General features: G+C 46.3%; 2 protein-coding genes across 2 annotated transcripts; one reads left to right on the top strand and one right to left on the bottom strand.

Moving 5' to 3' along the window:
• The first annotated feature begins 23,433 nt into the window (after window positions 1–23,433).
• LOC119375047 (protein hunchback-like) lies at window positions 23,434–27,895 on the top strand. The gene is given in 3 exon segments (XM_049411134.1): window positions 23,434–23,877; window positions 23,879–24,383; window positions 26,999–27,895. Coding segments are annotated over 3 exon segments (1,776 nt in total). The 3' UTR covers window positions 27,826–27,895.
• An 8,773-nt stretch (window positions 27,896–36,668) lies between these two features.
• On the bottom strand, window positions 36,669–70,337 carry LOC119374004 (neprilysin-2). The gene is made up of 16 exons (XM_037644065.2): window positions 70,156–70,337; window positions 68,972–69,031; window positions 62,729–62,922; window positions 60,766–60,948; window positions 59,127–59,210; window positions 55,155–55,264; window positions 53,396–53,630; window positions 51,427–51,603; window positions 47,379–47,491; window positions 45,212–45,270; window positions 45,070–45,121; window positions 44,234–44,301; window positions 43,410–43,507; window positions 39,689–39,901; window positions 38,793–38,869; window positions 36,669–36,830 (listed from the first exon to the last, which is right to left on the bottom strand). The coding sequence occupies exons 1-16, from the start codon at window positions 70,316–70,318 to the stop codon at window positions 36,728–36,730; spliced, it is 1,989 nt and encodes a 662-aa protein (XP_037499993.2). The 5' UTR covers window positions 70,319–70,337; the 3' UTR covers window positions 36,669–36,727.
• Window positions 70,338–72,089: the final 1,752 nt, after the last annotated feature.

Raw genomic sequence — 72,089 nt, 5'->3', positions numbered from 1 at the left:
TCCGTTCCTTTCTCAATTCTTGATTGATATTACACGAGAGCGAAGTGAATAAAAAGATTGGGACACAGGCAGAACAGCAGCACTGTATACGTATAGCCACTACAAACGTTCAACTGCAACTAAAATTTGCTTGACACAACAGTGGCGTAGCCAGGAATTTTTTTCGGGAGGGGGGATTCAACCACCTTTTATGTATCTTTGTGTGTGTTTTGTATATATGCGCTTGTATATACGCATGCAAAAAATTGAAAATTTTCGGGACGGGAGGAGGGTGTGTTTGAACCCCCGCTAAGCCAGTGTAACAAAGGGCCACAATATATGATCAAACAGTCAAATAAACGGCTTCAATTTCACCCCTCACGCGGCACAGATTCGCCATCTGGTTTTCATTTTACGTTTATTTATTTACGCATTAGAAGTAGCGGAGCTACTGCAGTTATCACGTTTTCTAAATGCTATGCCTCAAAGGGTCCAATTTAAAGCGACATATTCCAGATGGTGACCAAAAACTGGACTGTGCGCTGATACCTTCTTACCATAAATTTTATATCTCAATCATGATTTGGCGGCACAAATACGCGGTAGTGATAGCATTCGTATTGGTTCTTGCTTTACTGTATAACTCTGTACTAAGTTATTTGCAATTGCGACTCAAGCACCTGTGTCTTTGCGGATGTTCTGAGCTGATAGCGTGAATCACATGAATCCCGCAACCAATCCTCCGCTACGCTTTCTGTTGGGTGAGTTAAAGATCTGGGAAGACAGGATCTTGGAATCTAGGAAACTACTTGTTTTTCTATACAATAAATCTGATTTAAAAGAAAGAAATAATGAACGTGTCAGTGTAAGAAACGATAGTTCGATTTCGCTTAACCGTTTGCCACGCGGACGCGTACAGCTTCAACTGTTTAGCTGTAAGCGGGTTAAAGATGAGTTATGGCGGGCTGAAAAAAAAAATACACGCAATACAAAAAGAAACAGGTAGTAATGGAGGACAAGTTCGCCTTTTAACCACAAAAATCTTCGGTTAACTATGCCCGACGCGACATGTTCTTGGGAGGCATTTGAACGAAACGAGCAAAAAGCGTTAAAGAAAGTACAGGAGCGGTGCAAGATCATTTTTCCACAGAATGTGCTTTCCAGCGAGCCACTGTCCGGTGAAGCGGAACTTTTTATTTTTGCTAAACTTTCGGACGCACCGTGAAAAAGAGTTGACCGCCCGCTGGCCTGCGTGACACCCACAGAAACGGGACGTATACGCACTTGGCTAGCAAATCGAGCCGTGTCGCCTGGTCAGTTAACTCGAAAACCCCGAGACAATCACCGAAAAATAAATAAAAATGGACAAGCGGAAGCCACAATATACAGGAACGGGAAAAAGATAACGCGTGGCCACTTACTTTCTCGCGTCCCTGCTTGAGAGACTTCGCGGTATTTCTGTTCGCGCTGAAAAAAAAAAAAAAAACTTCCTCGGCTCGGCTTCGTTTCGCAAATGCGACGGGTCATTACATGGTCAAAACCAAAAAAAGCTGGACGGTCCAGCGCCTGGACACAATAAACGCAAACCTCTCGAAGAAGGGGTGCAGTGGCTGTGCGGAGCTGTTCGCGCGAACGCATCTTGGGCCGTTTATATTTTTCGTTTATTCCTTCCGGTTGGGCTTGAAAGTAACAACAGCCGCTCCTTGCGTAGTGATGAGAAAAAGAAGAAAGGAAGGCCGGGGGAGAGGTGATTCGAACGCAGCTTGGGACGTTTATGTTTTTCATTTCGTCCGTTTGGTGTTCGACGTTTTCTTCTCACCGCGCAAGCCCTCCTTGCTTGTAGAGGAGAAAAGAAAAAGGAGGTAAGGGTTTGGGAGGGGAGGGGGGGAGGGGGAGTAGATGTAAGAGCCACGGAAAGGTGTAGGGACGTCGGACCAAGCTCGTGTGGGGAGAAAAACGATCCTATTTTTGAGAAAAAACAACAACAAAAAAGGAACGCTTTTTCCTGAAGCCCGTCCACATTGTATCCGTCTTTCCTCCTTTCTTCCCCCCTCTTTTCGAGAACTGACCAGTGTCCAGCCGATGTATCGGTTCGAACGGTTGCCTTTTTTTTTGTTGGCGCGTCCGAAGCGGTCAGCGCGCTCACAAACAGTGTTGGAACGGGCCGCGAAGGGACGCCCCTTGAAAACCTGCGATTGAGGAGTAGCAACAACGGACGACGAGAACACGGAGTGCCAACGGAGGGCAGCGGCGATGCCGTGCCTCTGCGCCACCGCATCCGTACACCACTTTGTACAACAACGCGTCAGCGCTGCCCGAGTCTACGGTGATCTGGCGCGGCTGCGCGCCGCCGCATCTTACGTCACGTGAGTGCGCTAATGCTTTTATACGGTATAATCATGGGCGTCCAGAAGAGAGAGAGAGGGGGGAGGGGGGTTATACTACAGTTAAAGACAATAATTAACGACTTTTATGCTTTCCATGGCCTTATTGTCTGTGCGATTCATTTGGTAGTGTCTAGCATATTAGGTATAATACATACTAGTTACGGCTAGGTGACGTGAGCCGCAGAAGGTCGCGGCTATATACTCTTTCTGTATTCTTATGAAATCTTTCTCTGTGCAAAAGGCTATAAGATTTTATTTTCACATTACTTTTTGAAGTATCATCTCGTACTATGATATATTTTTTTTCTATTCCTGGAGCAATTATTATAGTTGTTGCACAACCTGTTATCGTGTTTTCGATCTTCATTTATGGATTTGCACTTGCAATTTGCCACTCAGCAAAACGTCATTTTTATTCTTACACATAACTTTCTCAGCTGCTTTCGGTGCTGTCATAGAATGAATGGGGATGCAAGAGTGTATAATTAGCCACGTCTTAATGTAGTTCTGACATGATCTTCAAACATCGTAAAAGGGACATTGTTCGTTTCCTTCGGTATGCAGTGTTAACGTTCTCCACACACCGGAGTCAGACAACACGTATAAAATATTTTACTTTGACTTTTAAAGTTTTCGCCCCGCCACGGTGGTCTAGTGGTTATGGCGCTCGACTGCTGACCCGAAGGTTGCGGGATCGAATCCCCGCCGCCGCGGCCGCGTTTTCGATGGAGGCGAAAATGCTTGAGGCCCGTGTACTTAGATTTAGGTGCACGTTGAAGAACCCCAGGTGGTCGAAATTTCCGGAGCCCTCCACTACGGCGTCTCTCATGGTCATATCCTGGTTTTGGGACGTTAAACCCCAAACGATTATTGTAGTGACATGAGCCGCAGCACTTACAGAAGCGTCCTAGCCCTATCCGCAATGAAAAAGCGCAGTTCGGGTTTTTGAAGACCATGCACCTTAACGAAATTTTATGAATAACGATTTCATGTACACGTGTGTGCGTGACTACACGTGTTATTTGTGTGTATATGTGATAATTGTAGATAGCATAGTCAACACCCGACACCTGGAGTAATTGTTATCTATCTATTCATCAGGACATTGTATCGCGTCCCTGAACACACGCACGCTACATCCAAGCTAGCGCTTTTATTTGTTCTTTTTTTTTATTTCTATTAATACGTTATCGTTAATATTATGAGGTTTTTAAAAGCCGCGTTTTAAACACGAATGTGTCAAGCCATGACACATTCGCTCTTCTATACACTCTTAATCAGGACCCGCTTAAAGTACTGGATATAGCCAGGAAACAGACGAAAAATGTCCGCGGACATTTTTCGTCTGGTTTCCTGGATATAGCCAGCATTTAACCAGGACCTGATTAAGAGTGCAGCGCATCGAGTCCAACAGCCGTGCGTATACACGCATGCGACCGTAACGTATCAAATTTCCTAGCGCATTAGGGCAATCCCCTTTGACGACCGAAACAAGCCGCAACCGGTTTATGCGTCGATTGCCTTTTCGGCGATGACTGGAGGATCCGGCCGTTTCACGTTTCCTTTCTCGGTCAATGCGTATATAAGCTTGCTTTACAACTTCCATGAATCCATCTTGTGAATGCACATTCGCCGCCTCAAGTCACGTCCGCTTAGCGCAATGACGCCGTTTACACGGATGCGATGCGCGCTATAGAGAGTCGATTCGACGCGCCACTTGTCAGCATACCTTGGATGCGCTATACGCTGTCGCATTCGCGTTGAAGAGGCGTTTTAAGCACAGCGTTTATAACTCGCAGATTACGCCGTTGTACACACGAAAAACCCGGCGTCGGCGAGCAATGCGACCCCGGAAGGTGAGCCGGTCACTTGGGTATATGTATGCGCTGTTTTCCAATAATTGATGCTCAATCGAGGGCTTTCGGCGATCAGCCGTTTCTGATATGGCTAGCTGATCCTTTATCGAGGTGACTTGTGATTCCACGTTGCCACAATTCATTGTTGCCTATAGATATGAGCGCACGAGCGTCGTTGTTGCCTGTAGCAACAGAAATGTGGCGCTGCCAAGCACGTGGGTGTATAGGTCCAATTCCCGGCATGGATGAAGTAGAGAGACAGGAGGCAGCATAGCACACTGCGATAAAAAGAAAAAAAAAAGCATATTCAGGCACACACACGCCAAGCTTCTATAGCCCCCTATTTTCCGATGGGTATAAGCTACATGGGTAACCACACCCAATGCGCCGAACCCTGCTCGTGTTCTTTTGTAAGCCGGCTTGCTAACTGCTATAGCTAATTGAAAGCTAATTGTTGTAGGACAGCATTCCTTTTTTTTCTTTCTTCTTTCTCTCGAGATGTCAGGCGTCACGACGTCTCTTGCAAATGCTTCGTCAGGCACAACTTGAAAGGTCGTAAAAAAAAGAATTTTTTTTTTTTCTCTCAACAACTGTGGGCCGTCCGGCACGCCGAGGAAGCTGCCCGTGACCAAGGACTCGAAGCCGTCACCTAGGCCGGGGTGCTTGTATAGCCCACCCCACGTGACCACCGGACATGTTTAATAAAGTTTTTACTCTCAATCTCAACAAACTGCTTCGAATTCAGACTTCTCTCTCTGAAATTCCGTTTATATTTTTTCCTCGATTTCTCACAAGTCAGGAGGGTCCCCCGAAAATATATATATATACATCCCGGTGAACTGCAAAAGAAGAGCGAAAGAAAAAAAGAAGAAAGAAAATGTGTGCATGCAAGAATTGGAAGTTTTACAATAGGTTATACAGACAGTTGTAAAGCCGCGTGTGCCGTATATGTATGCAGCCGTCCATACACGCAGTCTGAGCGGTGCCCGTTCAAATGGCGATTCCCGCTGCGAACGACCCATGGCGACCATGACGCGAGTTGCACAATACGCATTGTCCGCTTTCGCTCGGCTGTCGCATGCGGCTTTACCATCCCTTCGCGTAGGTGTGGCCGATGCCATCTACACCACGCCTTCACTTTTTTTTCTTTTTTTTTTTTTTTGGCAGGACACCTTACTGCTGGAAGGTACAGGGGAAAAACACAATAAGGGCCAAGCGAAGCTTGGCGTGTGCGCGCCTGGCGTATACTACCTCCTTTCTATTGCAAAAGCGCAATGCTCCCTCCTAACTGTTTACGTTAACAGCGCAACACTTCTCTTGCTACAGGCAACAACGACGGTCACGCGTTAATATACAAACAACGACGAATTGCGGCAACGTGAAGTGACAAATCACCTCGATAAAAGATCAGATCGCAGTATCAGAAACGGCTCATCGCCGACAAGCAGCCCACGATCGAGAGAGGATCAGTTATTGGACAAAGGCGCATACAAATATAGGCATGTGACCGGCGCTCTTTTGAGGGCCTCATGTCTGCACACCTGCATTTCTCTACGCTGGCCAGCGCCGGGTTTTTCGCGAACAAAGCCGCCGCCCCCGAAGTTTGTAACTCATAGAATCTTAGGCTGAAAAGGACGGGGCGAGGGAGGTGGTTATATAGTTGACTAGAAAAACCGAAGGTGGAGAACAAAAGAATCGCCGCTGTCCGTCTTTTATTTAATTTATATTATTTTACCCTCAGGGTACACAGTACGTTACAGTGGGAGGAGCTATCGGACGTAAATATATCAGTTTATTAATAGGCAAAAAAAAAATAATAAGGACTACCTACTCGCAGGACTCGATCAGAATAAAGTTATTTCCTTCCTTAAGAAAAGTTACACGACATAGCAGTAATACATAAGCAAATAAGCACATAAATATAGATTAATATATACACAGTAAATATATAAGGCAACTCGCGATAGTACAACAAGGAGAAAAATGTTACACAACGGCTAAAGCCTCACTAATTAATTACTTAGCGAGGCAATTTTAAAATATATGGGGTCATGGATGCTTGTCATAGACCCGGGAAGCTGGTTCCAATCTCTACAGTCTTAGACAAAAATGACAACGAATGGGTAATTGTGTTACACTTTTGGGAACATGAACCTGCTGACGATGGTCGAGACGCACTGATATTAAAGGTGCGGCATTTATCAACATTGAAGATAGATATGGGTTATGATGGTAAATATTATGATAAAGACATACACGAGAATATTTCCTGCTAACAGCGAGTAAAAGAAGTAGTAGCGATGCTTTCATGAAGGTTGCGCTGGATGTCCTGTGTGAATTAGATAAGATGAATTGATTGTGCAATGATACGATGTCTTGATTTTGAAAAGTCGTGTCCGTCAATTATAACGATGAAATGCCAAATTCGCAAAGCCTACCGCGTCCGCGGTGGGTGCCCAGACCCACTAAAAAAGATGCCGGACTCGAATCTTATTGATTTGACAATAAAGTTCACGTTCTTCTTTCGCTAGTATGAAGACAGCTGGTGGCGGTTCCATTGCGTTGCTGACTGCTGCGCGGCTATTAGGGAGCTTAAGCGATGACGCAAATACCGTACCGTATCGCTATGTTATTGCCGTTCCGTGTAAGGTGTGGCGTTCTTTTTTTTTTTTTTTCTAAAAGGGCCACATCTAGAAACCGAAACTGGGCTAAACTTCACGGGAGTGTAAAGCGCGCCTAAGTATCTTTCACTTTTAGAACAATTGTAATAAAAAATGGGGCAATTCCTGGTTGTATAACGTGAACTCAAAAAGCCATGTTTCGAATCAAGAATGAGCCAAATCCTGCACTTGTTTCAACCAAAATGAGCCAGACACACTAAACCAGCGCTGCGTCAACAATCGTGACCAAAACAACCAACATGGCCGCATCCAATCTGTTTCATTGGTGTCCTATAGTTTCTTCGCTATCGTGCTTTCTTTCTAGAATTAGTTTTTCTTCGCCGAGTTGGTACTTACTGAAGGACATGATGCTGTAGGGCAAAACTCGAACATAAAGAGTAAGAGGCAGATTGTTCAACATCTTTCTGCATCTTGGTGTTTCTTTTCGAGTTTAGCGCTGCAGTATCATGTCCTTCTTTCGCTCCGAGACGGTACATTTGAAATAGAAGACAACTGAAATGAAGATATGCACCGATCTATTCCTTTAAGGAGAAGAAGTGATCCGATATGGCGCGGCATAAAACGAGTTAAGAAGAAGAAGAAAATCTGAAACATCTTTTGAAGGCATTCAATAGGTGCCAAGAACAATAAAACCTTGCCGACAGTCCAGAATGGTGCTCATTCTGCCTGGAAGTGCCGCTCGGTCTACAAGTCTATATAGTCATCGCCATAACGCCCATGCAACAAAAGACGGCACCGACGGAAGCACAAGGATCGTGTTAATTCTGTCGCAAAATATTGCCACATCGTTCATTCGCATTGTAAAAATCTAGTTTGTCTACTAGATTGCGAGGTACGCAAGCTCAACCATTTCTTTGACGTCACCTAAATTTTCTGCGCAGGCTTGTGTTGGTTTTCGTCGTGTTCTCTTCTTGTTTCATTAAAACTTCAGTTGTTAGACAGCGCTCGTACTGTGTCCTTCCTTTCTTGTGTTCCGTCTTGTTTGCGCTGGTTTTTTTTTTTACAATATGCATCAATTCCAACTCGCCCACCTCTCTACCTTACTGCAAAACTTCATCCGCTGCGATTCAGACTTCTTTTACGAGCTAATTCAACCCCAAATTAAATGTTCGAATTTGTAAGTCGAATCCGAATTTTACAATTGAATACCGACGATAGTTGGCTATATATATTTTAGCCGCCATGTAGATTTGAGGTATTTTGGTGACGTGAGCACACTGGCAAAAAAATTGTTGGAGCAGGCCCGACCATCTTGTCGGTAGCAAATATTTCTCAGCTTCAGTTAAAGTGGACTTGGCTCTTTCAGAAAAACAAAACGCCGAAGATGTAGCACGATGCGAAAACGTTTTAGCTGCGCGAATTGCACGGTATACGTGCGGTAACTTGACAAGATGATTACAGAGGCTAATACGCTTGCAACGTGGCGACCGCTACGTTACGGTATTTGCGTATACATACCGTAAGGTAAACCGGCACTGCTAAAAAAAATCTATGAACTGATGCATCATTACTAGCGATGCATCATTCATTACTACCCAGGAAACCTGCCCCAGCCTGAGAAGAGATGTTTCTCTGACTGTCCGTTCGTTCCTTCGCTTATCCTTACTTTCCGTCGTTCTTTTCTTTAAAATAGTTTTCATCCCCGTTGAGAGCGGCGAACATACCAGGGGAAGTAGATGAAAGCGACCGTGTTTTACAATGGCCTGGTCAGAGTGGCACAGCGGGAGGCGCAACTAAGTCAGCGCAGACGTTTACGCTTTCTGCGAACACATTAGGCCAGGTATACACCCACAGGGGGGCGTAAGGGTGGGGGGCGCCACTCCCCCCTTAATTTCACGTCCTTGCGCTGAGTTCTGACCGTAAGGACCTCAGTGAAAGGGTGCCGAGACGAGGGGGGTGAGCGTTAAGACTTCGCCCCCCCCCCCCCTTAATGGAGAACCCTGTGCCTCGAAAAGAAGTGATCGTTCATTTTCCTGCGGGAGCTGCATTTTTGCCATATTTCCCCTGAACGACCTCCCCGGTTTTAAGCTATAAAAAAAAGCACCTGGCCGGTTTAAGAAAGATATCGCTCAACACAATGGCACAAAAAGAAGCGCACACGTTTACGACGCTTGCGCCGGCCGACTGAGCTTTCGGGGAATGTGGCAAAGGCTTTCAGGGTTTTCGCGATAGCTAAATGCGTTGCATTCTTACGAAGTTGTGACTATAACGAGGCAAACCGCAGAAATTATCGAGGAGGCTACGGACAAACCGATGAAAACCTCAATGCAGTGCATCGGTTCCATTAGTGTTAACTGTGAGTATATAAAAAAATTATCCCAAGCACTATCGGTTCAATGTAGAATGAAGGAAGACAATTTCTAAGGGCTGGCTCGCTTCCTTGCGCGCCCTCAAAGAAGCGAGCCCTCAAAAATACGCTTCCTTCATCACACCCAAAACTGACTAAAGAAGAAAGCGTGATCATCAGACGCCTGCAAAGCAACACACATACATGGAATATTAATGCACCGCCTCTACCCAACGAAACATAGCTTCATGTGCCCGCTCTGCAGCGTACCGGACACCCTGGCACATTTGCTCCTGGAATGCCCGTGTCATGTAAACTGCGATATGCAACTGGAGACGGACGTCAATCAAGCACCAAACATGAACGACGACCACCTAACCGAAACGTGGGAGGCCAAGCTCGCCCTCGAGGACCTGGAAGACCAGCGACAACTTGTCACCAGGGCCAAGAGGGCAGTTGAAACCAGAGGGTTCCTGGACTAGGGAGCCCTGGTGATACCGAGCATCGCTCGGAACACTGTTTCGCAAATAAACGTTTATTTCTCTCTCTCTCTCTTCATTCATTCATAGCGAGGGTCTCGCTCCGACAGAGTTGATGCCTTCTGGTATATAGTATGCGAGGGCTTATTGGTCAGCTGTCCACTCGGTAAAAGATCGCGTGCTACGTGACGCCGTCTGGCAAAGACAAAGAGTGTTCCGCACTCGCTGTCATCGCACCTGAATACACGATAAGTGGACGGGGGGACAACCGCCGCCGTAGCTGAGTTGGTAAGAGCATCGGGCGCGTAATCCGAAGTTCGCAGGTTCGGTCCCTGCCAGCGGCAAGTTGTCTCTTCGGCCACTTTACTTTCTTCACATCTATATCATAATTATTACAATACACTTAAAGCAGTACAATTAACGTCCCCTACACTTTCCTTGGCTTCATTATCTGCTGGTTTTCATTACGGTTCAATGTAGGATATATATATATATATATATATATATATATATATATATATATATATATATATATATATATATATATATATATATATATATATATATATATATATATATGTGTGTGTGTGTGTGTGTGTGTGTGTGTGTGTGTGTGTGTGTGTGTGTGTGTGTGTGTGTGTGTGTGAAAAGTTGCTAACGTGGAAGCTTTAGCAAGTCGGTGCAACATGCTGTCTGTTTCCTCCTTCGGGTGTCACCTTTTTTGCGTTGTATTCTCAGACACACACGCACACACACACGTCAGTTAAATGAAGTCAGTTAAGGTGGTTTAAGATATGTATACAGTAGTATAGAGTACGTATCAAAGTACATCAATGTTCACTGAAGTGAATTAGACACTAAAGGCAAATAACAATTTACGTCAGAGTTAAAGATCAATGTTTGAGAACGTCTAAAACGTCAATATTACCAGAAGTAGTGCTCTATTATCGGAAAATTGAGGCAAATGTACGACACCATATGCGCCAGGAGTGGGATATTTTGGAATGATCCCGATGACGTCAAGAGTGCCGAGTACAATTATTGACTAATAATAATAATATTAATATCTGGGGTTTAACGTCCCAAAACCACGATATGATTATGAGAGACGCCGTAGTGGAGGGCTCCGGACATTTCGACCACCTGGGGTTCTTTAACGTGCACCTAAATCTAAGCACACGGGCCTCAAACATTTCCGCCTCCATCGAAAATGCAGCCGCCGCGGCCGGGATTCGATCCCGCACAATTAATGACTAGTAATCAAACCAGTTGCGATAAAAAAAAGGACCTTCAGTGCATTACAACACGTAATAAAATGCTGCTTGTCCGTTTCTGTTTGATTCATGGAAAAAAGAACCGCTTGGCGTCACCATGGGGAACGGCACGAGTGTTTCAAAAGTTCCGTTTTCGCCGAACTGCGCGTCTCAGTGGTATAGTTTCGATATCGCGTACTGCTGCCTGTGCATGGGCGTCGGCAGGAATTTGCCTTGGGGGGTGCAAACCCGTGTTACATCGCGTCTGGGAGAGGGGGGGGGGGAGAGTGAGAGCTGGTATAGCTTGGGTGGGGGGCAAGTGCCGGTGTGGCTTGAGGGGGGCAAGTGCCCCTTTTGCACCCCCCTGCCTACGCCCATGTGCCTGTGCTTTGCACGCTGACGAAAGTCGCTGTCACGGAAAGTTCAACAAAATGCCGCGTGCATGCGATGCTGCCGGATGCCCGAATAGTGCACGCCGCTTGAGCTGCAGCAGAGAAACCGACGTGACTTTCCACTGGGTGCCACAAAACGAACCCGTATACGCTCGAAGTGGCTGAGTGCCGTGCCTCTGCGCCTGCGTCGCAGCCAATGTCTCGCTGTCGGGTTCACCGACGACATCCATCGCGGCAAGCTTCGATGCTGCTGTGGCTCCGCCTACTTTCGCTCTGCTGCTACTAGTGTCGGCGGCCGCGCAGTAAAGGCGGGCAACGTTGGACAAAGCAACTGCTACGTCAGAAAGCCCGTTCAAGCGGGTGGTTTGAAGTGTGTTTACGCCATGCGGAATACTAAAACATGATTTCATTTCAAAATAAGCATTTCCTTGACACGAAAGTAGCACGGAGAGGTTTCTGGACCGCTGTTTAGACAATCAACGTCGACCTAATATTTGCCTTTAGTGTTCCTTTAAGGTGGACTAACGTATGGAGTACTTTACAGTGGCAGTAGTTTACAAACTCCCCCAAAATTCCCCCGGGAAAAAGCGTGCGTGTGTACACATAAAGCGGCGAGGACAGATAGGCGTTCGAAGGCTGGTGTTGTCTCTCACCCATGGCACTATACAAAGCAGTGCACCAGATACCACGAAAAAAAACGAAAGAAAAGGAAAGATGAAGAAGGGGGATGCAAAAAAAATCACGATCCCTTGCCATATCCGGAATGCTATAAACTGTAATACGTGAATACTTGTCACCACTCCGTTTCAAAATAAATGACAGTAAACACTATCGCGTCAGAAGTTCTCGAACAAGAACGTCGCTGGTGCCGCGACCTTTTGACAAGACGACTCTGCTGCAATTTGTTCAATTTTGCATGCGTATATAAACACGCACACATTAAAACGCACGCATGAACATACATAAAATATGGCTGAACGAACCCCTCTCCCTCCCCTCCTCCCTCCTCCCCCCTCCCCCCAAAAAAGTTCTGGCTACGCTACTGCTCCCGAGTGACTTCCATCGGCAGTCGACGTGAGAATATTCTCGAACTCTCCCAGACCCTCACCCAGGCCTCCCGCGTAGTGTGAACGGGTGACTCATCAGATCGAAGGATCTCGAACTCAGGGGAAGTCGATATATGCGTGCACAGAAGAAGGAGCCAGGGCATTCAGACAGTCAGTCGGAATAGCATCATGACCAGACCAACGTTGAATCGGATAATCTACGCGCGACAATCGACGAATGTCGAGAATTTCCTCAAGATTACGCCGTGGACTGCTGGATCGGAACAAGAACCGGTGAATATTAAGGGACATTTCGACTTGTTGAACATGCACTAATGTACGCGCTGGTACTGTAAGACCGATTGATTATTGTTAACCCATCGTATAATTGTTGTTATGTAACCGCCCTAATGTGCGTTATACGTAATGTGTGTGACTGCAATTAAAAATATACGTCGTCTTAGCGTTAGTTAAGGAACCCCAGAGATTTTCTTTTTCTTTTGGTGTCCATCTTAGCCTGACCACCTCGTCCGTGAAGCGTTTTTTTTTATTGATTTTTTATTTATATATGACAAAAGTATGGGAATGTAGGCTGCGTGGCCCATGCAAGCATTTTCGTCAATAATAATAATAATAATAATAATAATAATAATAATAATAATAATAATAATAATATTAATAATAATAATAATAATAATAATAATAATAATAATAATCAGTTTTCCGTCCCTCGAGATAACGAAGAGCAGCCGCCAAGACATTCCGAAGCGCTAATAATGCGAATCATTATTTGAGAAGCAAACTGAAGCTTACAGGAAGCGGTTTTCAGCATAAAAGAGAGGATTATTTCTTTCGTATAGAATTCTGTAAGTAGCGTCAAGCAAGACGTAGAAACCAACATGTAGAACTGTAAGCAAGAAGAGATGTCCACTAGACCATTGCTTAATTTCTTTTTTAAGTATAGGCCATATATACATTGTATGACGCTTACTGTGTTTACTCGCATAGCGCTTACATCGGGTACTGCTAGCTATTTGCTCTTGCACCGATGTAATAAAATATATAGGCCCGACTATGCCTCTGCTGCGGCATATGAAACACTTCGCAATACGGCAATAGCCCTTCGAAAAAGTTATCCACAAAATTTGCTCGTCGTGTATGAGGGTCATCTATGCATCCGCTCGGCACATAGATGTCATAGACACATGACGCATCGAGTACAGAAGACCCTTCCGTTCATCTTACTTGAATATCGAGTGATATTGCGGAGCAGAGACTTTGTCTGGGCAAGTTGGTGCCACATTGCAAAAATATAACAGCACGAGGGACGGGACTGAAGACACAAAAACACTCAGCACTCGTCCTGTGGTTTTTGTGTCTTCAGTCGCGTCCCTCGTGCTGTTATATTTTTGCGATATTGCGGACACTGTCAAACTCCGCCATTGGTCAACTCTGATGCACCCAGACGGCATGCTACGGCGTCGCTGATTTGCGTAAAATGCCGACATTACCAAATTGGACAAAATGGCTGTCCAGAACAGCACCCATGGCTAGCGGCTATTCGCTTCGTAATGACTGTATAAAAAGCGTGCTCACCTGTCGTTCGATGGAAAAGGGGGAAAAAATAATAAAAAAATCTCCCTCTGCTGTTTCTCACTGAGTTAACGCACCACACAACCATGCAGCTCGTCTTCAAGGTTGCTTGGTTTATGGCTTCTATAACGTCTCAAAGCGGCTTCGAATGATAACAGACGTCGTCGTTGAGGGCTCCGGATAACTTCAACCGCATGGTGCATACTTTAACGCGCACTCACACCGCACAGTACGCACGGTCTTCTATATAGCACCTCGCCTCCATGTAAATGCGACCGCCGCGGCCGCGGCGTCGAACCCGCATCCGAGCACCGAAACCACGCACCGAGCCACAGAGGCAGCGCAGCACGTCTTGCGTCCATCGGGTTCTGACGCGGAAGCGATCGCTATAGTTAGGAAAATTTCCCATGCGCAGAAAAACGCGAGAAGAAGCGTGCGTGCGTGTGCATAAACCGGCGAGCGCAGATTGGCGCTGGAAGCGATATCTATACGATAGTGTCTTCAACCCATGGCGCTATACAAACCAAGTTTCCAGGAAAAAAGAAAGGGGGGGGAGGGCGTGACGCAAACCAAAACAAAAAACAGGAGCCTCTTGCCATATCAGGAAAATGGCGGCATGCGAGGCATTGCGCCTGCGCGCCTGACCTATTTATTTTTTTCTTCCTTGCTTAAGGAGGGTTGCCAACCGGCAACAGGGACTTGTGGAAGATAATCTCGTAAGGCTGGTGCACGCCTTTGTGATGTGCCACTTTACCTACGTTGCAGCCATGCACAACTGGCAGAGAGCGGAGCGTGACAAGCTCAACACGTTAATCAGGAAGGCCATCAAGAGAGCTCTCGGGCTCCCTATGTACACAAGCTCGGAGAGACTGTTTCGTCTCGGAATGCACAACACGCTGGAAGAAATTGCGGAGGCTCAGGAGAGGGCGCAATTCGCCAGGCTGTCCACCACGCGTTCCGGTAGGGACATTCTGCGAGAGTTGGAGACTCCAGCGACGGAAATTGAGTCTCGCTTCTGCAGCATTCCTCGTGAACAGCGAGGACGAATCACCGTTGTCCCCATCCCGCGAAACGTCCACCCCGAGCATAACGATGGTAGGAGACGGGCCAGGGCAAAAGGCTCTTTTAGAAAGGGCTCACGATCAGGCCGGGGACTGTTGCTTCGTCGACGCGGCCCGGTATCCCGAGGGGAAGGCGTATGTGGCAGTGAGCATCAACCACGAGGGGATAATCACGAACTCGACAACGGTCCGGACGACAGCAGCCGAAATAGCGGAGCAAGCTGCGATTGCGTTAGCCTTGCTGGACAACAAGAGGTCCACGATTTACAGCGACTCGAGATCAGCGATTAGAGCATTTGCCAAGGGCACCATCTCGGAACCGGCCTTGCGGATCCTCCGGGACAAGAACATCGAGCCACACACACTCGTCTGGTTCCCAGCTCACATGGGACAGATCAAGGGAGCCCCGCCAAATCTCAATGAGTCGGCCCACATAGCTGCGCGAGGACTAGTAGACCGCGTAGCTACCGGAGGGCGCGCTGAGGTTTTGGAGAATCGGGACCCGCCCACCTCGTATAACGAAATTACCAAACATTTTTACCTGGGGCGGAGACAGTACCCTCCACCACACAGAAAATTAAGCAGACCACAGGCTCTGACACTCAGGCTACTTCAAGTCGGGGCGTACCCTAACCCCGCGCTATTGCACAAGATCTATCCTGAAATACAGCCAACTAATGCATGTTCATTATGCGCAGATATCGCTAATCTCGAACATATGCTCTGGCGGTGCCCCGCGTTACACGGCGGCGAAGTCATCACGCCGTCAAAATGGGAAGAAGCTATTACAAGCTCCGGACTCGAAGCACAACTATGGGCAGTCCAACGGGCCCGCGACGCAGCAGAGAGACTTGGTCTTTCTGTTCCGACGTGGGAGCGGCCCGCAACGTGCTAGGGCGCGTTCCGAGGGACCGAAATAAAGTTTATTCATCCATCCATCCATTCCTTGCTTTCTTTCTTTCTATCGCAATGCGCCAGGGGCGTAGCCAGAAATTTTTTTCGGGGGGGGGGGGGGGGTTCAACCGTACTTTTATGTATGTTAGTTCGTGCGTTTGTATGTGTGCGTGTATATATACGCAAGCAAAACTGAAAAATCTCAGGGGGGGGGGGTTAGAATTCCCCTCCCGGCCACGCCCCTGCATTGCGCAATGCTGCCTCCTGACTTTTTTCCTTTCTCCATGCTGGGAATCGGACCTTCACCCGCGTACTTATAGCAGCGCAACACTTCTGTTGCTATACATGCAACAACAACGGTCATGCGTGAACAATCAAATGCAACCATGAAAGGCAACAATGACATGTGGCAGCGTGAAATGACAAGGGACCTTGATAAAAGATAAGACTGCCATATCAGAAATAGCTGATAGCCGACAAGCCCACGACCGAGAGAGCGTCAATTATTGGAGAACGGCGCATGTGACCGGCCCACCTTCAAGGGCCGCATCTGCGTACACCCGCATTTCTGTTCTCGCCAGCGTCGTGCTGTTCGCCAACGTTGTCGCCGATGCCATCGAAATATGTAACTCATATAAGGAAGGAATGTTAATTCGTGCGGGGTGAGGAGAGATCTGATAAACTTCGCTTAAAGAAGAAAAAGGATGGAAAATCGGCATGATATGGTGGCACAAGGGGCGGTGCTTTGCTGATCGAAGCCCGACGAAAACATACCGCGGAACAAGTGTTCGGTACACGATGCGGTATGCGTCTGCTGCAAAAAAAGTCGTAGGTTTCCTCAGCACATTGTCATGGAATGTCGGAATATTCGCTTAGCAATACTTCTACAAGACCTTTGACTATCAGAGATAGATAGATAGATAGATAGATAGATAGATAGATAGATAGATAGATAGATAGATAGATAGATAGATAGATAGATAGATAGATAGATAGATAGATAGATAGATAGATAGATAGATAGATAGATAGATAGATAGATAGATAGATAGATAGATAGATAGATAGATAGATAGATAGATAGATAGATAGATAGATAGATAGATAGATAGATAGATAGATAGATAGATAGATAGATAGATAGATAGATAGATAGATAGATAGATAGATAGATAGATAGATAGATAGATAGATAGATAGATAGATAGATAGATAGATAGATAGATAGATAGATAGATAGATAGATAGATAGATAGATAGATAGATAGATAGATAGATAGATAGATAGATAGATAGATAGATAGATAGATAGATAGATAGATAGATAGATAGATAGATAGACAGACAGACAGACAGACAGACAGACAGACAGACAGACAGACAGACAGACAGACAGACAGACAGACAGACAGACAGACAGACAGACAGACAGACAGACAGACAGACAGACAGACAGACAGACAGACAGATAGATAGATAGATAGACAGACAGACAGACAGATAGATAGATAGATAGATAGATAGATAGATAGATAGATAGATAGATAGATAGATAGATAGATAGATAGATAGATAGATAGATAGATAGCAGGGAGAGAAAAGATAGGAAGATCAATCAGCTAGATGAAGGTCAGGTTTACTCCGCTGCACCACGGATAAGGAATTTTGTCTCGAAAGAGCAAGAAGAGTACTCAGAAGCGCTTGGATTCAAAGCGGATGGAGGTAATAACTGTTCAGCAGTCAAGACAAACAAGCGAACTTAAAAAACAAACCCCAAGAAAACAGGGGAGGGATCGACAGAACCGGCCTCGTTAAAGGCGTGAATAGCAGTACAATGAGAAAACAGAGGCTCGTATGAAGAAAAAAATAAACGTCAGTAGAGATAGCCAGCATTCTACAGACTGCAATAAATGAATACTTGTCGCCACTACGTTTCAAAAAAAAAAAAGGAAATGACAACCATTATCGTGTCAGAAGTTCTCGAACAAGTAAGCGTCGCTGGAGCCGCAACCTTTTGACAAGGGGACTTGGCCGTATCCGGGCAGCAATAATTAATGAATATGCGCTTGTGCTGTAGCCTTCTTCGTCTTGTCTTAAGCTTTTTCGCGCTATTTTCATTCATTATGAATTACCAGCTCGCCCAACAGTCTATTCTTCTCAGCAATAATTACAAGGACAAGTTTTTTTTTTTTTTTTTCGCGTTAGTTTGCCCTGCGGCATCAATACACATTACACAAAATGGTGCAGCTGTGTTTCCTCCATGAAGTCCAGGAGGGACCTATGGTTCGGACCGTATCCATCGCTGCAGGTCCGGTGGCAAGTTAAAAGCCCTTCGAGTGTTTTTCGCGAGTCCCGACTTGGCACATGTACTCGCACAACTCTCTTTAAAAGAGACGCGCGGCGCACGACTCTCCGAAGAGAGTATAACGAATGCGTTGCTGGGCGAGTTGGTGCATTGTCTACAAATAAAAGCAGAGCGCGAAAAAGACGGGACACAAGAGAGCGCCCGTCCCGTCTTCTTGTCTCTTGTGTCCCGTCTTTTTCGCGCTCTGCTTTTATTTGTAGTATAACGAATGTCTAAAGAGAGTTCAAGTGAAAGAGGAGGCATTGATTAATCTGAGGCTTCGTTTCCTTTGTTAGACATAACCTAATGAAACCAACAGACACTGAAGCTAAGCAAGGCATAGGGCATTACTTGTATGTTTTAACTGTATTATAGCATAGTAATTATGATACAAATGTAGAGGAATTAAAGTAGATGAAAAGCCAACCCACCGAGAGTTATACACGTGCCAAGTTAGGACTCGCAAAAAAAAAAGTCAAAGGACTCTTTCTTTTTATTTTTTTCTTAGTGTGTATAGCGTACCAACGCCGGCTGTCGAGAACCGTCCATGGCTGAAAGTTATATTCCGTGGGCCCGCAGCTCGACTCTGTTCAGCTCCGGCACGCGCCGCATACGCATGAGTGAAAGACGACCTCGTCTGTCGCGAGCCGTGCACCCGTTATGCCACGTTCGCTTGCAGCTATAGGCCTCACGTGCCGTGCACATGGAGCCGTGGCATCTCGCTTCTATCTCTTATTTTTTTACCTCCCCCGGACATTCTTTTGCCGTCGCCGCGGCTACGATGACGCATGTGTGGACAGTGGGGAGAGACCGATGTGGAGCACGCGCAGCTCTCCCTGCCGACCCCTTTGACCCTCCACAACCCCACGACCTCCCGCGGGGCAGGCGAGGTCTACACCCCGCTCTCAAAACCCCACCGGCGGCGGCGGCGGGTTCGAGTTTCGCGTCACCGGTGCGGCAAACAAACAAAGCGAGCGGAACCCGAAAAAGGAAGCAAGAGCATCTCGCTAAAGATGGACACCACCTGCGCGCTTCACTCTCTCCCCTTTGTCCACCGGTGAGGGGGAGAGAGAAGGGACATTAGGGAGCGTGAAAGATTGTGGTTACGCGAGGCAGGCAGGGGTACCGACGATTCTTTTTTTAGTGCCCGCCACACTTCTAAAGGAGTTTGGATGCAAGAGAAACCAGTGAAGGCCCAAAACAAAAACGCAGGAGGCACACTCACTCACACACCGTCCGGCGACGGTGTGTGACCGGCGACGGTGTGTGAGTGAGTGTGCCTTCTTCGTTCTTGTTTCGGGTTTTCGCTCGTTTTCTTGCATCTAAACATGAACAAACCAAGCCTGCTTTTTCTCGTTTCAGCAAAGGAGTGCCTTGGTTTGTGCGAGTTGGTGCGACATCTGCAAAGTTAGACAGCACGAGGACGCGAGAAAACAAGCACACACAGGATCAGCGCTGGTCCCGTGTGTGCGTGTTTTTCTTGCGTCCTGTTCTTTTCGTGCTGTTTAACTTTGCACTTCCAAAAGGATGCGGCGCGTGCGGCAAAAAACGGAACGATGTTGTCCGTCTGGGCGGCGTGCGTGTTCCCCGGATGTCGGTCCGCGCGCATGCCGCCGCCAGCGCCGCCACCGAGCGGTGGCGGAACTGCCGGGAAGTCAGGTCGTTTCGGTGTGTGTGACACGTCGTCTTCCCGAAAGAAGCCGGCCTTTCCAAAGGTGCACGCTTCCCTACAATGTACTGTCTCTTCCAAGATATGTCTCGGCTTTTCAAGTGCTTCCGTGTCCTCAAAGCGCCCCGCCACACCCAAGAAAAAGTAATCACTACCCAAGCACACTGTACAGATGGTTAACCGCAGCGAAGCTGAAACGTACGGCCCCGGTGTTTATCACGTGCTGGGACCTATCGAAGTGTCTTCTGTTGTAGCTTTTGATTTCTCTATCCCCACATTTAAGAGATGCGTGCTTCAGACTGCGTTTGGTGACGTTAGCGTAAAGGATACTAAAGAACACCTAAAGGATTTTATGACTAGCGATGCATGTTACGGCGAGCATAGGCGTGCGCACGGGGGGCGGGGGGGGGGGCAGGGAGGGGCGCACCCCCTATTCACCTAAGAGGGGGGGGGCGCAAAGTCAGCCCCACACATTGACATAATAGGGAGAGGGGGGCGCTGCGACTCGGGGGGGCAATGTCAGCGCCATACATTGACATAATAGGGGGGGGGGGCGCTGCGACGGACCTTCGCCCTTCCCCCCCTCTAAAGGGGAACCCTGCGCACGCCTATGACGGCGAGTATAATCAATAGCAATAAGTTCTAACAAAACCTGAAGATAAACTAGTGCAATCGCGGAGAACCTTCGAGGTATGCTAGCAGTGCTTCTTCATTGTAGTTTCTACGCACTCACGGAATGTCACACTTGTCCACCTCCTAGACTTATACAGATTCGCTGTTCGAAAAAAATTGAAATAACATAGCCATATATATACAAGTGCTGAATCCTCAAGTTGCATCGGTATGCAGTTAAAGAAACATAGGAAACATGCGTGTTCATATGCATATATATATCGTCATCTTCACCAGCGTTTGTCCACACGAAATTCAGTGTCTGAAGAACTTCATCTGCACCTGATGATCACAAGACTATTCAAAGTTGCGATATTCATAGCGAGACGCAGGTCATCATCTGTGATGAGACCGTTCTCACACACTGTTTAAAGCAAGGAGACGCGTCTTAGTTTTGCACCGCTGGTGCAACGCATTCATACTGTCACGTGGTCGTGACGTTGTCGAAGGCAGCAGTCGGTGTGTTCAAGACGAAACTCTTTATTCGGGCGAACTTGTGCCCAGGAAATGATAAGTTAATGTACGAGCAATGCACGCTGTACACTGACCGCCTGAAGCACTGTCGACGGATAATGCATAAATGCCGGATGCGATAAAACGCATCGGCATTTATGCATGTGGCATCCAAAATCCAAGCCTTATCGCCGGTGGCCACGACAGTTCTAAAATAAACTCCACTGTTCGCGTTTGCGCGCTCAAGCCTATCAGAAGATTCTAAAATATTTTGGAAGGTTCTCAGACATTAGGGCGCGGTTTGCGCAAGCCAGTGTTAACACGTCTATGACGGACCGGTTACATAAAAGTAGCAACAGAAGCGCGTGGCATTATCGTTCAGATATGTATATTCACACGTTGCAAGCATGAGTGTGTAGCCCAGTGGACAATGAAAAATTCACAGGGTCCCCTATGGATTCGCCTACGACGATCTCCGTCCCGACGTGGAAGGTGCCCTCTACACCCGGCGCCTATAGCCAAGTGTCCTTCAGGACACTTGGTTTACATTTTTTTATATTCTTGGTTTATATTCTTTATATTCTTGGTTTATATTCTTTGGGAAATGAAGTTTTGCCACCATCACTGGAAGGGGAAAGCCATCTTCTTTTTCTTCTCAGTCGACGTATTGATCCTGCCCCGCCACCCACTGAAAGCTTTCTGCATCTAATGTGGTTTTGCACTGCCTCCGTGATCGGCCCACCTTTGACCAAGCGACGATATCACGTGACGACGTCATCATCTGAAGTTAAGATGGCGTCACACATTTTGCAATATGTGACGTCATGATGAAGTCATCACGTGATGGTTTCTTGCATACGGACAGTTTTCTCGTCGAGTCGGCACAAAAATGCTTACGCATTTAAAACACATCAAGCGTGTGCCGAGAACCACACCGATGCTTGCAGACAGCTGTAGAACACACGAAACGACTGAGGTCGATGGCGGGTTGTGAAAAGTCAGCGAGTAACAACAGATCGCGTGTTTGGATGCAGACACCAGCGACAAGGCATACAGTCGGTCTTCTTGGGGGCTGCGTGCATCTGCAGTTGAACGCTCGAACCGTAGGAAGGCGCGTTGAGCATTGTGCGGTCGCACCATCTGCGCCGCGATGCGGAGGCCACGAGAAATCCGGTACACGCGGGAGGCACGCGCCTGCTCTACCGATCGCCATTGACGCGGAAAAACCCGTTTTATTGCCCAATAAATCAGGGTCCCGACGCATTTCTTTGCGGACGGGGTGCGCGCGCAGAAAAAGGGGGGAACTGCGAAAAACGACGTTCGCGATACAAGGGGATCCGGCGGCTGTTGTTTAGGCTTAGTCGCGGAGAGGGTTGCCAGCAGTTTGCGAAAAAGGGTCTAGGTTTAACGCTCGCGAGAGAGAAAAATGCGCGGGCTTCGACAGGCTGTCTATTCGGCGCGGAGCTATTTGCTACACACGGCGGGGAAATTATAGCTCGGATTGTGCTTCTGCGAGTGCGATGACCGCTGTCCCTAAAGGAAGTGGAACATCAGACTCCTGTGCACTTTTTTTTTTTTTGATCGGTCACCAGATTCGCGTGCAGGAGCTCTGCCTCTTCATGTGCCAGTGGCGTACTGCAGAGAAGCCGATGCGTGAAGCGTGCGAGGCTGCCTGCCGCGACGATGCCAGCCAGCGTCTAGAGGCGTGTGCAGCTTTAGATAATACCGCACTGCTGTTACATTATAGCGAATCGTAGACTTTCTTTCTGTTCTTTTTTCGTTTTGCCTAGATTAACACTTGTGCCTTGCAGAACGTCTCTTTACAGATTATCTAAAGCAGATAGTGCAAAGTCTCAATAACATCACACGGTCCATTATGCACTTGCCTAAGACGACTTGAAGGCGAATGCCATCTTCTTATTATTTTTCTTCTAAGTCGATAGTATACGATCATCGATCTCTTGCAATTAGTCAACCAATAAAACTTCAGTTGGGACAAGTTGGCACATAATACTGAGGCTAAGTTACAGCGCAAAAACATAAGCCACCCCACAAAGAGAAGATACGACTCTCCGTTTATATTTTTGTGCATTCTACTCGCAGTTTTGTTCGATCTTGGAACGCGTGCAGAATAATACGTACTGTTGTGTTCTCTGCTTATAGCGCTTACAAGTGTGTTTCCTGCAGCCGCTTTTCTGTCGGGGTGGCACGACCCAGACAGGCAATCACTCAGCCTTTCGTCGTGTTCCCCCAAGGCAATTTTGTATCAATTTTACCTTGAATAAAGCAAAGCAAACTAAACCAAACAAGCGTCAGCCATATTGTTACGAAACTGACAATGCATCTCCTTGCGCTCTATTCACGCAGGTCCGATGCGTGAGACCGACATGGCCGACGACCCGCGCTGCGTCGTGGCCGAAGAAGGCGGCCGAGACCGCTCGGACGCCTCGTGCGGCGAGGACAGCGACAGCGACTCGGCCCTCAACCCGCTGGCGCAGCTGCAGAGCGCGCTCCAGAAGACCGGAGCCCTCGGGTCGGCCCTCGAGGGAAGCGTCGAGGGAAGCCCGACAGGACCCGGCCAGCCGACGTCCGACGACGCGGGCGCAGGCGACGCGCCGAGCCCGTACCGTTGCCACATGTGCGCCTTCCAGGGCCGCTCCAAGGCCGAGTACGGCGGCCACATGGCGACCCACCTGGACCACAAGTGTCCCATGTGCGACTACCGGTCGCGCACCGAGGGCCGTCTCAAGAGGCACGTCAAGGACTTCCACTCGGACGACCAGTGGCAGATACTGCCGGGCGCCGACGACTGCAAGGACCGGACGTTCCGGATGCCGCCAGTGCGGTCACGTGGCCGCCAGCAAGACGGACTTCTGGGAGCACAGCAAGCTACACATCCGCACCGAGAAGCTGCTCAGCTGTCCCAAGTGCCCGTTCGTGACCGAGTACAAGCACCACCTGGAGTACCACTTGCGCAACCACTTCGGCTCGAAGCCGTTCAAGTGTCCCAAGTGCAACTACAGCTGCGTCAACAAGAGCATGCTCAACAGCCACCTCAAGTCTCACTCCAACGTGTACCAGTACCGGTGCGCCGACTGCAACTACGCCACCAAGTATTGCCACAGCCTGAAGCTGCACCTGCGAAAGTACGCCCACCGGCCGGCCGGCGTGCTCAACTCGGACGGCAGCCCCGACCTGTATCCCATGCTGGACGTGTACGGAGCCAGACGGGGTCCGCGTCGGGGACCGCGGGGATACCCGCCGATTCCTGTGCCGCCGCCACCGCCGCCGCCGCCGCCACTGCAGGAGACGACTGCGCCACCACCGGACCTGAACGGTAAACTTGCCAAGGCTAACAGTTGAAACTGAAAGTATATGTGCCTAGCTATTAGAGCTGTGCACGGGCCGTATTTCCGAGCCCGAGCCCGGCCCGGGCCCGCTGACTTTGTCGAAGGCCCGCCCGAGCCCGACGGCAAAGGGCTGCGAGCCCGCCCGGCCCGGACCGGCCCGGCTTTTTGAAGGTTCGCTGCGAAAACAAAATATCGTTTTCCGGTAATTTGGCATTTTATTGAGCATATCAAATATGATCAAACGACACACGACGAACAGTCTCTATTACACAGATTACAAATTACAAGTAGACGGCCTCATGCCAGCAACAATGGAGTTCGCTCGCCAAAGCCGTCACGTGTGTGGGGTATGCCCATGCAAGCGTCAACTTGCACGAAGGCGATCTACGTCGGGTCGCTCGTCGCTATCGCGTGCATTTTCACTCATATGAGATTTGGCCTTAAATCTAACGCGAACAGTCGCGTGGCGCCGTCACTAGCTCAGGTGGTGTTACTTCTCTGTTTGTCGGAGCGCAAGAGAGGCAGTGCTTTACCTGCTCCCCTTTTGTTTAAAGTAGCGAATGGAAAGGAAAAGCGGTAAAGGGCGGTCGCGGAAAAGGCGCTGTATGCGTGCTGGAAAACGATTCCCGCTCATTCTCTATATTTCGGGCTTGAGTCGGGCTTTGTGCCGGGCCCGAGCCCGGCCCGATAAAACTCCAAGTGGCCCGAGCCCGGCCCGGGCCCGAGGTGAAAATACGTCGGCCCGCCCGAGCCCGGCCCGCGGGCCGGGTCGGGCTCGGGCTTTCGGGCTACCCGGAGCCCGTGCACACCTCTACTAGCTATAGACATTTTTATAGGAAAGAAAAAACACCTCCCTTTTCTGGACTTCGGCACGGAAATTACAAGGGCTGACGTCAGTGACTCGGCAGTGCATTTTGGGGGGGTCACTCCTCTTTACCACAGCTCAGAGGGCATTACGGCGGTGCCCGGGGAGCCTTCAGTGAAAAGGTGTACAGGCGCGCTCACTTCGCCTCCCATGGTTACACATGTTCGAGCGTGGTAGCAGCTTCCCCGCCTTCTTTATTTCTATCACTTAATCCTTAGAGTAGGGTAGCAAACCGGATGTGCGTCTGGTTGACCTCGCCGGCTTTTCTTTGCTTCCTCCTTCCCATAGAATCATTTATAAAATAAGACCACTCGACGACACCATTAGCATCGCTTCTCAATGCAGACTGTGCTGAAGATGTCTGCAAGAACGATCGGCTTGCCAAATGAAACTGTCCAATGAATGTCCTCGAGGCTCCAGCATGGGCTCCCAATTCGGTAGAGCTGCTTGACTATAGCTATGTCTAGCTGTAGACATAGCTATAGGTTGTCATAGCTACTGTTTGTCCGTGTGTATTGCGCATAAAACAGTCATGAATGAGTACCAACTCGCCCAATTGTCAGTACTGTTGTTATAGCTATTACCTTTCTGCTGGCGTACAGTTACTGTGGCGCATCATAGCCTGTACATTTTTTTAGCGTCACCAGAAGGAAAAAAATAACTCTCCCTGGAGGCTTGCTGTGAACTATAGTTTAGTACTTGAAGCACAACGTTTTAATATGAATAGCCTGTTCCTGGAACGATGAAATTAGGTACACGTAAATGTCCCATGTTAGTGCGAAAAAGAAATTACAAATATAACGTCGTATAATGTGGTGAGTGTCTGTTAAATCGCTTACCCGCTGTCACGTGGTCGCAATTAAGCTCGGCAGACCGCCGCTGCCCGAATGACCTGGTGCGGAAGCGTTCTTACAATTAAAAGAAACCTTTCGTTGGTGGTTACCTGGCAACGCATTTGGCCGGCAACCGTTTCTCGACATGCGCAGAATTACTGACACACGCAAGGATCAAAATTACAAAGGAAATTATAGTACTGACAAAAAATCGGTGTCATTTGTGTAACCATGCCGTCGATCACGCCAGCAGAAAAAAAAAAAAAGATACTCATTTCATAGGCACACACGGATTATCAGCACTGATACCATATGTTGTCAAGTCCTGGGTAATAAAATTATTTTAGTTCTGCGCAGCTGATTTGATCAGATTACGTTGATGTCGTATATGTGTATTGTGGCAACACTTTCTCAAAAATAAAATTGCTGGACGTAGAGACCGTCTGCGCTGTATGTCTTCTCGTCCGTGTCCGGATCGACCTCTTTAAAAGTATGCACTTGTGGATTACCAGTATGCCCAAACATCCACAATGGTGAATCGAAATGCGAGTCCCTATAAACTACTTCTATTGTCGACACTATAGTCGGATACAACTTTACAAGTCCTCGCGGCATTTATTCCTCAAAGGAGGATGCACACAAGCCTGCACCAATGGGCGCGCACTCTAGACTGACGTCATGAGCCGGACAGCCAGTGATCCCGCCTTCGTAGCACACTGCCGAGTGCATGAGCGGGACTATTTCTTTAGCCGCGGAGGCGATCGGCTGCTGCGTTCTTAAGTTGTATCCGGACCTCTTAAGTTGTATGCGACTACAATTTAGTGTGGGTTCTTTTCAGTTAGTGACAATACTGGAGCTGTAGTCGTAGAATGTCTTGACCGACCGGCGCTTCAAATTTCTCCAGTGCAGGGACAGCCGCTCGTGAGCCTGATCCCGGCCGTGGCGTGCGCGCAGCAACAGCAACAACAGTTGCTTCGCGCCGCGGCACTAGCAGCTCCGGGAACCGTGCCGTGGAAGTGCAGTGTGTGCGACTTCACCACGGCCGACGAACAGCAGCTCAGCCGACACGTGCTGGGACACGCCGAGAGTCAAGACCTGTGCCGGCTGTACGGCATCAGGAGCCTACCGGGCGTCGCCCCGCCCATGCCTCCACCCCCACCCCCACCACCACCGCTTCCTCCTACAACGACGATAGCCACGCACCAGCAGCAACCGCAACTGGAAGCACAACCAGAGCGACCGGCGGTCGTCTCGTCCACGTCTAGCCACGAGACTCCACCCAGGGACGAACGCAAGGGCTCTCCACTGGACCTGAGCCGGACGCTCGCGGAGATGCCGCGAAGTCGACGCAAGGGCAGGGCCACCAAGATCGACAAACTCTGCATGCGACTCCAACAGGACGACGCCTCCCCGCCGGAAATAAAGAAGTCTCCGGCTCCGGCCGAGCCCCCGTCGCCGGCGAGCCCGGTACAAGCGCCGTCGCCCTCGGCGTTGGCGACGTCCCCGAGACGAGAGGTCTCCTCCGACCAACCAGCCGACGTCGGGAACAAGCCCCAGAAGGACTCGTTCCGCTGCGCCTACTGCGACATCGCGTTCGAGCACTGCATTATGTACACGGTGCATATGGGCTACCACGGCTACCACGATCCTTTCACGTGCAACATGTGCGGACAGCGGAGCGAAGACAAGCTAGCCTTCTTCTTGCACATCGCGCGCGCTGCGCATCTCTGAGATTCATTCCTTCCGCGCGAGACAAACACCCGACGTCTATGAAGTCGGCGCGCAAGGTTCTCATTACGGACTGCCGCCCGTAATGAGCACGTTTAAGAGTACGTAATGACCACGCGTAGAATCCACGTTTGGGCAGCAAGCATATATGCTTGCTGCCCAAACGTGCACTCAAAGAAAAAAAAAAGAGTCATTTGACTTTTTTTGTGTGTGAGTCGTGACTTGCCACGTATATTACTCTCTATAAAGAGACACGTGAGCTCTCTCTTTGGAGATCATTATACTCTCGTCGGAGAGTCGCGGGACACAAAAGAGAGTTAACGTGTCTCCTTAAAGAGAGTCATATACGTAGCAAGTCACGACTCACCGAAAAAGAGTAACACATACTCCCTTTTTTTTCTTAGAGTGTAGAGAGAGAGAGAAAGGTTTATTGATATTGTTACGGAGTAGCCCGCTTCTCCCGATCATTCTTCTTTCACTTCACCTTTCATAACAATATCTGCCCCTATGATAACAATATCATAGGTGCATAGGTCGAGCGCAGAAGCTCGCATCGCTCCTAAAACTCAGGAATAAAAGCTTGGAGACCTACATATAAAAAAATAGAGAGAAAAATGAGGGCAAAGACGTGTATAGGTTCATGCCCATATTTATATACTCAGGTCCCAACCCGATTGTTTTCCCCCAGTGCCATATTATATAGTCTGTTAGCATATTATAGTTCGGTGACCGCCCAGAAGGAGCTCGACAAGGAGCTCCAAAGCTCTGCTCTTCTCTAAGGGCCACTTTACGCTCAAGCTGCACAGGGCGGATGGCATTCCACCCGTCTATCATTGGCTGCTCAGTGTGATGGCCATCCGCCCTTCTCTCATTGGCTGACGGGTGGAAGGCCAGAGGGAGCAGCCAATGAGGGACGGGCGGAAGACCAGAGTGAGCCGCCAAGAGACACAGGCAGAAGGTCAATGAGAGACAGGGCGGACGGCCTTCCGCCCGTATCTCATTGGCTGTTCACACTGAGGAGACAATGATAGACGGGCGGAAGGCCAGAGTGAGCAGCCAATGAGAAACGGGCGGAAGGACATAAGAGTTCGTGGCGTAATGCGTTTACGAAATATATACGTGACTCTCTGCATACGAACGAGCAAACGAACCGGACCGTTTCACGGAGTACACACTGCACTGGCCGCCGGCGACCCATTAATATATTAATAACTAGTCAGGGTAAAATGTGATTTCCACGGCTCGCGTCTTCACACCCGCGGCTTCGGACGGCACCGCCTCGACGCCAGCCGCAGCGAGTCAAAATACAGAATCAAAAACCCACCACTTACACCAGCAGAGTATACAGTCATAGAATTGTAATATAAGCGATGTTCATGTACGCGTCATATTTCACAATGTAGTGCTTTGAAAAGTATAAAGATGTCATCATGTCCTGGAACCTGTGTGCGTTTCTCGCGTGCACCATGCAGACTGCCGCATCTGCACGCAGTTCTTCCCATACCCTCTTTATCATGACGCTTCAAACCCCTCGAAAATATTACATCTTATATGTGCATACATGTACGCACGCACATACAAACACATGTACGAACATACATAAAGGGTGGTATCCCCCCCGGGAAAAAAATTTCTAGCTAGCCCCCTTCTGGCTGACCAACTCTGGGCTATCCAGCAGGCCCACAATGCGGCCGAGAGGCTTGGCCTTCCGGTCCCTATATGTGGGAGCGGCCCGCTGCGTGTTGAGACACGCCCTGCAGGACCTCAATAAAGTTTACCATACCATATTATACGCTTCTAGTCATAAGTGAAAGAAAGAAGAAAAAGCTAAGTATGAATGCATTTACAATAGATAGTTTAAGTAGAGAAGTGCTTAGGACTTTAAATGCTGCGCACGAAGTGCTGCTTGCGCTCGTGTAAACAATGAACGCATTTAAAGTAACAATAAGATGAAGCAATAAATTAGTTTAGACTTATAAATTACACTCTGCAAAAACTAGTGTCGTTAATTCCACCACCATCAGTTTATTAGGAGGTGAGAAAATCAATGTCGAAAGTTTCACCGTTAAATTTTCCGCCAAATTCTCAAATGGTTGCCTCGAAGATTACAGTGTTTTCGCGCATTTCGGCCACATCGGCTCAACGAAATCACCCGAAACTTGGTATGTTAAGCACCTGGCTCCCTCAGAAGACAATATACTTAATTTTTACCGATTACGAAATACGCAGGCCTTTGTAGATGCCGTCAAAATCTATGACGTCACGGCGACGGATGCGGGAACTTCACGGTGGCGTTGCCACCCGCGTTTTCTTTTAACACGAAAGTGTTTTATGCCGGGGTCCACCAAGTACATCCGTCACGGATATGACGTTGATAAAATGGACCCCAACGGGTGAGAAAGAAAAAAACCAAGAAAAAGATACCCCGCTGGGAATCGAACCCACGACGTTGCGGCCGCGACGGCGAGCGCCCGACGCGCTACCCACTAAGCCATCTCGGAAGATGCTAGACACGGCGCGAACGCGCCTTATATCTTTCACACATTCTCTTTCGTGGCGGGCGGAGCGGGGCGGTGCCGCCGTCTGTGAGAGGTGAAAAGAAGTAATACTTCACGATCGACACTTACTAGTGCCTACTCCGAGATTGCACGCGCTATCTGAGGTCATCGTTATAGCGTCTCGATACCAGAGAGGTAGAGTCAGTAGAGTGGCCGCGCTGGCGTCGCCGAGGCACCCTTGACGCAGTTACGTTCTTTGCCTTTGGCTTCGTGTTAGCGTGCGTCGGCTCATTGGAGTAGTGCATCTTCCACGTGCACCAACGGGAATTCTCCGCCGCCAACTGCTTCAATTGCGAGAGCACCGACTAACAAAACTGCTGCAGTATGCGTTGCAGAAAGGACGCGATTTCGACGGGCGAATGTCGTGCCTTGGTGGAGCGAGAGCAGCGCCTGCGAGACAGAGGCCAGCGGGACGCACGCGTTTGCGGCTCAGGCTACGAACCTCTACCTCCCGTGTTGCTGAAGCGCAGTGCGTGTTATGTATGCATGAGCACAGGCGTCGGCTACCCATTACTAGAAAGCGCACACCGTGCCGTTTCTCTCCTTAATTGACGACGCTTTGAAGAAGTGCATACCGGGTACCAGTGTTGATTATGAGCTTGTTGATATCATCCTTACGCGGGATTCACGATTCGCTGTGTCCAAATATATGTTCACACCGTCAGCTACCACAACAGTTTAATCATGATCATGGGCGTTAGTCGTCGTGATAGAGACATGCTGTCAACATGGGTGCATCCACGTCAAACGGTGCTATAGCTGCCAAACACGAATAGACGTTGTACAAGGTCTCATATATCACTACACAATAAGCACTACTTCTGTGAAGACACGTTTCACTTTTTGCACGTTTTCTCGCTTACCAAGCGTCTTCTCGAAGCAAGCGTGGTGTTTTTGGCATCGTGGAAGAGTAATTTGCGAATACGAGAGAAAGGTCCGTTTTTCTCTTTAGTGTGTGTTTAAAAATCGCGTTTCGCACTGTGTCGTTTGCTCCTTGATCTGTGAGCGGCAAATTATATACAACAATGCGACCACGCAATGCGACTACGCAGTTTTCAAAATGCACAACTAATATCCAAAATACTTTATTTGTAACGTTATACAGAAAAGAAGGACACTCAGAGACACCGCGTACGGCGAAATTTTTTATTCACCACAGTTCCACGGGCACGGGCCTGCAGGGTCAAATGTAATGTCTGGTAAAGAATCTGTGTCACAAAATGCCAAGTTCAGAGGATGAACGTTTACATAGTAAATGCTGAACAAGCCTTGCAGCGCTAGATTGACAGTGACACGTAAAACGCCAGCAATTGTCCATGTTGATCAAACACATTTATTCTATAAGCAGACACAGGCAAGCGAAAAAACTAACACAGTACGTTAGGCGAATTAAACGGCGAGTAAAAATCCAAGACATTTGACCCTTTTCTAGCGAGGCATAAATTGCGATGTCACTTCGCCGCGGCAGGCAGCCAATGCACAAAGAAGCTTTACCGCATCGGCTGACTCCAGAAAGCTAAGCTTCGGGTAGTCCGCTGCTTTGTTCGTGACAAGAACTCTGTCTGTAGCACAAGTGAAGTGCAGCGGAGGCATCTATCGCGTGCGTATTTCTCATAACAGTTCAGTGGCTTCGGCGAAGGCGCCACCGTACGCATCTCGCAGACAGACAGCTTTCCTTCTGCTTAACTGTTTACAAATAATGTAGACTACCTGCCTATTGTATCATATTCTGCACGCGGTAGCATCAGAAGGAGCTTTGTGGTGGTCAGATGAAAAGATTTTTACATATGCGCATGCTGCATAATATGTATGTTTCATTTACGACAAAACACCGATTAAATTCTGCTCGTTGGCCCCGGTTTCAAATGGTGGCCCGACTATCGAATAAATCTAGCAGACACGCGCAATTCGGTTTATAAACCAGCCCGACGCCACTAGACAGGAAAGCAAGAGCAGAACATACTGTGCTCGCCTGACTGCCGGGATGCAACGCCGCATCCGTTCCTATTCACGTGTTTTAGAAGGAAAAGCATAGAAGGATACGTCCTCCTTCATTTCTCCGTATTGTGGCACTTTAATGCGCAACAGTACTGCCAGCATCCTTCTGTTTTGTTTCGGCGATGCGCGCCCGCATCCTCAACCAGTCGCCACTCTCGTCCGCGGGAGCGGCTGGAGTATGCGCGCTTTCACCGCCAGGGCGGCACTGCCCACACCGCGGAAACTCCAGCGCTGGTTCCCTATACATAGTTCAGTTCAGTTCACTTTCTTTTCTTATATATATATATATATATATATATATATATATATATATATATATATATATATATATATATATATATATATATATATGGGTCATTCCATGCCAACTGTCCCAACCTTGGCGCTCGATCACCTGCGATTTGCTTGAAAAAAAATTGAGGATTATGTATCTAAACAGAGAAGTTTTCCACCAAGATATTTTCTGCAAAAAAAAAAATTTTCAGTAGCGTAATGCTTCTGTGAAGTTTTTTGAAAAGCTCGAAACTATGGCTCAGAAAATAATTAATAAATTCGTTCTTTCTGAATTAGGCCGGGACACGTTTTCTTCTGTAGAACGATGATAGACTTTACACTTTAAAAATGTTTCGTCAATTTTGACGCTTCCGTGCTTTTTTATATGGGCTTAATTATGAGAAATATGGTCCATGTTGGGATTTTTTTCTGGAAAGATTACATTTAGTGAAATGGGAAATTTTGTGTTAGACGATGGTCATGAAGTTGTAAAACGCGGGAAAAATAGTTTTAGCTGCATATAACGCGAAATAATGCGTACAGCCGGCGACAAACTTTCAAAAAAGTTAGTTTTGGCCAATGTTCAGTCGTAAATTGAACATTGAGGTGGTCCTAGTAAAAATGCTCCAAACAGCGCATTTATTGGCAACGTGCATTCCCCTCAGAATGAGAAAGTTTTAATAAATTACTTTTTGTTTTAAGCCAGAAAAAAATGTTCCGTGTCAAAACGGCGGGGTCGCCGTTTTGACACGGCCGTGATTTTGAAGGTCCGCGCACTCGCCGCACGCGCAAAAAACACGCTGCACGCGCTGTGTCCGTAATCCGTACGGCAACTTGGATGACTAGACCTCCAGAACACCGACACACGGACGGCGCGTACGAACGGACCTACAAAATGGCGCGGTGATAGTGCTGCCGCCTTGCGGATCAAGGCTCAGTGCATACGCCCTCATGTCGCACACTTGCATGCGCGCTACTCATAACTGGCCGCGATTACTTCTTCCATCGTCGGCAGTATTCATACCCATGAAATTACGCTGTTAATCAGATGCATTGAAACAATGTACAGAAACAATGCACAGTCAGTGGAAGAAACGGAGGAAAAATGGGGCCAAAGTCCGTGTCTGAATGTATGGATGCCTCAAGCCTCTCGCAGCGATGTTTTTCATTTGTGCTAAGAAATTTGCTTTAACAAGTTTTACCACGTAACAGCCGTGTAATGCGGTGAAGAGTACCAATAGCGAAGAGACTATAGCGCTGCACAGTCAAGCATACTACCCAGGCCCGTAGCCAGGAGGGGGGGGGGGGGGACAAGCCCCCCCCCCCCCCTCGAAATTTTGGTGAAGTAGGGGTTTTTACTAAAAATAAAAAATAAAAATAGAGGTTTTTCTCAAATAGTCAATGTTTTCAGCAAGTGCCCCACCGAAAGAAATTCCTGCTACGGGCCTGGTACTACCTGTGGCCATTTGTTGTAGAAAAAGAAGTACACCACACTGCTTGAAGAATGGTGGAAATATACAGCGCAGACTTCTAGCGTAGGCACACGAATGAGGAAATAACACCGGACGAGCGCTGTTATTTCTTTTCTTGTGAATATGTTGCAAAAAAGAAAATTCACAGCATATCCACGGGTGAATGATGAAGAGCTTGGGCGAAGCTCCTCAAGCAATCATGGTTACACCGTGAAATCTTCAGTGGTTTCGCCCAGCAGTAATCAAAGCGATAGCCCAGTACATCATCAAAGACGTGACAAACACTGTATATATTTATACGAGAAATTTTATTAATCGTAAGTGGTAGCTAGACGTGGCTTCCGTTCCCCCTTCATTATAACGGCTTTATGGTCGGTGAAGTGATGGATCGGTGATGGGTCGAAGTGGGATGTTTGCAAAGACGAAGTAGTAGTGGGCAGTTTGCAAAGGATCGGTGATGGGTCGTAGTGGGATGTTTGCAAAGACGAAGTAGTGGGCAGTTTGCAAAGGTGGTTACGCCGGACAACGGAGACGTGACAACGTTACACTAAGAGGAGCTTCGCCCCTAAAACTACCATGTATTATTACTAACTCGCCCACCGCACATCCTTCTTTCTGCTTCAAGAACATCAATGGCCAATTAGTCCAAAGTAAGTGTTCCACAAGAAGGTGTGGATTAAAGCTAGTAAGTTGTAGTGGTGAAGGAGCAAGGCATTCGTCATTGGGACGCTTTCTTGGTGCGAAGCGTGAGCGCTGATCGCGGCCTGATGGCGCCGAGCCTGTTTGACTGTTTCTCGCTGTGCTTGCTTTTTTGCCTGCTACTCGACGTCATCCTATAAACCCCCTTCCAAAGTCAACTTTTCTTCCAATGCAGCCTTAAAGGGACACTAAAGAGAAAAGCGATTTTTCTAGCACTAGGAAATTACTCTTTCACAATGCCAAAATCACCAGGCTTGTCGTGCAAAAAGACTCTTGGTAAGCAAGAAAACGCGCAGAAACGAAATGCAGCTGGCGACGCTACATTGAAGTTTCCGCACCAATCACCCTGACGTCATAGGTTTTGAAGGCATCTATTAGGGCCTACGTAGTTCCTAGTCAGCAAAAATGGAAGTTCATTGTCCTCTGAGTGTTTCAATTACTTTGAAATCCGTGACGTCACGTGTGGAGAATTTCGTCGAGATCTTTAAAAATGAATCTTTAACCTTGATTTTCTCTTCTATTACTAAACTTATGGTGGTGAAATTAGCGACAGTAGTTTTCAGAGTATAACTGATCAGTCTAAACCGATTCGTTGTTTCACTTTAGTGTCCTTTCGAGAGAAACAATTTAATTCCTCTGTTAAGCTGTTTATTGGACAGCACCCAGTGACAATGCGCAATGGCGACAGTCAAGGCAAAAGCACGGCCTCCGAGCGCGAGCGGCGTTCAGAAGAGGACGACCCACTAGAAGCTGCTGGAGAGCGCGACCGTTAAACAGTACCAAGGCTTCGCCACACCTTATTTTCCTGATCTCAAGAGACTGACTTAGACGTGCGGGTTTTACTGGCAAGTTTCACAAGCATCTCGCAATAACTTATGCACTGCAGGAAAGGAAACAACGAAGAATCACACACAGACAGTCCTAATTCTATGCTGAATACTTATCGCACAAGACAAAAGGAGCTGTCTAGTGCAATAAATATTGTGCCCATATCACCCATGCATGATTGATACATATCACCCACGCATTAAACACATACATTATATACCCACACATTATATACACCTAGTAGTATATAAAAAAAAACGACAAAATCACTTTTGTATCTTGCAGAGAAGTGAGTGCGCTTGTGCAACACGAACAGAAAAACAAAAGGAGACACCAGAGGAGAGGCTGTCTGTTTACCACTTATACATGTGCTGAAGAAGCCAATCTCCTTATCGCCTGAGGAGGTGAACAACTGGTTGACGCACTTCACACCGTTACTGCTAATGTGATACATCTCGGACATTAATCTTTCGTTCATCACGTTGCCAGTGATTGCCCTGCTAATGACCCCTTGACGCACTGATGTTTCGTGCAGTGCGTCGCAAGGTTTGAGAATGTCTATTTTCTCTTTTTGTCTGGTGTTTTCACAGTCCAACGTACACACTTTCGAGTCTGTACAGTAATGCTATTGTCACTGGACAAAGAGATACGGGAGATTACACTTTTTTTTTTGCATGTGGAATAAATAGGCTTCTGTGTTTGACAACGTACCTAGGAAGATTTGCTTTCTACCTTAAACTTCACACACGTGCAAATGCTTCCAAGCTCATTTTAGGCTGTGTGAAAATGACGTTTATGCAACAGCAGCACACAACATACTTGAAATCGTGCTCAAGTTGTGCATGAACACATAGCAGTGCTGTTTTCATGTTTTCATAGCAGTGCTGAACATATTTCATGTTCTGAATTTTTGACACATAGAAATTTCGCGATCCTCCGAGTTCTATGAATAGAGATTTGATTGTGTATGCGCACAAATTCTACACAAATATTTTGTCTGCACAGCAGACAAGAAGTACATTTTATTAAGCCCGGCCAAAGGTATTTGAAAAAAATATATATAATGAACACGACCCATCAACTCCACACCGAGCACTGTGTCGTGGGGTTCATCACTGTGCCGGGCGCGCACTGAAAAGCGTCAGCGAACTCATGGTTGTTGCTCAGGGGTAGGTTAGTCCTGGAAAGCAGGAATGAGCAGTACGTCAGGTAATGACATGTAAAACCTCAATATGAGGCCTTTCACTCACTCAGCCAAAACTACAGTGATCACAATCATCATCATCATCACTGTATTTATTAGGCATGGGTGAATATTCGCGTGCTTCAAACATTCAAATGAATATTAGAGGATTTGAATTCGCTTCAACACAAATTTAAATTATTTGAAATTTCAAAGTATTCGAAATTAATAGACATATATTTGACTGCATCTAACTATCTCTGAATCAAGGTTGACTGTACATATTACCTGCACTTTGATTAACCATCTTCTTAAGCTTAAAAGCATGTTACATGAGCTTATATGCAATTAGCATTGTACGTTTTAAAACGTAGCATATAACTTGCACCCTATTGCTATTCAAAGTTGCTTCCACTTCATTTCGAACCAATAAAGTGACATTTGCAGATGCCTAGTTCCAATTATTAAAAATATTGTGCAAGTTAGTTGGGTCATGACAGAAATGCTAATTTTTCCTTATGATGAGTTGTATAATATTCAAACTATTCGATTTGAAGTTATGTGACCAAATCACTGTTCTCTTCAAATTTGCTTCAAACATCAATTTTACTATTCACCCATCCCTACTATTTATGTCCTGTACAGCACAAAAGCCCTTTTCAGCAAAGGCGTAGCTCTTCCAGTTTCTCAGAGGCAGCAACTTGGACGGCGAGGTCAAAATGGCAGGGTCGGGAGGACCAAAGTAGCTATGTATTGAGGGACGTATGGTTCTCACAGACTGAAATGCGACATTTTAGGGCTAAATAACGCTCATACTTGCATTTCCACAGTATTTCGTTCAAGTCATATCGGCACAATTTCGACTTGAACAATTACATCAGAGCCATCAGTGGCCAGGTTCGTAGTGACACGACGCGGTCATCTCGAGCAATTGCGCATGCCAGTTGTTATAGTACTAAAAGTTTTGATGTCGCATTTCAATCCATGACACAAAATACTAAATACAAAATACTGTACACAAAATACTAAGTCAATGTTCTGATGAAAATTTGAAATTCATTCACACAATTAAGGTTTGTTCTAGCAGAATACTACGTGTGTGGAATAAATCCAGCTGGTATTTGGTATGTTAAGGTTTCCAGCCATTTAGAGGCTTCAACCCCCCCCCCCATGGGCTGGTTTCAAGGGGCTAGCACACCCCTGCACCCCCGTAACTCATAGCCTTTAAGCCCTGCCTTGCATGGGTCAAATGCATCCGAACACCTCACCCAATCCTCTGCCGCCTTCAGCTGCATTTTCCTTCTGCGGTCACTTGACTCTCTTACTCTATAAAGCTATAGGCTTTGAGTGCAACCAATGGCGTGCCTATCTTAAGCGTCGTTTCGTAACGTCTCGCTCAATGTAAAAAATTATGCCACAGTCACCTTCCCGCTGCATGCATCGCATTACATCGAATCTCACGTGGGATCTGCCGAATTTCTTTGACTGTTAGTTCTTCCAGAAGTTCAGTGACATAGACAAAGGGTCTCTCATTGGTCATCTATTCTTAAGTAAAAGTAACAGACTTTAATTTCTTTTTTTTTTAAGAGAGCATTCATTTGTTTCACCATTAATTTCTTTGTTCTGGCTTTCTCTGCTCACATGTACAGCATAGTATTTTCAGACTAGCTTATCTAGACATGTTTTCAAGGGCTAGTTTTATGTAAAAGTGAGCTTTACTAGGCTGCGGACATGCACGCTATAGCAGGAGCAAAGTAGCAACAAACAGGAAAAAAAAAAGATTTTTTTGGTAATGTAAGAATGCAAACGGCCATACACGCGCTACTGTTGACAGGAATAATGCCACGCACATGTCACCCATTGCTAACACATCATGCGGTGGAAACGATAAAATGATTTCAGTACTACATCAACGTAACAAGTTTCTCATAGTTTTTCAATGCGCCAGACACAGCCCACCTGTATTTTCCTTTGCTCTTGTACGAGCAACGGATGTCTTCGAGGCTTTTCGCAACTGAGGGAACCTCGCAGTGACTCTAGAAGGAGAGACACAAAAAGTGGGTGAGATGTAGACTAAAGTGCAAAATTTTTATTACCAGAGCTGTACAACAGGTTCAGTGCCACTTATAGACCTTTTCAACGGAGAGAGGGAGCTCCTCTTTTCTGGAATGTTGCACAGGAATACAAAGGTTGAAGTCACTGCCTCGGCAGTGCATTTTTGGGGGGTCACGCATATTTACCGCAGCCCAGAGAGGATTGTGGCAGCACCCAAAAAGCCTTCATTGAAAAGGTGTACAGGTGCACAACAGATGCAGAGCAGGTGTAATTGCACAACAAACGTTCAAAACGTGAATGCTTCCCGAGTCACAAAATTAGTGCAACTTGTTCAGGCATACTCCCAAACAAGTTTCCCCGAGACGAGTCTCAATTTAAACTGCCATTAGTACTTTTCTGAAAATAAGCTAGTCCTACTTTGTTACACCAAAGCTTGTCTATCACTCATTCTAACTTTCAGTGGAAGAGGAGACTTATCATGCACTTCAAGGTCTCGGCGAGTGAAGTCAATGCACTTGAAAGGAGAAATTAGTTGCGACGTACAATACCGAGATGAGGTGGTGTGGTGATTCCACAGATTCGTCCACGAGGTAGGGGTGACAAAAACAAGGGAGAGGTTTGTCCGGTGGCATGCGTAGCTCGTTACTCCAAATGTGCATGATTTAAGAACGAAGCGATGCGTAGGGTGCACAACACATACAGAATGCACACAATAAGCATGTAAGCAGGCATTAAATTCCACGGTGAGGATATATTGTTAGAACGCCATTACCCAAGAGAAAAGCATGTCCTTCACTCACCCGGGCGAGGTAGATAAAGAAAAGTTGCTGCGAGGACAGGTGCTCTACTCCGGGAAGCCTGTAGTCTCGGTTGAGATACCGATTTGTGAACAGTCGGTCGTTGAACACCTTCACCGAGATGCGCACGCCCACGTTGTCCTCAAGGTCGCTCAGGCCTTGCAGGTTCGGGCGCCTGCTCACGTCGTGCAGATCGATCCCCCCGTCTTGCAAAATCTGCACGCGCGGCCAGGAAGACTAAGATTTCACTTACAGTTACGACACTCTCTAATGCAAGATCAGGGTGCAGCTGTTTGGGTCTTTTGCATCGAGGGTTCCTCTTGACAATGGCGCGCGCACCTGTTGCTTGCTTCTAGATCGACGGTGCAGAGCCTCTGCTGGGCAGTGGCGGCAGCAGATGAAGGCCTTCCGCCGGTTGCGTTGTTCATTTTCAGAAAGAAAACGTGAATGCAGCAACATGTGGTGTGCGCATTGTCCAGCGGCGGCAACGCTCTCGCTTCATGCTCTCTTTGCTATAACCATTTCTCATATTCCACTGCACTGTGTTTCTTCGGTTACTACAATCCTTCTTGTGCTCCCACTGCCTTTTCCTTTGCTTCTCTCCTCCCACTCTCTTCACGATCGCCGTCATTCAACCTCTGCTGCGCTCTGCGTTCGTTCTCTTTCGTCTTCCACTGTGCCAATCGTTTTCTCAGTTACAACTGACAAGGATGATACAAGACCCACAAATGGGCATAATCTGTGTTCTAAACACAAGAATGTACAGTATAGGGATGGGCAAGTAGTGAATTTGAGGTTCGAAGCGAATCCGAAGCGAATAGTAATTTGGTCGAATAATTTCAAATCGAATAGTTCAAATAGCATGTACCACATAATATTATGAAAAATGAACATTATTGTCATGACCCTTGCACAATATTTTTAAGGATTGGAGCTAGGTATGAGTGAACGTCACTTTTTTGGTTTGAAATGAAGTGGAAGAAACCTTGAATAGTATCAAAATTTGAATAGCAGTAGAGTGGAAGTTATAAGTGGTACAATACGTTACAATTTAAAAATTAATACACTTAGCACATATAAGCCCATATCACACACTTTTAAATTTTAAAAAATATGTACATTTAACCTTGAAGTGTGGCTTCGCGGCAGTGCAGATTTCCCCTGGATAGATGATTTCACGGCACAACAACCCGACGCCGCAGTGAAACCACCTTTACAGAGGGTTATGTGCGGTTAAACATACATATATTCGTTCATTTCGAATACTTCGAAATTTCGAATAATATAAATTCGTATCGAAGCGAATTCGAATACTTTAATATTCGTTCGAATATTCGAAACGCCCGAATATTCGCCTATCCCTAGTACAGTACTCACGGATTCAAACGCGACTTCAGATTTTTTAGTACAGTAGAACCCCGCTGATACGTTTTTGAAGGGACCGTAGGAAATAAACGTAAGAGACGGGAAACGTAAGAGCCGAAAAACAGGAAAAACGGCAAAATATTTAGTGGTACAGAATTTTATTTCAATTCTTACGAGCAGCACGAAAATCGGCGCGCTCAGCCGCGATCTAGTCAATGGATAGAAACGCGGAGCTTAGGATGGCCTCATCCACAGAAATGTAATCAACGTATGTGATTTTTTTAACACCAACAGCTGTAGGCATGAAAGAACTAAGCACACGCAATCACGACCGGCGCGGCGAGTCCGACCGCGAACCGCACGCACGACTATGCGAGCTCCAACCAGCTCGAACTCCTCCCGTTCTCCGACAAATAACGATGATGATGAGTCTACGCCAACGCGATGGCAGAAGTGAATGCCAATCTCGAAGGCCTTGCTTTCGCAAGCAATTACGTCATACACGCCATGTTTGTGCAATACAAATCTTAAAGGCTGTGCTTTTGTCAATAGTAAATGCCAATCTCGAAGGCCTTGCTTTCGCCAGCAGTTACGTCATAGACGCCATCTTTGCCATTCGAATCTCGAAGGCCATGCTTTTGTTTGCATCAATTGAAAGATTCTGTTCCTTGCGCCTCTCATGCGGCTAATATTACGGTCAAACGAGGCCAAGCTGCGTGAAAATGCACCATGGCCGCTCTCTTTGGTAGTCACTTGGTCGGCTCCGAGCGCACTTCGCGACGTATCATACGGGAACGGTCCGACAGTTACGACGTAACAGCGGGGTTCCCAATACATTGTACCCTATGGGCGCTATGCCGGGACCGGCGGAAAACGACGTAGCAGCCGGGAAAACGCAGCAGTGAGGAACGTAACAGCGGGGTTCTACTGTATAATGACTTGTATGTGCAATTTCTCGAGATAACCATGTCATGTGGTGACAAATCTGGTCTCTAAAGATAATGTTGGCTCTGACCTACACGTTCGAGCCAAAATTAAGCCGATATGACCCGAAATGAAGACGGTAGAAACGAAAATGTGTGTGTTACTTAGCCCTAAATTGTCCTATTTCGATCTGTGAGTACTGTACGTATAAACTGTGCAAGCTTCTACAATGTTGTAGCCACGTGCAAACTTTTACACTTTGTTTGCAGCAACAGGATATGATGTACACCAGCGGAGCAGTTTCCATGTAATCTCGCAGTCTGCGTGTCGTAAGGAAAGCAAAGTGTCAGAATGTGTTGAAACACTTCAAAACAAGTGCTTTTACTTTCGGTCACGGTATCGTGGCTGTCTGTTGGGAAGGCAGTCGACAAATCCAATGCAAGAACACACATAACACTGCTTTATGAATAGAACTAGAGCTCTCCTCTTTTCACTTCATCACCTGCTACAAGCTTGACTGCCGAGCAACTGAGCTGTGCGGGCAAGCCGGCGTTTTGACGTCGAATGCAGATGCACATGCTCTAAAGGGGCGCATTACAGTAGAACCCCGCTGATACGTTTTTGAAGGGACCGTAGGAAATAAACGTAAGAGACGGGAAACATAAGAGCCGAAAAACAGGAAAAACGGCAAAATATTTAGTGGTACAGAATTTTATTTCAATTCTTACGAGCAGCACGAAAATTGGCGCGCTCAGCCGCGATCTAGTCGATGGATAGAAACGCGGAGCTTAGGACGGCTTCATCCACAGAAATGTAATCAACGTATGTGATTTTTTAAACACCAACAGCTGTAGGCATGAAAGAACTAAGCACACGCAATCGCGATCGGCGCGGCGAGTCCGACCGCGAACCGCACGCACGACCACGCGAGCTCCAACCAGCTCGAACTCCTCCCGTTCTCCGACAAATAACGATGATGATGAGTCTACGCCAACGCGATGGCAGAAGTGAATGCCAATCTCGAAGGCCTTGCTTTCGTTTGCATCAATTGAAAGATTCTGTTGCTTGCGCCTCTCATGCGGCTAATATTACGGTCAAACGAGGCCAAACTGTGTGAAAATGCACCATGGCCGCTCTCTTTGGTAGTCACTCGGTCGGCTCCGAGCGCACTTCGCGACGTATCATACGGGAACGGTCCGACAGTTACGACGTAACAGCGGGGTTCCCAATACATTGTATCCTATGGGAGCTATGCCGGGACCGGCGGAAAACGATGTAACAGCCGGGAAAACGCAGCAGTGAGGAACGTAACAGCGGGGTTCTACTGTATTTAGCAATGCATAAACATGCCCGAGTCAGACACAATTATCTTTATGTGTAGTGTAATGACTGTCGTGCATGACTCTCATGAGTGTGATTCGACCATCATCCTCACCATTTGGTTGTGCTTGTCCTCGATACATGCCACGCTTTCCTGGAAAGCAGCCCGCGTCGCTTCTGTCCACCAGAGGCCCTCCGGTTTGTACAGGCCAGCTGCAGCAAGCAGGCAGTAAAAAAACTAATAAATAAATATAATAAAATATTGCAGCAGACTTCTTTAACAGAACTGTCGAACTGCGGTCATGTAGGAAGCAGCTGATGTTAGCTAATTGAGTTTTTTAAGGCGCAAAATAAGCTGAGGCTACGCTGCGTCAGTCACAAGGTGTTAGGTAATGAACAGTGAAATGAAGCAGTTTTAAACCATATTTAAAAAGCCACATTCTTTTAAAAAGTTCAGCCTGTCAGACAGGGGTACAAGAGGATCATCTCCTAGAAGCAGAGTAGGGTGGAAAGGCGTGTGTTGTTTGTATAGTTTGCTGAAATATTTTCGTCTCTGCATAGCAGTATGAGGACAAGTGATTAGGATTTGTGTAACTTAACGGTTCTTGGCATTTCTCACAGGTGTGTATGCCCGATTCAGAGTCTGCATAATATAATTATATGAATTATATGAAGCAGTTAATGAATGTTACATAAATTATGACACATGAAATCTATACATTTGTGAAAGGTTACAATTTTTGCATGGTGTGAAAGAAGGAAAATGCTTTTTTACCCCAATTTCAACGTTGCACAAATAGAGAAGTCTTTCACGCACAGTCAGCACTGACAATTCAACTGTGCATTGAAAGTGCTAAGAGCATTAAGCAAAATGGAAAACTTTTTTCAAAGGGCAAAATGTTGCATGGCTAAGTTTGTGACAGCATACAGCCAACTCACTGTTCTCCATGACAACCCTGAAGAAGCAGCCGACGAGCCGTGGCCCGGCACGTGGAACATGGAACATTCTGCAAAATTAGTTTTCCGCAGTTTGGTCTCGATTCTCATCTAGGACAGCTAGTCGTGTGCTTTCATAAAGTGTCAGCATCTGTTGCAATACACGAGAAATAGTCAGACATACCATGAATACTGATGGCAGTGTTTGAATGTTAAAAGAAACAAGTCGTGCTATCAATTTTCAGATAGATGGTCAGTTTCATATTTTTTAATGCACTTCGGATGCAAATCAGTCTGATTAACAACATATTTGTCATTGTTTAGCACACTGGGGAGTCCCGAAAATGTTGGACAACATATATTGCCAAAGCTGGACCCTACCCAGTGTATAAAGTGTATAGCAAAAACGCAACGACAGGCTGTAAATGAACTTAAAAACGATTTAAAAAGCAGGCGACCGAAAATACAGACCTCACCACTATGTTAAGTTTCTGATAGCTAATGTATTGCTTTGTGATGTAATCAAATCACATCAAGCAACCAATCAATCAATCAATCAATCAATCAATCTCTCATTCTCCACAGGTATATCTGAGCTGAGAGAACTTACCTTTCTGTGTTGCATCAGTGCACATAATGACATAACGAAGGCATTAACACTGCATACGCTTTTAAAGACACTCCTGGTTTTTGAAGTCCAGTTTAATGGATTAAGTTCCTAAACAAGGCTTCTTTAAACATAGCTAAGCAGCCATAAGAACATAACAGCATGGTTCCATCACACGTGGACACAAAATTTTCATGCAGGCAAGCAGAAACACAATGTAAAATATGCATACCTCTCTCCTGGGCTTGTAGGAACAGTTAGGTTAAAGAAACCCACGGGAACGTCTGCACCAGAGCACAAGGACATGATGAGGTAATGTTAGTGTACAAAAAAAAGGTGAGCAAAATAAATATGTCTTCTCCGTCATCACTTACACACCACATCTCTCCGTGGGTAGTAAACGCATTCTGGGTCAAAGATGGAGTGTTTCCACCTGCGTTAAAAAACGTGCAACACTTGGCAGTTTCGTAAGCAGTTTTTAATTACACGTTTAATGTTTCCTCCCGGTCTAATCCTTTGTGCAGCTTTTACGAATCAAGAATGATTTTACAGCTGGAGCAGTGTGCACTTCTCAATTTCAAGCCATTGTCTCGTGTTCTTGCCCGACAACTTATAACAGCAAAAAAAAGTTCTCGAGATCCAATGCACAAAAATCGCTAAAGTTAATACATATGAAAGATGGAAATGGGACATGGCAGTGCAGTGGCATGAAACGTCCTCACTTGCTTTGTATTACCGATTTTCAGTCTGCATGCTGGACTAAAAAATATTATACTCCCTATTGTCACCAAACTCTTCCTTGCAATTGCACATTCAGTTTTTTTAAATGTTCAATATTCAACTATTAGTTACATACGTGCACATACACTAACACATCATGCAAGCATACAAACGCGTGCACCTAAATAATTGGAATACGTTAAAGGGGTGGTGCCATCAAAGTTCGAGGCCATAACAAGCCTGTTGTGGGTTTCCTCTGTATGCAAGGACATTCCACACGAAGGGTCGGACACAGAAAACATTTAGAATATATTTTAATTCACTTCCAAAGTGTACCTAAATGCTCAGTCTCCCAATCGAAACCCATCGCTAGCGCGCCAACACTGACGTAGATCTGTAGGATGGACAACGAAAGTTGTAGTGACGTCACACCAAATCTGCTGTAGTAACGTGAGTGACCTCCGGACATCCGCCACTTCCGCAACGTACGTACCGGCTGTAGTGAACTAGAATATATTCTAGTTCACTATAGTACCGGCAAAGCATCGGTTGCTACATCACTCACCGAGTTTTGATCGCTTCCTGGCTATGTGCGTCACAACCTTGTGTGGTCACGTGACCACGCCTCCTACACTTCTACGTCACTGCCCAACCTCGGCGCCCAGAAACCGAAACCGAAAGTTGTCCAAATCAAAAGGCGATAATAAATTATTTAGCGAGAATACATGAACCTTGGTGCGTGCATCATGCTTCCTGGAGCTATAGGAAACGCTTACAGCAAAGAACGCGCAAGCCACAAATTTGGCGGCACCACCCCTTTAAGCCTAGACAGCACTGATAAACCAACGGTAATCTAGTAGTTTGAGCTGGAAAGCTTAAAGAAAGTTGCAAAGCTGTTGCACTTTTTTTTTCCCCGCAACCTTGTGCAGATTAGAAATATCAAAATTTGGGCTAGTTGGTTCTACATAGGTTCTTTAGGGAAGTTGTTATGAGCCTTTACCTAAGCCCAATGCAGATCCACAAAGAGAATGATCTACACACACCAACAAACAGTGTATCTGCTCCATGCCTATGAAAAAAAAAGGGTATAAACTATACCAATCATATAAACTACACCATATGAACTTGTTCCAAAACAAGTTCCTTTCACAAAGATTAATCCGTCATTGTGAACAACGAATGTGCACATGAAATCCAGGCTGTTCCACAATTTAGAAAGAAATAAATGCAATTTAAAGCGAATTAAGTTAACTATGAGCACAAGTGAGGTCAGAGGGGCAAAGAACAAGAAATGCTGTAATATGCACGTTTTGCGCTACGTATGGTTGCCAAAACAGCCACAGCATAAGTAGGATGTTCGATGTGAGAAAGAAAACCAGGAATACATGCTTCATAGCTTGACCTCAGCGCATTTTCTCGCGTATAACCTGCACAAAAAATATTAAATATTCAGAGCTAAAGCCAATGTGGGGGTTATACACGAATTTATGTGCAAGGGGGCTTCTTGGCAATACTTCCCGGCATTACAAGGAAGGTAGCTTCACAACAATGGTCGGAGCTCTTATTTTAGGTTTTCCATGGGTTGTAGTTGAGGGAGTGGGCTACAGTATATACAGGGGAGTTATATGAGAGAAAATACAGTATATCGAAGTCACAACATGTGACATGAAAATACTTTTGTTATATCGAATACCTGTTATAGGCCGACTGTTATTACGCACCAAAATCTGCGATAAACAGCTCAGAATTATTTAGTTAAAGCAATGCTTGTTACATCATAGTTTCACTCTGTTTCTTTAGCCCCAGTCTGTTCCCACTCACCTCGGCAGAAAGAAATTGAGGGTCTCATCTCGCTCCTTCATCTGTGCCAAAAAGCCTCGAAGCTGTATGTAGTACTCCATTATGTCCCCATCCCAGGTGACACTCTGTTCCAGCTGCAAAGGAGTAGCACATCAAGGAAAGGAGAAGCATGTGAGGTAATTCAACAATGGACGCGCTTTGGTAAGATAGTTAGAACAGGTCTCATCCATCTTTCACAGAGGCTTTTTAGACACAGCCAAATGAATTCAACAGAATTAGGGCAAGGAAAGCATAGGGGCCATCAATTGTTGTGTTTAACTGCAGTGTAGTAATAATGACTTAAGTTGAAATTAATTAAAGCGGAAGAAAAATCACAGGTCACATGCCACGTGACGCCCTCAGGCAAGGTGTTGCACACTCGCCGCCCTGGCTACAAGCAGTGCTGTTGAACATTGCCAGGGAATACACATACAGAAATACGGTAAAACCTCAGTGATTTAAACCCGGCTGATACGAATTTTGGTCTGATATGAACTCATAAAATTCCTCCGCCGAATTCTATGATGTCATATGGGCCAATATTTGGATGTTCCGAACACTTTTCTGCGTCACTATGGGCGATACAAACTTGGGTACCGAAACTGTCGAGCGACAACAGACAGCAGCGCGCTCCGGAAGCTCCGGAATAGCGTGTGCAGCCAGCAAACATGAACTGAAAATGGAACTACCATTTACCACAACTGCTGCGCACGAAACCGCGGTGACTATTGATGCGATTATCAATAGGAACTACGCATCTCCGAAGGTACGTGGCTAATGCAGCAGTAGATTAAAGGCAATAAAGTTGTAAAAAGGCACGAAGCGTTTTGGCGTTCCTGTCGTTCGCTTATGACTGTGGTGGAGCAGACTCCGGTGCTTAGTTTTCAGTTGGCCTCAAGCGAGACTACGATGCGCGTGCTCGTGGCAGCCAGCTTCACCGTCTCTTATTGGCTCGTTCCCGTGTGTCCCAGAAAGACATACGCGAGTTCTTTCAACGGAAATAAATTTTTTGTGTCGATATCGGGGTTCTAAAAAAATGAATTTTACTAGCTTTTTGGTGATACGAAATTTCGGTTGATACAAATATTTTCGCTCCCCCTGGAGATTCGTATCACCGAGATTCTACTGTATCCCTTCTCTCCGTTGAGCTCAATCCGCAGAGTATCAGACGTGTAATTCGAAAGTTGTGGGTATGGATCTCGCTGACGGAAAGGCCAATTTTTCGTTTAACTCCTCTCAATTTATGTCATTATTACCATACTAAAGTTAAAGACAAGAAGTGATCGGCCCTATGCTTTCCCTGGCCTAATTGTCTGATGGATTCACTTGCCTGTGTCTAACAAAGCAACGAGCCCTCTCGAAAAAATTCCCCTTCTTTCATTCTTTCAGACAGACCTTAAAGGGGCCCTGCAACACTTTTTGAGCAGGGTCAAAAAGCGCTGCCAATCGGTAGTCGAGGCTCCCGAGAACACGCGAGCCAAATATTATAGCGAAGCGAGCGGCCTGGAATTTACAATAAAATTCTCAAAGTCAGCTGAAAATCGCTCCCTCTTCTCTCGACAAATGATGTATTAGTCCGCAATATATGACGCGATTGTCGGCAGTTCCACCATTGGCTGATGTTTTAATCACGATAACACCCTCATTATTACCTTAGTTGTTAATTTTGAGTTCAATAAGTAGATAATATGTATGTTTATATTGTGCTATGCCCTTAAAACACCGAACAAACATTAATATTAGCACTTCCGGTCTCACCGACAGCTCGTCTGCTCGTAGTTGCGTGGTTGCGTTTTCTGCACCATGTGCAGCACCGAAATCGTGAATATTTCTGTGCTTTTGACCATCGCCGGTTCCCGTTGAGAGTGGCAGCCGTTCGAGTGTTGCCTCGTCAGCTGGAAACTGCATCGTCGGCACGTTCTCACGACCGACCGAGGCAGCGGTGCAGCATTTCTCCGATAACAATGCTGGCGCCGGCTAGCTTAGGATACCTGTGTTCGCTGTATGGCGAGAGTCCCGTTCGCTGTCTGTTCAGTATGTCATCGAGCCGTACCTCGGCATATCCTCCCCGTAGTCTCAGGTTCCCGAGAAACCGCGACACAGCAACCAAGCAGATTCGCATTTTCACGGTAGCTGCAGACAGCCGGGGGATTGATCCGCGCCGGCCCGATGCCCCACGATCCTTTCTTCTAGTCTGTAGTTCTTTGTTGTCAGCCCGCACTCGCTGTGCGCCCGCATTCGAAGAGCAAACAGCATCGAAGTACCGCCACTGGGAGAAGGATGCACACAGCTTTGCCGTGTTGAACACGATTCAAGCGCGAGCAGTGCGAAGAGGCGGTGTATCGGAGTGTGGGTCGAAACTTATCTCAGCTGTCATTCGTTCCAAACGCGCACGCAAGTTTGCGTCCATGGTTGGCAGAGCGATGAAAACACTACGGCAGTTCGAGGTGCACACCCAACATTACCAAACCGACTCGCACTTTTCGAGCACGCGCGATACACGGTGCCATGGGCTCCGCCGCTCGACGACGACCGCGCGAGCCGACCGGAAGTGGCGCCACAGACCACGTGGTTGCGCCGAGACGCCAGAGAGAAAAAAATGAAAAAAAAAATGCCGCCGGCGCTGACGTCGCCTCCTCGCACCTCCGCCCTCCCTCCCTCCCTTCACGCCGCGCGCAGCTTTCCGCGCGCTCGCTGCGTTGAGTTGAGAGAGAAAGCTGCGGAACGTGATCTCTATAATTTGGTAACACCACTTAGACTTGACGGATTCGAAAAATTTTTGCGGCATATGACTCGTGAAGAGTCATACGTCAATAATGAGACTATTCCAATATAACTAAGAAAGGTGTTGCAGGGCCCCTTTAAAGCATGCAGCTCACAGCGCCTCATTCACAGCACAAGTTCCACGACAATAAGGATGGTAAATCTACTTTACACGAGAAAAGTACAAATTATGCAGATTCAGCTGTAGCGATAATAATATAAAAGTCAGGCCTACTTTAGTTAAAACTGTAGGCCAGTGTAAATGTTGGAGCACTTTGAATGTTCAAACGAATATTAGAGTACTCGAATTCACTGTGACACGAACTGAATATTTCTGAAATTTCGAAGTGTTCGATATGAACGAATTAACATATTGAAGCACATGTAACTCGTCTGAAAAGGTCGTTTCACTGCAGCATAGACTTGCTATACCGTGAAACCGCCTATTCAAAGAAAATCCGCACTGCCACGAAGCCACACTTTTAAGGTGAAGTATGCACATTACTTGCAAAGCAATTAGTTCATCTCAAAGTTTAAAAGTATGTTATATGGGCTCTATTATGCTAATTTTATAAAACATGTTTTACGGCCTATAACTTTCACTCTACTACTATTCAAACGGTGCTACTATTTGAATTCACTTGGAAGTTTTCTATACTAGTTACTATTCGCTTTGACTTCACTATGAACCGGGAAAATTGTACTCGCACAAGCGTATCGAAATGACTTCAGTGCAGCTTCCAAGTAATCAAATCAATGGCTCAAGGTTCCTCCCCACTGTGCAAAAGGTAATGTTGCAACACTAGGTGAAGAAACAAGAGGAACAGGAAAGAGCGCCAACTTGCAAATACATTTATTTGAAGAAAGGTTCCTTATATATATATACAGTGCAACCAGGTGCGCAGTGACAGTTGCACAGAACAGTCAGGTACAACCACATGTTTATGTGATCATGCTCTCGAAAAATTACTTCAGTTCAATGCAGGGTGACTGAGGAGCAGAAGTAGAATTTTTTTTAGAGCATAATTTCATAAACGTGTGGTTGTACCTGATTGTTCTGTGCAAATTTCACTGCACAGCTGGCTGCACCATATAAAAAAGAACCATTCTTCAAATAAATCTGGTTGCGAGTTGATGCTCTTTCCTGTACCTCCTGTTTCTTCACCTAGTGTTGCAACATTACTTTTTCCATAGTATGAACCAACTAGCTTAAAAACATGTTTTATCAAGCTCCTCCACACAAAGCTGAACTCTCGTGAGCTCTCACCTTCTTGACGTACGCGTTCAAATTCTTGGGATCGGCCAGAACGATCGGGTAGAAGGTGTAGACCTTGGTGTCCCGAACTTTGATCTTGGCAATGATCTTGGACCAGGCGTCCAGAATATTCAGGCTGTCGATGAACTCGACGAGGCCGTTGCGCACTTCATCTACCATGATGTCTCCCTGCACGTTATGTACAATAAATGGGTGGGATATATATGTACAAGATGAAGGCCATGAACGGGCAAATCTTAAATACGACTGCAAATAATCAAGTGAGCCCTGTATGTTATTCATGAGACGTAATATCCTAATAACTGAAACACCATAAACGCGAGTCAAGTTTAACCTTGAAGGAATGCTAAAGAGAAAACCGATTTTCCTCATATTAGTAAACTACTCTTTAAGAATACCAAAAACCGCCACACTTACCATGAGAAGATGCTTGATAAGCGAGAAAACGCACAAAACGAAAATGCGGGTGGTGACGCCACCTTGAAGTTCTCACACCAATCACTATGACGTCACTGATTTTGACAGTGTCTGCTAGGACCTACGTCCTTCCTAATCAGTAAAAATTAAATATAATGTCCTCTGAGGGGCTTAACATACTAAGTTCCAGGAAATTTCATTGGGCCAATGTCACCAAAATACGAAAAATGCACTGCGAAATCCGTGATGTCACATGCGGAGATATCGGCGCGAAATTTAAAGATATCATGATACTTTGACCTTGATTTTCTCCTCTGTTATTAAAGCTATGATGGTTAAAATAATGACATTGGAGTTTTCAGGGTAAAATTTATCAAAATAAACCGATTCATTGTTTCACTTTTGCCCCTCACCAGCTTCGGGCATTGCAAAGGAACAAACAAAGAGCGTATATCTCTCCGTGCTGATCATGTCTGTAAAGTATGAAATCGCCACTTAGCGAGACACAGTCAAAAATTTCAAACAGAAGGCTGTCGGCCCTTCCCTATGAAGGAACCATGCATAGAGAGAGAGTGAAAGCCACAGGCACGTTCGCCTTACGCTACGGCACTCTTTGGAATGTCACAGACCATATCACGAGACTTTCGTTCTGCATTGAATGCGGAGCATGCAATGCTGAAACTGGAAATGCAGTCTATAGCAAAATAAAGAAAAAATAAATGAGGTTTGGTTTGTCCCATAAACGTGAAGTGTTCCCATTTCTCTGGCCCTTCGAAGAATGCAGGGGAGGTACACTTATTGGGGAAGCTAGCCTAGGGGAAGGGAAAGAGTGCTCGCACTGGCAGTGATGTTCGCCTCCATTGACGAATAACAGCACCAAATGAATTAATGGCATCATGAAAGACGATCCTAACAAAAAAGCAAAGTTACAACACAAGCCAGTCCATGACGAGGTGTTCACAACTGCAATTTCTGTGCCAACAAATCTGCTTTAGTGCATCACCCTCAGGAACTGTCCACTGCAGTGGTACAGTCGTTACGGTGTTCAGCTGCTGACCTGAAAGTCACGGGTTAGAACCAGGCTGAGGCAGTCTCATTTAGATGAAGGTGAAATGCTGGTGGCCCGTGTAGTGTGCGATGTCAGTGCACGTTAAAGAATCCCAGGTGGTCGAAATTTTCTGAGCCATCCACTATCATAATAACTGTTGGCGTTTTACATCCCAAAACCACGATATAATTATGAGGGACGCCATAGAGGAGGGTGCCGGAAACTTCAACCACCTGAGATTCTTTAACATAAACCTAAATTTAAGCACACGGCGCTCTAGCATTTTGCCTCCATCGAAATGTAGCCGCTGTGGCTGGGATTTGATCCAGCAACCTTCCCGTCAGCAGTCGAGCCCCATAACTACTAGACCACTGCGGCGGGTTAAGCCCTCCACTATGGTGTGCCTCAATCATTTTGTGGTTTTGACATGTAAAACCCCACAAATCATTACTATTATACTTGGGAACTGCGATAAAGATCCCATTTATCCCGTACCATGACTTCATCAAAGATTGGGCTCCCCTTGAAGATCTGTTCGTAGGCCACCTGCATCAGGTTGGGCAGGGTGCGCTCCGCCAACCGCAGGCAGACGCGCCACCGCGGTGGCGTCCCCCAAGTCACGTCCTCACCCGTCAGGGACGACAGGAAGGCACTGGACGCATCCGGCACGTCCAGGAATGGAGCCAAGTGCAGCAGTGCCAGGATGACCATGTACTGGTGCAGGGCTTCCCTGCAGTGTCCATGCAACAATGTCATCCCTTGCTGCTCGATATAACTAAGCCAGCATGCAACAAAGTGGACAAAGGACGAGAAGAGGTCGCATACATGGTTAGAGTGTTAAACGGAATGCACAATAATGTGACGCCACTTAAAGGGGCCTTGCAACACTTCTCCAAGTAATCGTCGAATGGCTTCATTAAACGAGCTTATTGCCTCGCGAATCAACTGCCGCAAAATTTTTTAGAATCCATCAAGTAGGAGTGGAGTTAGAGATTTGGTGCACACTTCAAGCGCTTTCTCTCTCCTTTCGTACTAGCGAGCACGCTGAAAGCTACGCAGGGAGGGGGATGACAAGGGGGCAAAAGATGCGTCCCTTCGTCAGCGCATGTCACGACCTTGAGCTCTTCTCTTTATTTCTTCAAACGCGCGGCTTACTTTCAGTGTGATCGAGAGCGTGTGCGGGGGGCACGTGGCGGGATCCCGTGGGGGCCACGGTAACGATGCTCAAATCAGCCAATATCCGTGGGCTCTGAGCTTATAACGTGGTTATTTTGGCTATATGGCACCTTTTGTCGAGGGAAGAGGGAGCGACTTCTAGCTGACTTTGAAAATTAATTGTAAATTCCAGATCGCATGCTGCACTACGATGCTTGGCTTGCTTGTTCTCAGAAGCCTCGACTACCAATCGGCAGCGTTTTCTGACCATGCTGCAGAAGTGTTTGCAGGGTCCCTTTAAAGGGACCAACAACTACCCAGAACATGAAATGAGATGACTCCACTGATGGAAAGGTTGTCCGTCGCATTGACTCAAACCAACCCTGTTTTTTTGTGAGAGGTGGATTTATATTTTTATTTCTTTATGCACATACAACGTGGTACAAATACAGGGAAGGTGTATAATGCCCCATCATCTCATTGTAACAGCTTGTTATTTTCAAAAATAGTTGAAAAGCTACAAATAAAGGTGGTTAAGCATAGTTACAGGAACTCCTGAGAAAGCAGAACAACGATAGCTTTCACAAATGACGAGAAGGGCTGGCGGCATCGCTATGAATTCTCAGCGTTGCTGGAGGAAAGGTACATCCGTATTTAGAGCCTTTCAGATCGAAAAATACTGCTTGTAAAATAACTATGTGCTTTTGAGATTAACTACTGTAGCTACAAACACTGCGAAGGGTGAGCTTTCTGTCACCCCATAAAAAAATTGGTCAAGAAAAATCAGTTGTCGGTCCCTTTAAGGGGACATACTGCACTTTAAGAGTTTTTAAATTTTTATGAAACTTGTTGAGCTTATGTGAGTTAAGCTTGTGTGCTGATTTCAAATATGGAACTATTTTTCTAGTACAATACGTCGTTTTTAAACAAAATACGAAACATTTCCTGTGTCTTGCTGGGAGCAAGATTTTTCCTAAACTCAGAGAGTTGCAAAGTAAATCAGCATATCACAATAATCTGGAATGAGAAATGTATGCAATAAAACAAAAACATATGTTCTAATCCTATTTGGACAGACAAAAGCAGCATGCCATCCCACCTGTCTGTGGCCAGCAGCGCATAGACGAGTTCCACAAAGCGAGGTGCCTTGACTAGCAGCCGTGAGGACGGCCGCAAGTCTTGGCTGCTCCCGAAAAGACCATTGAGCAGCTGCACTGACACCCAGCCCACAACAGCAAATGTTACAGCGCACAGTAAGACCATAGTTAAAGGCTTGCCATGAAGGTAGATGACACGTTACTCAACAATGTAGAGAGTTGGGCAAGTTGGAACAAATCGTTCATTATGGTACTGAGCACAAGCAAGAGACCAAGATGAGAGATGGGATGAGAGAACAAGGACACATCCTTGTTCTGTTATCCCATGTCTCATGCTTGCACTCAGTACCATAATGAATGACATATTATTTCTCTGAAGCTTTTTCATTTATTGCTTAGTAGAAAGAGATGGCTTGTTGAATAAAAAAAAATCACAGTTTCACCGCAACGGCAAAGCAACGAATGCGATAGCAAAAATTGTAATGTTATACGAAGTAAGGCTGGCAACTAATCTTTTTGATCCAGTCTCACGTAACTCTACAAAACGCTGCATGGTGTAAGCTAATACGGCCGCTCCAGGGAGAAAAGGGGTTTTCACAGTCTCTTCGCGTTGAGAGCACAGCATGTAGAAGGGTATAACGAGCCATCTACTGACGCCTGCCAAGATAGCGCGTGCCAGCGATCGCGCCCTTAAAATCAAAGTTCACAGTTGCTGCTCGAACGACCCCTCATCCCCGCGTCCTTTCATGCTCCTTCAAGACGGGCGGGACGTTTCCTTCCTGCGTGAGCACCATTCGACGGCAGGCCTCGCACGCAGAGTGATGTTATCACATGTGCCCTCCGAGCGACACAGATGGGCCAGCTTGTTTGATCTCTGCTTCAGTCGCATTTGTCGCCCCCATTCGCACGCTTTTACCCACAGATAGATCATACAATGTGCGGGGGGATGTTATGAATGTGGACTTAAACGAAACATGACGGCGACGCCGACAGCAAAAACCCGTTGAGAGTGTCCAATATAACTGCTATCGTAATGAAAAATTACGCTTATGACTTCTATGGGTTGCTTCCATTTTTTGTATTGTCAAGAAGTGATTGGTTTGGTAAAAGAAGGGCACCAACCATGGAAGAATATCGAAAAGGATGTTGCACCTCCCCGGAAAGGCGTCTTGTTTACAGATGCATAATCGCTGTGAACAATGCTCCCCTGTTCTATTGCAGTCGGTTCTGGTCTAATCCAATTGCAGAGTTCATCACAGTAAGGCAGTATAATTAACAAAAATTCCAAGTGCCCTTCCACTATCGGTAAAATGGGGGCAAGCGAAGCTTGGCGTGTGCGTGCCTGACCTATTACTTTTCTTTTTTTTTCTATCTCTGGCAGAAGTGAAATGGCTCTGATCGGTTGTGGGCAAGACGTGAGGTCATGCCTTCATATTCAGGCAACAATGGAACATAGCAACATGAAACAAGAAGTGACCTCAATAAAAAATCAGATTGCCATATCAGAACCGGCTGATCGCTGACAATGCCCCAATCGAGAGAGCATCAATTATTGGAAAACGGCGCATACCGGTGCATGTGACCACCGGTGCATGTGACCAGTGCACCTCAAAGGCCAAATCTCTGTACCCGGTCAGTACCAAGGTTTTTTGCACATGACAATGCCACCACTGAAATCTGTAACTTGTAACAAACTTTGTTTGAAAAGCCAAGGAATGTGAGCAGTAATATTAAATGGTGTGTTCTTTGAGGACAGTCATCCCCACACTGAAACGGGATGGCAAAGGCAGCAAGTATAAAGGGCTTGACTGGTTCACGCATACGGTTTCTTACTATTACCTGGAGGGAAAACTGGTGCTGCAATGCTGTTGTATGCATGGGAATGCTGGGATGTGTAGGATTCGTATTGGCTTCATGCACGAAGAGCCCGGACACCTCGGTGCCGCATCTGGCTCAAACAGTTCTTTGCATTAATTCTACATTAAAGGAGTCCAAAATGAGCTATTTTTTCTTGGCATTGCACAGAAACTAGTTTTATATAACTTTGAGAACTCCTGTTTCGATGTGCAGTTTTATGAAATGTAAAACTTAGCGAACGGCTGCTAAAATTGGAAGACAGACGACACGGCCAGTGTTCACTCTGCGACAGTTTGTCATCTGTTTCTTCCTTTCCCCGTTTGCTTATACCCTGCAGGTGAGTGAAATTTTGTTTTGAAATGTAAAACAGCTTAACAGGATCCGTTTTTGAAAGTTTTGTTTTAGAGAAGCTTTATATGCGCAGTTGTATCCGCTTTTTAGTAGGGGTGTGCGAATATTCAGAATTTCGAATATTTTTCGAATAGTGTTTGCTATTCAATTCGATTCGCACTGGAATTTTACTATTCGAACTATTCGAACTTCCCAAAAACAAGTACAGTCAATGTCCGATTGAAAGTGACCCCTTCAGAGTTTTAATATGCTTCACCTCATCACACCCCGGTAATGCGGCAAAGCTGCCTTTCAAGCTCCGTTACGGTCGAACTTTGCCAAGACACAGTCAACATCAGATTGGAAGTTGTCCCTAGATTTTCAGTATGCTTCACCTTATCACACCCCCGTATTGCGGCAAAGCTGCCTTTCAAGCTGCGCTGCGGTCGCAAATGTACTAACTCAAGAAAACGCTGGTTCCAACATGGAGATGAAAGATGTGGCAGAGGTGGGGGCTCAATTTAAGCTGTTTTGAACCTGAAATTCGGGCAGGAAGTCCGAAAAATCGGAAGCCGAAGCTTTTTAGCAACCAAAATTTCAGATGTTCTCATATATCGACGTCTAGAAGTCAGATTTGGAACTCCGGACTTGAAGGGAGCACACCCTTGTCCACCACATCAGTTGGGCTTCCACAGAAGTTGAAAGAGGAGGAGAGGCTGAGGAAACGGCATCTTTGCCTATCATGTGCAAAGTGTTGTTGGCAACACTTTGGTTGCACCAAATCATGTACATAAATACAATTCGGCCTCTACATTGCCTAATTCTTGATAAGACAACTATGAAACACCACCCCGCCAGTGCTTCATCAACCTAACGAAAAGAAACACTTTCATGTTGCTATCTCATAAGAATATGCTTAGGAATCCTCTCTAACTTTTTTTTTCTGGAATTTCGCTTCGAAGTATTCGAAAAATATTCTAGAAATATTCGAGAAATATTCTAAACATATTCGATTCGATTCGCACTCACACTTCAATATTCGACTTCGCTTCGCACCCAAAATTTTGCTATTCGCACAGCTCTACTTTTTAGACAAAGCCTTGCTCAACGCCAGCCCAACAAAGGCCTCTCAGACATATATACCGTCATTTGCAAGGAAAGAATATTGATGCACACACACATAAAAACACGGACTCAGGAGGCAAGGACGAGCGCAAACTTTCAACTAACTTTATTTTTCGTCGTCAACAATATATGCCATCAGTCACGTGGTCACAACGCTAATCGCTTTTCACTGTCAGATCACAACAAGCCACGCAAGAATCTCAAGAGCCACGCGTGTGTTAGCCAGCCTACTGTTCCCTTATTGCATGGTGAAAAGAGATTCTTGCGTGGCTTGTTGTGATCTGACAGTGAAAAGCGATTAGCGTTGTGACCACGTGACTGATGGCATATATTGTTGACGACGAAAAATAAAGTTAGTTGAAAGTTTGCGCTCGTCCTTGCCTCCTGAGTCCGTGTTTTTATGTGTGTGTGCATCAATATTCTTTCCTTGCAAGTATGAACCAACTCACCCAGCAGCAAGTTTTACTGAAATATATACCGTCATTCCCATCGTTGCACAGCACTCCTAAGAAAATTTGCATAGACGGTGGCACCAAATTTCCCTCTGGGTATTACTGTGAGAAACTCGATAAGCTCACGCAATGGCAATGCTATCCAATTCACTGCATCCACCCAATTAGCAGCATCACCTTAATTGAAAAATAGAAGATGAGAATCGTTACCGGGTCCAGCCTGTTCAGTTCCTGGTAGCTGTGCATTTCGTACAGGGCCATGCGATCCGAAATGTGGCGGTTGGCTACCGAGACCTGCACGGTTGCGCAGTGATGGTGAGCATTTACAGAAAGTATGTTAACATCAGTCGTCAATTTCCACTATTTTCAGGAACAAGCACGCATGTGTCCATGTGCGTGTTTTTCGTGCCATCGACTAGTTGATGATGTGTGGTGTTTAATCGCGCAAAAGCCAGCTATGGCCAAAAAGCGCCATGTTTCGTGGTAGTGAAATTCCAGTGCATTCTATATGAGATGATCAAATGAGTTGCAAATGGTAGATGTAACATTGCTGTATAAGGGCCCAAAACAGGTCACTGTAAATTGCATAGATTATCCAAGTATTCGAACTACGAAGGCGACTAATGATGTGGGCTATGTGTATGAAAATTCCATTACAAAGAGATGATAGAATAAAACGCACGTAAGAGCACTAGTGCTCAAGGGGGTCCTTGAAGTCAAGGAATGGGGGCATGTGTTATAAAAAGTTTCTGCAGTACAGCATCAGCTTGAGATGACCAGGCCAGGTTTTTTGTAACTTCTTTACGTCTTCTAAAAACTTTAACACTGTTTTAAAATAAAAAAGCGGCTCATTGCTCAGAAAGAATGCTGAATGAAGGGGGATGCACCCATGATATGGGTGATGAAAGTACCTTTTATGCTGGGTTTCTATATCGGCACTGGACGCGAACATGGAGGACTGTAAGGGCGTCGCCACACCCATCACGTTGTCGACTATAGTTAGCCCACCAATAGCGATTTCTCTAGCCTTTTTATACGAGATGGACAAGGAACTGCGGAATAGTGCTAGACACCCTGTATTATTGTCAGACACAGCCATATGAAGCCAACATATAATGAAGCCATGGAGGGCATTAATTGAAGTTTTTAACTGAGGTGTAGTAATGATGAGACAAAGGGTAATTAAAGTAGATCAAAAGAACACCTTGTCAACGGCATGAACAGAACCCACAACCTTCGCAATATGTGTGCAAAAGTTGCAGGTTTTCGTGCCTATTTTATTAGGTAGGGTAAGGCGCGGCAAAATGAGACACAAGGCAAAATGCAACTTTTTGAATTTGCTACCACGTATACCTAAAACAAAAACATATTTTAGTTTTGTTCTTTATTTCGTCAACAAGCGCATGTAGTTGTCCTTTCTCTATTCCTTTCCTCTATTCGTTTCTCATTGCGATTTTTCGAAAACTTTGTGCAGGAAAAAAACACGCAGTTTATTACCGCAGATCTCGTGACCTGCCAAAAAAGAGTGAAAAAGGAGTGCAAATGAAGTTGTGCAGCTTTCAAGCTTACAGTTAGAGGGGTCAATTCTAGCAAGGTGTAAAACTGATTTGCACAGTTGAAATGTGTGGGTAAGGTGCCGGGATCTTTTTCTTTCACAATTTTTTCGCATGTTGTAGTTGGGAGTGCGCGTTACACACGCAGTCGAGTAATACGCGACAAAATTCGATACGTCCACCTAATTCATTCACCAAGCAAGAAATTAGGAAAGACACAAATCAAGCAATGTGAGTAAACATAAACATCCTTAAATATACAAGGCAAGGCAAGCCTCGCAGCCATCAGCACTTACGTTGGTCATGGCCATGGTGATACGCGCAAAGCTGTGAGCTACAGACTGCACCGTGCTGAGATCAGAGAGCAGCAGCAAAGCGAGGGGTTGCGCCACCCTCATGAGCATGTTCCACTGTGTGGTGTCCTCAGCGGTAACCAGTGGAGGCTTCATCCGGCCCCATGCCAGTTCGGGCTCGTCAACCTGCCATTGTTAAATATTACTGGGTCAACCAGTTTAGGAATCACAAGCACGTCATCTGCACCACTACTAGTAACAGCTTAATAAAGTTCAGCTTAATATTCCAGCACTGGTCCCGTTTCATCTGTCTCGTCCTTGTGTTTTCGCGCTGTTTTTTACTATGAAAGTTCACTAATGGACACAGATCTCTCACAGCACATTGCAAGCATACTTACCCTATGCAAACCTTCAAACACTTTTTTAATCCCATAACTAATCCGATTAGCACTTGGCGTATGGATGACCACTTGACCACCACCGCAATGTCCAAGCGGTGACAGCATCCACTTTCCACGTGGGAGGTGCTAAGTTCGATTCCCAGTGCTGCCAGGCACACAGTGGCAGGGGTAGTGCTAGGGGGCACAGGGAGCGGGGAAAAATGTTGAGGGGGCTGCCACCCCTCCAACATTTTCAGCTGCCCCCCCCTTTAACCCCCAGGGGCAAACATAGCGAAAACAATGCGTAAGTACCCCACCTCCTTGCCCCCCCATCCCCCCTTTGAAGGCACTCTCTTGTCGTGGGTGCCCACCCAGTATAACAATCCTGGTGCCCTCCCTGCACAGCAGTTTTTCTAATTGGGAGTATAATATCCAGCAAGCACCGAGACTGGGCTAGTTGGTACTGATCCATAGCTTCTGAAAGCCCAAAAAACATGACACCACGAAAGAACACACAGTAATGGCAGCCAGACATGAGTATCCAGAGTGCTTGGTGTTGTGGGTACTCATTTCTCGAGAAGGTGGCCTCTCCTTTCTGCTGTCTTCTATCTTTCACTCCCCTCCTCTACGACACTGTGCAGAGCTCCCTAATGTGTTGTTGAAATAAGCGTCTTTCCTAACCTCAGCCCGCTATCTGGGCAAGTGCACCCACGCCCATTTGTAACAGACTCCTCTACTGAATATGCAGAATATATTCCTATAAAGAATCAAATGCCAATAAAAAAACGCAGCTGATATTTGGGGGCATTGCAGAGGTTCAAATCATCGTGCAGACTATCATAGCACGAGACATTGATGCATGTCTAGCCAGTGGAATCCATGCGTTCGCGGGAAAATCATTCAAAAGGCATAGACTGAGCGAAAGTTCAAGGCCTCATCTTTCTACCATCAAGCGATGCGCAGTTGCATACTACATGAACAGAATATTATGGGGTCATGGTACAGTAATTCGAGGTGGCCACTAGTGTGGGCTAATAGTGGAAACAATGAAATGCCAAACTGCACGTCAATGGCAACAGACTAACTAAGCAGGCGAACTGAACTACAAAATTCGGGATAGTAGGTACCGAGAGGTTTGCTTGACTAATGTAAGTGTGCCTATTATAACGTACATTTGCTGCACAGAGGGCATTTGGATGCAGATTGTCATTTTACTGAGTAGTTGTGTGGAGAACAGACTTCACCACAAGCACAGCTGTGGAGGAATTCCATATGGGTGGTACATACGAATAGTAGATTTATTGATTTTTTTTTCTTTATACGAGGAAATGAAAAGCTGACAAAGGTTGATGAGACCTGGCAGTACATTGAGAAGAATTGTTTCCATTAATACAACAGGAAAAAACAGCGCAAAATTTTGACAGGACAGAAGACGAAGAAGGGACGACAACAGTGCTCTTGTCCTCCCTTCTTCGCCTCGTGTTCTGTCAAAATTTTGCGCTGCTTTTCCTTGTTGCAACCGTGAACCAACCAGCCCAAACTTAAACCCTAGCAAGCTTCATCACATTAATGCTGGTCACACCCACCGCCACAACATGTTGGGCCTTGCCCTCTGGGTCACTGTCCAGCTCGACCGTGAGCAATGCAAAGAGGCCAAACTCCTGGGCCAGCGTCACGGCAAGCACCATGAGACGCTCGGGCGATGATGCTGCTCGTGAGCCCGGTAGCTCCAGGCCGAGTGCTCGCACGTGGCTCAGAACCCGGTCCTGAGGGACCGAGCCTGAAATACAACTCATATGAGAAATTAACTATGTCTTATACAGTGGATTTCTTTTGTTCTTACAGCAAAGCAGAATATGGCAAAGAGGAGGAAAAATGTGGTGGTTTATGAGTCTGTGAGTGCAACGAAACTATAATGAAGAAGCAATGCTTGCATACGCTACCTCGAACGGTCTCTGCGCTTGTGCTACCTTCTCTTCAGGTTTTGTCAGCATACCGCCACACATGTTCATTGCTTTGTTTTCACATATTCAGGTTTCACCCACAAAAACTTAGCAATGCTTGGCGAAGACTGTGCCACAACGTTTCGAAAGCTTCGTGATTGTTTGAGATCGTTCCGTTAAGATTATGTGCAGGACGCGAATAGTCAAGTTTGTTCGAGAGCTTACGCGAGCACCAGTGATAACGCTAGAAGGTTCTATGAATGATGTATAAAAGAAGACGCGTTCCGCTGATGATCACATTAGTCGCCAACCTACGACTGACGACGGTGCTCGAGGCTATCGTTGCACTGAGTGTGCCACTTATTTTCTTCCTGGCACGAGTTTGACCAAAGGTCCATTCGATTCACCCTGCAGGTTCATGGTGGTGACGTCTGAGTGCTGTCGTCGTGCAGGGTCGTTTCAGAAAGTGCAGCAGCCACGAGATGCCGAAACGAATACGAGAGTGCAGATGTCATGCAAGCTCTCTGCTACGGTCGGCTGTCTCGCGAATTGTGGAGGTTGTGATTCGTAAAAGTCGCCGCCGCTTACGTTGCCTGGCATTTCAAACTACCGGAAAACAACCGGTGACGTAATTGTTGGGCGCCGTTAAAACCGCCACGAATGCAGTCGGCTGCGTCGTCTGCTGCGGTTCCAGCGATTTTGTGCTGCACGGACCCGGCACTACCTCACGAATAGGTGCAGGGAATTCATGAACTAGCCTTGCACAACGGCTGCACTTCTTCGAAACGAATACCGCCGTGCCGACGCCGCCATGTTGAACTCGTGCAACGAATGCCGAAGTGCAGTGCCACAGTGAACCGGTTCACGAAGTGCAGGTGGAACAAATGGACCTCAATAAAGTGTTTCATCCTTACCTGCTGAGTTCTGCTTGCTTCACCATCCCAACCACATGGCAATACAGTAGAACCCCGCTGTTACGTTCCTCACTGGTGCGTTTTCCCGGCTGTTCCGTCGTTTTCCGCCGGTCCCGGCATAGCTCCCATAGGATACAATGTATTGGGAACCCCGCTGTTACGTCGTAACTGTCGGACCGTTCCCGTATGATACGTCGCGAAGGGCGCTCGGAGCCGACCGAGCGACTACCGAAGAGAGCGGCCATGGTGCATTTTCACGCAGCTTGGCCTGGTTTTACCGTAATATTAGCCGCATGAGAGGCGCAAGCAACAGGATCTTTCAATTGATGCAAACAAAAGCATGGCCTTCGAGATTCGCGTTGCAAAGATGGCGTCTATGACGTAATTGCTCGCGAAAGCAAGGCCTTCGAGATTGGCATTTACTATTGACAAAAGCACAGCCTTTGAGATTTGTATTGCACAAACATGGCGTCTATGACGTAAGTGCTTGCGAAAGCAAGGCCTTCGAGATTGGCATTCACTTCTGCCATCACGTTGGCGTAGACTCATCATCATCGTTATTTGTCGGAGGACGGGAGGAGTTCGAGCTGGTTGGAGCTCGCATGGTCGTGCGCGCGGTTCGCGGTCGGACTCGCCGCGCTGGTCGTGATTGCGTGTGCTTAGTTCTTTCATGCTTACAGCTATTGGTGTTAAAAAGATCACATACGTTGATTACATTTCTGTGGATGAGGCCGTCCCCAGCTCCGCGTTTCTATCCATCGACTAGATCGCGGCTGAGCGCGCCAATTTTCGTGCTGCTCGTAAGCATTGAAATAAAATTCCGTGCCACTAAATATTTTGTCGTTCTTCCTGTTTTTCGGCTCTTACGTTTCCCGTCTCTTACGTTTATTTCTTACGGTCCCTTCAAAAACGTATCAGCGGGGTTCTACTGTATTAGCTAGGAACAATACCTGCTGGAGCATTAATCGCTAACCTTAAAAGCCTTTAGGTGTTATCGATATCCTTTAAGCTAACATCACCAAACCCAAAGTTTGAAGCACGCATCTCTTAAAGGAATAGTGAACAATATTTCTGCCACCAAGATTTGCAGCCTAACTGAAAGACTGGGTACTGAAATCAGCAGAAACAACCTCCATTTCAGACAGAAACTAGCAGAAAGTAATGAATGATATGCATTTCTCACAATTTTTCCTAATTTTGCCTATCTTTTGTTCAGTATCCCTTTAAATGTGGTGATAGAGGAATCAAAAGCTACAACAAAAGACACTTCGAGAGGTCACAGTTCATGATAAACACTGGGGCCACACATTTCAGCTTTGCTAGTTAACCACCTGTACAGAGAGCTTAGGCAGTAATTTTTATTTATTTATTTTTTATTTTTTCTTGCCTTTTTTTGCCTAAGGACAGACATTCGAAGTGAAGTTAGGAATGCCTGTAAGCGAGCTAAGAACATGTGAAATTACTCTATCACCATTTCACCACCCCACAGGACATTTACAGGATAGAGTAAAAAAAAAAAAAAACTGAAGTTGCTCTTCCAGAACAAAACGATGTCTTTATAATAACAGAGAGCTGAGCTAGGTGGTACATACAGTAAAAGCTCATTAATTCGGATTTCACGGGACCGGAAAAAATGTCCGAATTAACCGAATGCCGAATTAACGAATAAACAGGAAAAACAACATTAAAATCAAGTTGCAGAAGCATACCTTTATTTGCTGAAGTATTTTGTAATGGTCGTCTGCGTTTTCGATCAGATTCCGGCCGACATTACAATTTTAACTCTTCCAAACGGCCAACAGCACGCAAACTGTTGCAAGTGCTCAGGCAAACGTCCTCTAATATCAAAAGCACCTCCGAGACTTCCCGTGAGCTGCGATGAGGTCACGACATCATTAATAATTTCTTGATCGGACAGGAGACCCGTCGTGGCGACACAATCATCAATCGCGATGTAGTCCTGAAGGGTCATATTTGTGGGAAGGACAGGATCGAAGGTCGGACAGTCATCGTCGGTGGACTCGGCTGATAACTCGTCGATGCCATCGTCAGCTACTGCCGCATGCTCGGGCCTCACATGTAAACACGGTCACAACGGGGGGAAAAAAAAAAGAGAACTCCGCAAGAAGAGACGGTGCCGACACAACACAAGAGAAAAATGGCGTCGGAGGCGCATTGGAGCGAAGAAAGAAGACGCCAACGTTCGGTGACGCTGCGATCGCCCCAGATCGCCCCCACTAGTTGATGACGATGGCGATGTCACTCGGGTTTCGGTTTCGCTCCAGTGGTGCCAGCGATGCTTTACCCACTTTTGTGTAGCGGCAGCCGTCAGCATTTGTCCGAATTAAGCGGTGCGGAGCCTAATTCTGACGAATTAACGAAGGTTTGGTCCCATAGATTAACATGCACTTTGGCCGGGACCAATAGAGCTGTCCGAATTATCCGAATTTCCGAATTAACGGGTGTCGAATTAACGAGCTTTTACTGTATATTTAAAAGACTCGTGTCCGTGTCTGCATGCGCAGTCTTTAAACACGGATATCTGTATGTTTGTGCATTTTCATACTAAACAAACGTGGAGTTGGCGGGTGAACCAGTCTCTAATTTTATGGCAGTCTGCAAAACATTTGATATCAGCAGAGTCCTTCAATGCTTTTCTGGTCACGAAACTCCTCCGTAACACTATGGGGAGAGCTTGCTATGTCACCGCAGCGGCCGTGCGGCGGCGCTAGGAGCGCGCAGGGGGCATTGAGAAGAGCTTCGCTGCGTAGGGAGAACTGGGGGCCCGAGGAATCCGGCGGCATCAGCGTTCAGTTTCCCTCGTTGTTTCTTAATTTGTGTGACCGACGGGTGTGAGAAATGTGTGCGAGGATACGGATGTTGTACGTGAGCGACGATGCTGAAGAATTGCTGTGTACTGGGTTGTCGCGCCGGCTACACAGGTACGAGCGGAAAGGTGGTGTTTAGTTTGCCGAGGGACGGCGATGAGAGGTATGAATAGAAACGTGCAATACCGCGACAGGAAGCTGGCGGATTTACGTTGTATTCTGAACATGTTACAGTGTGCGAGAAACATTTTGACGCCACCGACGTTATTCGAACGGACGACTTCATAGTGAATTGAGAAAATGTTCTGCAACGCGAGGAGGCAAAGTTGCACGCCGGCACTGTTTCTTTTGCAGCTTGCTAGCTTTTTAGAAGAGCAGAGAGCCGAACTAGTGGGTAAGTATTCCTTCTAAAAAGACACGGCGTGCAAACACGGACACAAGAAAGAAGTAACGACACCACATACGCCGTTTGTGGTTTCGTTTGTGGTGTCTTGACTGCTTTCTTGTGTCCGTCTTTGCACGCCCTGTCTTTTTAGAATATTTTTTAGGTTCTTTCCAGCTTAATAAATGCTGTGCATTGTCTACTTGTTTGCCGTTGTTAAAAAAAAGCGTTTTTTTTTTGTTGCCATTTTTATTGACTGAATGTCAAATAAGCTCTTTTTTTAATTTTTATATTGTACTTCAGAATTTTCCTTGTTTTTTGCATTAGCTTGCTCCCTCCATGTACTGGGCGTGCAGAGAGTTTCCCTACGCTAGGAAACTGTTGGTCGTAGCTTTCTGTTTTCCGAGGTATTTTTCCAATAAAGGTTTTTCAATCTGTCTCTTTCAGTCGTAGAATTCTTGCTTTTTTTACTGTAAATTAGTGGCTCGACAGCGGGATGTTCTCAAACGTGCATTGAAATAAGCAATTATAGTCAAGTATGGACGCAAAGGGCGTTAGTGTTTCCTCAGCTTGACACGTTTTTGGGTATTTTGCCCCGTGTTACGTTTTCCACGTTCAGCATAATTCGAAAGCGCAACAGCTAGAGCTCTGCTTGTGAACACATATGCTTATTTTCTCTCGTTTAGGGAAACGAGGTTTCGTTTAAGTTAATCACGTCTCCCCTGTGCAGTCTTCATTAAGAAATCGTTGCATCACGCGGTGCAGACGTGGTCCATCTAAGCAGTCAAAGTAACGCACGTTGTGATTTGTGAAGGTGCCACGAGCGCGAAGAATGGAGATACCTGAGTGCCTTTGTGACGCTGCACAATGTAAAGTGCGACACAGTTTTGCTCATGCAATGTCCACGTAACATAAAATTGTCAAGGTTACTCGTAGAAAATAGACAAAACGTGGTTACAAACTCGGAGTTAAGGCTAGGTTAGGTCCTAGAGATCAGCTGGTGTTCATGCGGTACACGGACGTTATACCTTGCGATGGCTTCGTCACTCCCGATTTCAAGTGTTGCCAAAGCTCTGTGAGCTGGCCTGCATCGGAGTGAAGTTAGCTTTTATAAACTGTTAACACAGCAACGTATAGAGCTTTTCTTTTTTGTAATGCGGCCGTGTTAAACTCCCGCGGCGTAGACGGCCTGATTGTAAATAGCGTGATCGGCGCTGGCTCAACTGCCGCTACAAGACCTCAGCTTGGGAGTTGGTGGGTTTGTAAGGCTTGTGCAGTGTCACAAGAATAGGTAAATATCCCGTGCCTGAATAAATACTCTCGTGCTCCACTGCCTGAGGTAAGGAACCTCACTGGAACAACATGTACAGCTAATATTGCTGCGTCGGCACGTCTGTATCCATCGCATGCAACATTGATATTTAATGAAAGAACGCGAAAGTAAGTTTTTTACACGCGTATGCGACTAAAACACCGTATGTCAGGTGAAGTAGGAGTGGTAGTTGAAATATTGCGGTTTGATGCACGTGAAACCATTTCCTCGAACCGGCACAGCATTCAGCTGAGCGCAGCGCGTGCGCACGAATGCCCCCGCGTTGACCGCAACGACCCTAGTGGCCGCCTCTGTCCCTGTATGAAACTGCGGGTGGAGTTTCGTGACCAGAAAAGCGTTGAAGGACTCTGATATCAGTGATGCGGATTTCAATTTATGCACAAATGCTATGATGAGTGACGTGAGGTCACGTGAAAGAAAAATACTCACCTTGATTGTTGCAGTTAGTCCAGAAGGTGAATAAGGGCTGGATGCTTGACATTCCCGGACCTAGCAAGAGACAAGTACGTTTCTCTTTTGCACTCGTAATGAAATCAAATTTAAAGCATTATGTGCGGAGTCAAAGTATGAGAGCAAAACAGCACATGACATAGAATAGCAAGACACAACAAGCACAGAGTGCGTTTGCCTAGCTCGTCCATCTCATGTCATGAAGTTATATCAACTAGCCAGATCTTCCACACCCTTGCAATATGCACGGGGGCTAGGTGCGAAATAAGCCAATACACCTTCAGTAGCACTCCATTTAGCACATCTTGAATTACTCATATTAAATATGAAATTCATTTGGGTTAGTCACTATGCTTTCACAATGAAAATGAAGGTAGTGCAATACGACAGACAACAAGAGTTATACAATTTGCCTTCTAATTTTGTCTCTTTCAAAAAACTTTCAGTTGCAAGTAAGCGCTTACTTGTCTAACCCTTGGCCTGCATTGTTTTGCTCTACCTTCATATCAATGCGCAGCTGTCTATTTGTACAAAAAAGTGGGACCCAAAATTTTTCTATCAGTAGCCCTTTAAACCTTGTGACAGATCATCAGCAAAGGAACTTAAAGGAGGAGCTTCGTTTCTTATCAGTTAATATCTGCACTCATTCAATTTAACTTCATTTTATTATGTCAAAGATACCTTAAGTGCGCCTGTTACATAAGGGGTGGGTAAACAGAGAACATGATGCATATTATGCTATTATGATATCATAAAATATCATAATAATATAATAATAATATATTAACAATATAATAATAATATAATAATATCATAATAGTATACTATCATGCATATTATTATTATTACTATGGCTTATTACAGGCATTATTCAAGCCCATGTGGTAATAATGGGTGGATCCTGGAGGGTGTGGTCCAGATGTCCCAACCCCCCCCCCCCCATTTCATTAATTAATATCCCAAGAAGCCCCATCAGGAACGGGACTTCCCATAAGCTGACAGCACTCCCACCCCCTTGGAAAATCCTGCAGCCACCCTTTGGTGGTAACGTATTACTATTAGGAAACTCTATGGCCACCATGGTCACAGAGTTTCCTAATAATAAACTGGGTAACTAAGTAGAACACCACGCTAATTAAACAGGGAATAAATACTGCAGATACCATCAAGGAATGCATGCATCCTGGCCTCAATGTCTGCTGCCAATGCACCGTCTGCACCCGTGTAGGAAACACTGGGCGGTTGCTGTGATGGCCACTGGTCACACACGTACTTGTAGAAGTCCTTGCATGGGTCCGTGTCTGACTTCAACAAGTAGCGCAGCATCTGTCCTGGGCGGGCACAATACGTAGATGCATCACTTGCACAACTGCTCACAACGACCACTGTTGTCGCACTCTACAAACTCATTGCTTGTCCCCTCTGGTCCCTGAAGATCACTTTCGCAAATGAGAGAAGAAAAAGATTAACTGAGATTTTCAGTTAATATATTAATCGTTGGGGTTTTACGTCCCAAAACCGCAATATGATTATAAGAGACGGTGTGGCGGAGAGCTCCGAAAATTTCCACCACCTGGGGCTCTTTAAAGTGCCACTGATTCTAAGAACACGGGCCTCTAGCATTTCGCCTCCATCGGAATGCAGCCGCCGCAGCCGGGATTCAATTCCACGACCTTCGTGTCAGCACTTGAGCCGCATAACCACTAGACCACCATGGCGGGTGAGAGTTCTTCAGTTGGCAAAGCCGGCATGTCTCATGCAGGCGTTAGAGCACTGCACGGGCCCGGGCCCGGCCCGGCCCGCGGGCCGGGCCGGGCCGGGTAAGGGATTGTTGGATCGGGCCCGGGCCGGGCTCGGGCCCGTGATCTTCGGGCTCGGGTCGGGCTCAGGCCTGAGCCAGGCCCGTATTAGGCCCGGGTCTCATACGTATCTGTATAATTGCGTGTGTACGTTGTTTGGCTTTGTTTTTGTTGTGTTGTGGGGTTTAACTTCCCGAAGCGACCCAGGCTATATGAGACGCCGTCGTTGAGAGCTCCGGGTAATTCAAACCACCTGGAGTGCATTGGCATGCACAGAAATTGCACAGTACAAGACATCTACAATTTGGCTCCATCGGTATGCTACACGTAATTTCAAGAAACGCCTAATATAAGTTTCCACCATTATAGTGCGTGAAAGACGTTCTTGGGTACCGTGTAAGGAAAGCAACGGTAAACTACCTGGATTAGTGTATATAAGATGTGCGCATTTGTATCTAGGGAAACATTTCGAGTATGGAGCTACACTCGCATGCCCGCCGAGCCTGTTTCCGCCTGCGTGACTTCGTAGACTGGTCAACGTGACTTGTGAGTCATTAATATCTCAGGAGCTGCTTTTCGTGCAGTTTAAGTGCAAGACGAAGAGCGACTCTTATCACAGGGCGAACGCCGTTGTTGATTTTTCTATTGCTAATGGTGAGGTGCCAGACCATAACGACACTCGTTTCGCCGAGTGTGGCTCACAACTGGAGTGACTAGGCTGGAGAAGCGATCCAGGATTCTGGGAATAACCAACACACACACAGACTGATTAGTTTTATTTAAACCGCCCTTTATTCAACACACGGTTCACGAGTGTTTCGTTTCAAATAATTTTGCAATGAAAACAAATTTTCACGTAAAAGATAGCGGGGACCTCGTTGCGCTTAGGCACTGGCTATGCACGAATGAAAGGACTTCTATCTGAGAAATCGCTTCGAAATTTGCCTTCAGAAGAAGCCCTCGACATATTCCGACAACCAAGCCCGTTCTCTGGCAGTCAGGGGCACACCGTTTTTTTTTTTCATTGAATTGTGCAATAGATGAAGTTTGCAGGAGACTTACTACTATTACTTAACAGCCCTAGCTCGTATGCAATTGATGTAGACTCAAACTAAAAATGTCTGCCACGTTTTTTTTTTCTTCACTTTATGGAGTTAATATATTTTGTAGTCGTTCTTTGAAATGCAAAAATAAGATTGCATATGGCACTGCGTGCGCACATGAAACAGCCAGCTATGACTCCAATTATATTTTATGTTGCTCTGCAATTATTTCGCAAGAGTGTTACGGGCGTAATT

The sequence above is a fragment of the Rhipicephalus sanguineus genome, chromosome 11 (assembly GCF_013339695.2).
Source record: "Rhipicephalus sanguineus isolate Rsan-2018 chromosome 11, BIME_Rsan_1.4, whole genome shotgun sequence".
NCBI lineage: Eukaryota > Metazoa > Arthropoda > Arachnida > Ixodida > Ixodidae > Rhipicephalus > Rhipicephalus sanguineus.
This window is presented reverse-complemented; position numbering and strand designations above follow the sequence as displayed.

Bases quoted from the DNA above. Each gene is read 5' to 3' on its own strand.
- LOC119374004 (XM_037644065.2), bottom strand. From the start codon at position 70,318: ATGCTGCGCTACTTGTTGAAGTCAGACACGGACCCATGCAAGGACTTC. The intron at 39,902-43,409 runs GTGAGGATGATG...CCGCGCGTGCAG, and splicing joins AGGACAAGCACAACCAAATG to ATTTTGCAAGACGGGGGGAT. The intron at 38,870-39,688 runs GTGAGTGAAGGA...CTCTCCTTCTAG, and splicing joins TCTTTATCTACCTCGCCCGG to AGTCACTGCGAGGTTCCCTC.